Here is a 71,439-nt window from a genome sequence, read left to right as displayed (position 1 = left end):
CAGGCTATTATCTGGGAGGCGGCGGCGGCGACTGCTGCTGCTGGTAAATTGGAAGTTGTTTTGCTCAGGGCTATGTCTCACAGGGGTCCATTTGCATGCTTTCTGGCATTTCTGACATTCCAGGGAAATGACCTAGCAGCTGCCTGGGCTCCGCGAGTGCTTGAGAGATCGGGCAGGGAGCTGGGGTGCTCCTGGACTAATAGGACAAAGGCAGCAAGGAGGCCATTGCTCCTTGTCACCTCACCGGCCCCAGTTTCTCTGTCGGTGTCAGTCTAGGGGTCGAAATGAGGTCTGGGATAGTTTGCAAAACAAGGGCCTGCTAGCATTATAATAGGTAGTCATCACCGCAGCTACCATTTCCCTGGAGCTGCCTTCTCTGCATCTCTCAGCTTTCTGCCTCATCACAGCCTGCCATTGTAGCACGGCAGGAGCAAGGCCCCTGCTAGCTCTCTTCTATTCTGCACAAAACCACCACCACTGGAACATCTTTTAGGGACAAGGCCCACAGAGACAACCTCAAGCTCATCCTGCGGGGGCGAGCCACTGATCAAATTCTATTCACTCTGCCTTCCGGTTGTTCAGATCTGCTGGGAGGAGGCCAGCTGGAATTAGTGACAAATTTGAAGCAGAGAATATTGACAAAGAGGTGCTGTTTTATTGCCTGCAATGACTCACTGTTTAATTCAAAGGCGATAATTTCCAAGGCAGCTCTCCTAGTCAAGGAGGGCCTCAGTTAGTGAATAGGTATGACTGTGCTAATCACTCAGCCAGATCCAGACCTTAAGACTAAAATCAGCTTTGTTCCCTTCAAGGAGCTGAAAAATAACCCTTCCATCGCCAACCCCTTCTTCCCTCTCCAAATCGGAGAGCCTTGTTGGAAGACTTTGAAAATGAGACAGCACCCGAACCAAGTATGTCTTGCTCCAATCACTCTGTACCAGAACTCTAAGTAGGCTATATAGCCCAGATGGCTTTGTACTCCGACAATCCTTTTGCTTCAGCCCCGTGTGTTGGGATAACAGGTATGTGCCATCACGCCAGGCTAAGATTTATATGTTTTAACGTTTAATCGAACCCAAGACCTTACACATGCTAAATGAGTGTTCTACCTCTCAACCTAGATTCTTAGCCCTGGGGAAAAAAATTAAAGTATCTTTGCTCAGGCCCTATCTCTAGGGATTTTGATTTAGTCAGGGATGGGACCCTGATATTTTTTTTAATTGAGGTATCATTTAGATTAAAAAAAAAAAATGCATAGGTCTTAAGTGCCTGTCCTGGCTGCTTTTGTTAGTCATCTGAGAGGAGAGAGACTCAACTGAGAAAATGCCTCCATAGAATCTGTCTGTGAGCAAGCCTGTAGAGCATTTCTTAATTGGTAATTGATGTGGAAAAGCCCAGCCCATTATGGGAGGGGTCACCCCTGAGCTGCTGGTCCTGGGTTCTTTAAGAAAGCAGGCCGAGGGAGCTATAAGGAGCAAGCCAGAAAGCAGCACGCATGCTTTTGTCAGCTCCTGCCTTCAGGTTCCCATCCGGCTGGAGTTCCCCGTCCGTGGCTTCCTTCATTGGACTGTGGTTCCGGACATGTAAGCCGGATAAACCCTTCCTCCCCAAGATGCTTTTGGTCATGGCGTTTCATCACAGCAACAGTAACCCTAATTAAGACAGTGTCCCAGTACAAACATCCCCATTGCTCTAGCTGCTTCACCTGACCCCTGCCAAAGACAACCTTCATAGTGAGTTCTATTAGGGATTCATATTGATTGTTCTTAGACTTCTTAGAAACCAAATCAAGCAGTGGTAACATCTGGAGACTGGCCTATCTCACTTAGTATAGTGCCTCTGAGATTCATCCAGATCATTGCACTGATCAAGCAGTTCATTCTTTTTTGATGAGTGGCATTCCTTTGTGTGTGTGTTTTTTTTTGTTATTTGGGTTTGTTTGTTTCTTTTTGCTGTTGCTATAATGATATAATGAAATACCCAAACCTATGTAATATTACATAGGTATATATTACTTTTTTTTTTTTTGGTGACAGGCTTTCACTATTAGCCCTGGCTGTCCTGGAACTTGTTTTATAAACCAGGCTGGCCTCAATCTCATAGAGATCCATCGGCTTCTACCTCCCAAGTGCTGGGAATAAAGCCATGTGCCACTATTCTCGGCATAAATCTATGTAATTTATAAAGTAAAGTAGGCTTCTGGGGTACACACCTGTAGTTCCAGCACTCAGGAGGCTCAGGAAAGAAGAGCTCAAGTTCAGGGCCAGCCTGGGATACATAAGATTGTTGTCAAAAGTGAGGGAGGAGGAGAGAGACCAAGAGACTGTTTTGGTTCATGAGTCTAGAGCTTGGGAAGTCCAAAGGAACAGTGCCAGCATCTGCTCAGCTTTTTGTGAGGATCCTGTATTCCTCAACTCATGGCAGAAAGTCGAAGGGTAAGGGTGGGTAGGGGAGAGACAAAATCTAACGGCAACTTTGCTGGACAGAAAAGCAATTGCGTGCTAACTAGTCCCATACCCCACAAAAGTTAAGAGTTCACTTGGGTGTGGATTCCTCATGAAGAGCACATCCTTCAATTCAAATGCTTAGATGATTCACCACCCCTCAATACCATCAAGAATCAAGGCCTCAACATCAGCTTCAAACCACTGCATGTGAACATGCCAAGGTATAACCCACATATTCAGCGACACTTTGGGCTGTTCTCAGATTTTGGCTATCAGAAATAAAGTTGCTGTAAATATTCTTGAGTAAAATCAGAAGATTTACATTTAATTTTTGAGACTGCCAGTTTCCAAAGAGATTATACCAATTTAGACTTCCACCAGTCAAATAACAAAATTACAGATGTGCACCTTTGCCCAAACTTGGTATTATCTGGTTTTCATGTTTTGTTTGTTTGGTTGTTTTTTTGACATAGTTTTGAGATAGGGCTACCCTGTACTCTAGTCTGGCCTGTATCTTACTATGTAGCCTAGGCTGACCTCAAACTGGCAATTCTCCTGATTCAGCATCCCAAGGCCTGGAATTAAAGGCAAGGCCTGGAATTATAGATATTGAGACACCATGCCCGGCCTTCACTATAGTTTTAAATTGCATTTCTCTAAGACTAACTATTATGATAGATATTTTATGTGTTTATCAACTGCTCATTTTTTTCATAAGGTATCTATTCCAGTCATTTGCTCATATTTTGGGCTACAATTTTATTATTGGTTTCCAGGAGCTCTTTATAAATGCCATTATGTATTGATCCTTTGACAGACAATTTTGTATTATAATTATTTAAGATCTCTAGTGGGGCTGGGGAGGTGGCTCAGTGGTTAAGAGTGTGCACTGCTCTTGCAGAAGACCTCAGTTCAATTCCCAGCACCCATGTCAGACAGCTCCCAACTGCCTGTGACTCCAACTCTGAGGAATCCAACACCTCTGGCTCCCAAGAGCACCTGCAAACACACACACACACACACACACACACACACACACACACACACACACACACACTAAAAATAAATCTTTAGCTGGGTGGTGGTGGCACACGCCTGTAATCCCAGCACTTGGGAGGCAGAGGCAGGTGGATCTCTGTGAGTTCGAGGCCAGCTGGTCTACAGAGCTAGTCCAGTACAGGCTTCAAAGCTACAGAGAGAAACCCTGTCTTGAAACCACCCCCCCCCAAAAAAAAAGAAAAAAGAAAAAAATCTTTAAAAAAAGATCTCTAGTGAAAGAAGCTGGGTATGGTGGCACATGCCTTTAATCACTGGAAGAAGCAGGCATATCTCTGTGAGTTTGAGACTACCCTGGTCTACATATCAAGTTTCAGGCCAGCCACAGCTACACACGAAGTTCCTGTCTCAAAAAGAAAAGATCTCTAGCACACCTACTATGAATCTGAGGTTGAAAATCTCTGGCAAGGAGCTGGAGAGATGGCTCAGAGGTCCTGAGTTTAATTCCCAGCAACCACATGGTGGCTCACAACCATCTAGAATGAAATCTGGTGCCCTCTTCTGGCCTATAGTCATATGTGCAGGCAGAATACTGTATACATAATAAATAAATAAACAAACAAATAAATCTTTAAAAAAGGGGGGGCGGGAGGGTGGAGAACAAGGGAATCCGTGGCTGCTATGTAAAATTAAATTAAATTATAAAATTAAAAAAAGAAAACAAAATTCCTGGCAACTAAAGATCATCTCCAGAAGCTCTCTACTTTCATGGGTTCCAAATCTATCTCCTCAGGCTGTCTGTTCACTGAAAGGCATGATCATTATTTTCTTGCCACCTGGGTATCTGGTCTCATTGAGTCTGCCAGACACTGCTGTATGACCTTACACAAGGCGACTCACCTCTGTCTGAACCTTGCTTCCTTCATCTGGTAAAGGACACACTGATTCTGGGAAAGGGCCTTGCATCAAACAGCTGTTCATACCACATCACTTCTTGAAAGGGATGCTGAGAGGTGTGGTTCTGGGAGCTCCTTGCTCTGGGCCCTGCCATACTGTAAATACTCCCTGGTGCCAGCTGTGTGCCTTTGCTCCATACCTGCAGAGGCCTCGACTGGCCACGGTCCTGGCTGTGGTGTTCTCACCCTGCCTTGATGAATTTGAACATAGCATCCCAAGGGCCCCCGGGCTCTTTAAGCTCAGAGCAGATGGCTAACAAGCCAGTTCTCTAGGACATACAGTCCCAGACTCAGATCCAGGCAGGGGGCCAAAGCCTTCAAAGGCTCTAGAAAAGCTTACCCCTCATCCCATTTCCCTCCCCCAGTTGTCTCTGAGAGCTCAGAGTTTTACTCTAAGCTGCCCTCTCTGTGCCAGTGAGGAAGCAGGAAGAAAAACAAACATCAAGATTAGGTGCCTATGTGGAGAGAGGGTTCTCCACTGGAGAGAAACCAAAGAAAAAGCTTATGACATTCCCATGAGTGTCTGTGGACTAGGAAGACGGGATTCTGGGTACTTGGAGTCCACCAACACCAGGCAATGGCTGGGGCTACCCATCTTGCAGCCAAGTATGGGTGGTTCTGTCCCAGTATAAGATCTAGGAAGGAAACAGAAGGATGTCCTGATCCTGGGTGTAACTCACTCTTCTGCACTACCTCCAGCGCCACCTTGAGGCAGGCCTAAGAGGGAGATGGGGTAGTACTGGCAAGAAGGAATGGCCAGAATGGGCAGGTGCTGCCTGCCCCATTCCGGTCTCCATTATGGCTTTGAACGTGTCAAACCCACCCAAGGTTTTATTCTGACCCTAACATGGTGCCCCCTGCTTCCTTTGTGGAGTAAGAGGTTGAAAAATCATTCATTTTTTTTCATTTCATCTAACACATTTGCTGATATGCTACTATACACATAGTTCTGTGCTAGGCCAACATTTTGAAAAGAAGAGCTAAACCTTCACAGAGCTCTCTTGACCATGGGGGAAGGGTGGATATAAGTTACCAGGCAGCTATAGTCCATGGAATCTATCCATGTAGTAAAAGCAGGATGTGGGGGTTACGGGGGAGGACTCTTGGGAAGGAAGAGGGAAGGGAGTTCTTGGAAGGGAGAACTGAGTGAATAGGAGATGCTAAGGAGACAAGGAAGAGTCCAGGAATAGGAATAGTGTGAGAAGGCCCAGAGGAAAGCTGAGCAGCTGCAGACACTCAGCTTGAGCAGAGTGTGGGCATATGTGTGTAAGGGGTGGGAAGGAGTGTGCCATGAGGGAGGAGAGCTTGGTGGAAGCACTTGTAAGTCGTAATGAGAAGGCAGGACTTGATCGTGAAGGCTGGGAAAGCTGAGACGAGGGCAAGATTTGATCACTCCAGTTTCTTGGAGATCCGACAGTGGAGAAAAGGTACAAACAGAAACTGCAACACAAATCGGTGCTCCACTGCAGTGGAGGCTTGGGATGCAGCTCACTGCTGGAGCAATTGCTAGCATGTGTACTACCCTGGGCTTCCCCTCCAGTAACAAACACCCACACACACATATGTGAGCCACATAGTGAGATCCTGTCTCCAAAACCTGCCTTAGTAGTAGAGTACTTGCTTAGCAGACAGAAAGCCCATAGTTGGATCCCCAGCCCTGAAACAACAAACTAAGACCACTTAGACTGGGGACCTTGTAGCCCATCCTGTAATCCCAGCACTTGGGAGGTAGAGTCAGGAGGACTGAGGGCTTCGGGCCAGCCAAGATGACTGCAGTGGTCCAGGGAAGTGATGATGGTGGCTTAGAGCAGCATGGTGGCGGTGGAGATGGGGAGAATTGGTTGGCTGGACTGGGAATGTGTTTTAGAGGTAGAGCCCCAAAACCTTCCAGATTTGTTGAATGTGAGTGGAGAAAGGACAGGAAAGTCTCAAGGATGCCTCTCAGTTCCTTCCCCTCTCTCTTCTTTCCTTCCCTGTGTTGTGAATGGAAGCCAGGACCTTCTGCACTTTAGGTAAATCCCTACCAAACACGGAGCCACACCTCCAGCCCCGCTCCTCCGTGTCTGTTATGGAGAACTGAGACGCCGCAGTGCTGTTCATGGAGATGAGGAATATTGAGGGAGGATATCTATCTAGTGGAGGATGGGATATGGATTCAGTGTCATGCTGGATTTGAGTTTCTGAGATGACATTATCTTAGATCCAACCTGTCAACGAGGTCTGAAATTCAGGAGAGGATGAACAGACAGAGTTCTGAGGTCTTGGGAGTGAGTGACTAGCCCAGAGTGGAGGACACCATGCCCTGGATAGGGACACTTTCCTCTGAAGGGTTCCTTACCCTTCGGCACCTGGTTCACGTCCAGCCCTGGAAGGCAGATTGAGGAGGCACTTGCATTAGTTAGAGCTCTCTAAAGGAACAGCACTGGGGCTGCAGAGATGGCTCATCAGTTCAGAGCACTGGCTGCTCTTCCAGAGGTCCTGAGTCCAATTCCCAGCACGCACATGGTGGCTCCCAACCACCTACAATGGGATCCAATGCCTTCTTCTGGCATTCGGGCACACGTGCAAACGGAGCACTCATATACATAAAATACAAAAAGTAAGTCTTGAAGAGGGAAAGCAGGCTAAAAGTAGCACTAGTCCCTTCTTCCAGGTCCTTTGATGTGGGTTGCCAGCAGAAGATATGACCCAGATTTAGGTTGATCTTCCCACTTCAAATGACCTAACCAAGAAAGCCCCTCACAGGCATGCCCAGCTGCTTGGATTGTAGTTGGTTTCAGATGCAGTCAAATTGACAACCAAGATTAGCCAGCACAGCAAAGACGTTGCAAAGACCCCGCAGGAAATCCTCCTGGTTTCCTCCTTTACCCTCATTCCTATCATTCTGGCTGCTGAGCTGACTTGAGTTTGGAATAAGAATTCATCCAACCCAAGGGGCCAAGCCCACTTCCATTCTCAGGAAATTCAGTTTATGCCTCCCCCTGCTGGCAGAGTTGGAAATGACTTGCAGCTGGGGTCCTCACTTGAGCCTTTTTTTTTTTTTTTTTGGTATTTTCGAGACAGGGTTTTGGTGCCTTTCCTGGAACTCACTCTGTAGACCAGTCTGGCCTCCAACTCACAAAGATCCACCTGGCTCTGCCTCCCGAGTGCTGGGATTAAAGGCGTGTGCCACCACCGCCCGGCTGAGCCTTTTCTTCACCCTCCTGAGAAACCCTCTTGTGGGGCGGACCTTTAATCCTAGTACTCGCTGGCAGAGACAGGCAGATCTTTGTGAGTTTGTAGGCCAACCTGGTCTACACAGTGAGCTCCAGGCCAGTTGGGGCTACATGGTAAAACCTTGTCTTAAAACAAACAAACAAGCCGGGCGGTGGTGGCACACGCCTTTAATCCCAGCACTTGGGAGGCAGAGCCAGGCAGATCTCTGTGAGTTCGAGGCCAGCCTGGGCTACCAAGTGAGCTCCAGGAAAGGTGCAAAGCTACACAGAGAAACCCTGTCTCAAAAAACCAAAAAAAAAAAAAAAAAAATCAGTCCTTCCTATCCATTCTTTTAGAACCCCACCTACTTTACAAGAACACTAGCTGGAAATAGTGACGGCTAACTGATTATGTGGAAGCATAATTTAAACTCCTAATTTTTAAAATAATTTTTCTTGTTTTTTAGTTTTTCAAGACAGGGTTTCTCTGTGTAGCTCTGGCTGTCCTGGAACTCACTCTGTAGACCAGGCTGGCCTCAAACTCAGAGATCCGCCTGCCTCTGCCTCCTGAGTGCTGGAATTAAAAGGCGTGCACTACCACCACCCAGCAAGATAACTGTTTTAAAAAATGGTTTGATTTGATTTCTGGGTTAGGTATATGTATCTGTGTTGGTAGGTGAACATCAGTGCGGGTACCGATAGAGGCCAGAAGAGGGTGATTGGATCTCCTGAAGCTGGAGTTACAAGAAGTTGTGAGCAGCCCGAAGTGGGGGCTGGGTACCCTCAACTTTGGGTCTTTGGCAAGAGCAGCAAGGGCTTGTAACCAACTAAGCCATCCCTCTGGGCCCCCATCATTTTCTTTTTTGTCCTTCCAAACTCATTCCATTCCTTGGCCATGAAGGCTTAATTTCATTCTTTAGAGCTAGCTCCAGAAACTTTCTCTTGTGCTGCCCTCGGTGGTATATGCCTTTAATCCCAAGCACCCCAGAGGCAGGCAGATTTCTGAGAATTCCAGGCCAGGCCAGTCTTCATAGTGAATTCCAGGCTACATAATGACAAAACAAAAGCTTCCTTTGGTCTTAGTCCCCAAGAGTAGTATTTTGCTGACACTGAACTCTGCCTTCTGCTTCTTCATATGCAGGGAGCCATGGACTATGCTGGAAGAGTTCTGACCGTCTCAGAACCCAGGCCGGAGTCTAGTTCTGCTTCTGAGCCTTCGTGGAGTCAGTCAGTTCTCACATGTTTGTGTGGTGATTGTTTTTTACTGGGACATATTGTCCTAGATGAGGTTTGTGTTGATTGATCAGGTGACAGGTGTCCCTGCCATGTCTCATTCTTTTTTTTTTTCTTTCCGGAGCTGAGAACCGAACCCAGGGCCTTGCACTTGCTAGGCAAGCGAGCGCTCTACCACTGAGCTAAATCTCTGAAAGCAATGACCTGCCTTGCCTACCACTTTATCCCAGCACCTAAGGTCTTTGCTTGCTGCTTGCTAAAGGCTTACCACAAAATTGTTGAACAAATGAATTTGTAAAGGGATGAATGAATCCTTGTCTTTGCCCGTCACCACCACCACCACCACCACCACCACCACCACCACCACCACCTCCTCCTCCTCCTCCTCCTCCCTCTTCTTAAAGGATGAGATTATTCGTTCTCGATCATGGCCTTAGAGGTTGCACAGTCCATGCTTGCTTGGGCAGAACGTCATGATGGTGGCAGTGTGTGGCAGAAGAGGTTTTCATCTTGTAGTGGACAGGAAGCAGAGAGGAAAAATTCTTTAAAACCATTACTCTCTTGCAGTGCTGGGGACTGAACCCAGGGCCTCACACATGCTAGGCAAGGAAAACAGCTTGGACCTGCTCTAGGTTCCTCTATAGCGTACAGAACTAACTGTAGTTTCCAGGCTGTGCCTAGCCTTCAGTTACTCCATTTTAAGAATGAGTGCCAAGGCAGAATGACTCTACATCTTGTTTAGACAAATCAACCTCCATTTGCTGGCACAACAGGAACACAAACTGATAAATAATTTATTTGTACCAATAAATAATCACACCTGTTAATATAGCAAACCCTGTAAAATACACCAGACACAGGAGTGTACCAATCACACAAGATATAACCCCATTATCTGGGACTATAAAGAAAAGAAAGTACTGTAAGAATGAGACATGGCGGGGTTGGGGATGTAGCTCAGTGGTAGAGTATTTGCCTAGCAAGCGCAAGGCTCTGGGTTTGGTCCTCAGCTCCGGAAAAACAAAAAAAGAATGAGACATGGCAGGTACACCTGTCACCTGGTCAATCAATACAAGCCTCATCTAGGACAATTGTCACAGTAAAGGACCTTTGCCATGGTACCCTGGTTTTTGTTTCCCTTACTTGTGACACACACACACACACACACACACACACACACACACACACACACACACACAGCACATTGGAGATTGATACTCCAAACTTCCTGCCATGCTTTGCATGGTGGCTCGTGCCTATAATCACAAGAGGAATGCCATGAGTTCAGGGCCAGCCTGATTACCAAGTGAGTACCAGGCTAGCTAGAGCTACATTGCATGTCAAAAAAATTATATCAATAATAAAGAGACTGGAATGAAAGAAGCTGTGATTGCTAACAGCCATGACTAACAAGTAAAATCAGGAGTACTTGCTGAATTAAAGCCAGCACAATTTCCATAACTTGTCATTAAATAACTCTGACATTGTACAAACACATCAACACGGCTAGATTTCTGATACAGCTCACTTAATACACCAGGTAAATGCTCAACCCCCACGTACAATCCCAGGCTCCCATATTTTAGGAGACAAGTCTCATTATGGAGCTCAGGCCAGCCTGGCATTCTTTTTGGAGTTCAGCCTGGCCTGGAACTCTTGGTCCTCCTGCCTCACTTTCCTGCGTGTGATGCCAGGCATGTGATGCTGCGCCTGGCTTCCTCTGCTCTTTGTAGCTAACTAGTGGAGAGTCTAGAGAACTCAGTTGTATAGTCATTCCCTCACATGGTCTGCTCCTCAGATTAGATCACTGCACGAAAAGAAGCAAGGGGCTGGGGATGTAGCTCAGTCAGTCAACTGCTTGCCTAGCAAACACAAAGATCTGGGTTCGAGCCTCAACACCATAGATAACTAGCTGTGGTAGTACACACCTGTAATCCCAGCACCTGGAAGGTGGAGGCAGAAAGCTCAGAAGTTTCATCATCTTCAGCTACATAATTTTCAAGGACAGTCTGGGTTTTATGAGATCTTGTCTCAAAAAAAAAAAAAACACAAAAACAAAACAAAAAAGGGTGGATGAGATAGATGGCTTAGGCGGGAGAGGCGCTTGTCACCTGAGTCCTTGGAACTCAACATGGTGGAAGGTAAGAACTGACTCCTGCAAGTTATCCTCTGACCGGCCTATACCATGAACCCACCACAAACACACCTGCCACCCCTAAATAAGTAAATATGCTAAAATGATTTTTTTTTGGTTTTGCAAGACAGGGTTTCTCTGTGTGACAGCCCTGGCTGTCCTGGAACTCACTCTGTAGCCCAGGCTGGCTCAGACTCACAAAGATCCACCTTCCTCTGCTTCCTGAATGCTGGGATCAAAGGTGTGTGCCACCACTGCCTGGCTTTAAATGATTTTAAAATGCCAAAAAAAAAAAAAAAATCAAAAAGCAGACTGCCTGAGTTATTTAAAAATGTGTTTTTTTGGAAGAGAAGTCCTAAGGCCTGTCAAAACCCCTTAGGATTATTTGTTTTGTTTTGAGATAGAGTCTCATGTAGCTGAGGATGACCTTGAACTCCGGTCTTCCTACTTGCACCTCCCAGGTGTTGGGGCCACATATGTACATCACCACCCCTAGGTTTCTGTGAAGGCTGGAGCTCAAACCCAGGGCCCTGGGTACTGGGCCAGCGCTGAAACAACTGAGCCATAGTCTCAGCCCATGAATTTGTTTAACTCTTCTGTGCTTCAGTTTCTCATCTGTAAGGGGATGATGGGAATAACAATGTCCAGACAGGAAGAAGCAGCTTAGCACAGATACAGTGGGTAGAACAGGGCCTGGCCAGCACTGCTGCTCTTCCTCTGCCTCGTCTCGCTATTTCACATTCTGAACTCTCCCACTAAGCCTCATTATCTTATTTCCGTTCTGTGAGCCGAGGTGACTCAGTGCAATTTGCAGATTAGATAATTTTTTTAAAAGGACTGTTACAGAAGTCTTCAAACACACTCAGAAGTCCAGAGAAGAGGATCATAAACTCGGTAAGGAGCCCCAGAAATTATCAACAATCTTTGTTTACCCCTCTCTCTTTTTTTAATTAATTAATTTATTTATTTTTATTTATTTATTATGAACACAGAAGAGGGCACCAGATCTCATTACAGATGGCTGTGAGCCACCATGTGGGTGCTGGGAATTGAACTCAGGACCTCTGGAAGAGCAGTCGGTGCTCTTAACCTCTGAGCCATCTCTCCAGCCCCTACCCCTCTCTTTTTAATGTAAGTTCCAGGGTCCTATCATTTTGCCTAAAAATAACCCAATATGCTTCAAACAGATAAGGATTTAAAAAAATACCATTATCACACTAATAATTATTACTATCTAATTAATAATAATTAGAGAGATCTTTTCTTTTTTTTTCACAAATGGGTCTCACTGTGTAGACCTGGTTGGCCTCCAATTTACAGAGATCCACCTGCCTCTGCATACCAAGGGCTGGGATTAAAGGCGTGCGCCACTATGCCCAGTTTAGGGAGAGCTTTTCTTTCTTCTTATTTCTTTTCTTTTTCTTGTTTGAGACAGGGCTTCTCTGTTTAACCCTGGCTGTCCTGGAACTCACTCTGTAGACCAGGCTGGCCTCAAACTCACAGAGATCCGCCTGCCTCTGCCTCCCAAATGCTGGGATTAAAGGTGTGTGCCACCGTAGCCCCGCTAGGGAAAGCTTTTCAAACCCCATTCCCTTGAGAGATGTTGGGGCAAAAGGAACCCTTGATTCATTGTAGATGTAGAAAAGGGGATAGCCCTGAGAGTTAATGTATGCAAAGTGCTTTGAATAGTACCGGTCACGTGACAATGGGATACAGAACTGTTATTAGGACTCTTTTATCCACTCTAAGTTCCCCTCGAACTGTCTTATTTCTGGCTTCTGAGTGAGGATAACCGATACAGGAGATACAGGAGAGCATTTAGAGCTTTAGTGAGGAGTTCCTTGAAGCATTGGAGCCCTCAGGCAAGCAACTGGGACTCTGGAAGGCACTAGAAATGGCCCAAAGGAAGCAGCAAGGTTGGGGGATGTAGCTAGCTCAGTGGAAGAGGCTTGCCTAGCAGCATGTACCACCACTCTGAGTTTGACCCCAGTACTCCCTGACAAAACCCAGGAAGCAGCACGTACAAGGCTTTGAGGGAGAGGGGAACCCCCTCCCCAAGCAGAGTGACAATGGCCTGAGAAAATCCAGTCACACAGAAAGGCACTTGCTGCCCACTCTGATGACTTGAATCTGATCCCCAGAATGCACATGGCGGAAAGAGAACCACATCCTACAAAGTTTTCCTATGACCTTTACACATATGCTATGGCATGGGCGGACACACACACACACACACACACACACACACACACACACACCCCAAGCAAATAAATGGAAATATGTTTTTGTTATATTTGAGACTGGGTTTCTCTATGCAGTCCAGCTTTCCTGGAACTCCCTAAGTATACCAGGCTGGTCTTGAACTCAGAGGTCCTCCTGCCTCTGCCTCCCCAGTGCTGGCATTAAAGATGTGCATCACCATATGTGGTATGTAAATGTTTTTAAATTTTAACAGACAAAGGGAGGATTAGGCCTTCTTCCTTCTCATTGACAGAGCCTTTGGGGATGACTTTGAGCTAGGAAGGCAGATCTGCAGTGGCTGTCCCTTTACATATACGGAGGGGCGGCCACTACAGTAGCAACTAGGAACCTGCTTTGCTTCTTGAATTCTGCAGGGCTATAACTGACAATGGAAGAGCCCCAATCAAAGCACAGCTAGAAACGGTCTCCCTTAGACTCCATATGACGATCTCTGTTTGGAGATAGGATGTCATTATGCAGTACAGGTTGGTCATCTTTTGGGGTCCATTGAAATTTGTTGCAGTTCTGGAAGCTCAGAAGTTCAAAATCAGAGACATGGTAAGATTGGTGTGGTGAAGGGGGATCCCTCTCCTTCCAAGATGCTGCCTATCTACTTCATCCTCGGCTGGGGAGGGAATGCTGTGATATCACATGGCAGAAAAGCAAATAAGGCCCCTTAGAGGCTTCCAGATTTTTTCATAAGGCACTAAACTATTCAAGAGGGTCGAGCCCTTATAACTTAATCATGCCCCAAAGGTTTCACTTCCTAACCTCCATCACAGGGAATTTCAATACGTAATTTTTCTGGGGATTCAACCAGAATTGAGGTAGCACACCTCAGGAAAAGATGTGATTCAAACACTTCCCCAGGGTAAAGAAGCCTCCTCCAACTAGCTCATTCACCTCATTTCTCAGAACTCTCCCTTGCATCAATGGGCAGTGTGACGGGTTTGAAAGAGCACACACTTACATCCATATCAACTCTGTAACAAACTCTGGCTCTGCAATTTCCGAGTTTGGGATTCTGAGGTAAAGTCGCCTTATTTCCTGTAGCATATTTCCACAAAAAAGGGACTAGCAAAACATTAAAGGGCCTCTTAATAGAGAAACTGAACTCACAAACATGAGTTCAAATCATTCAAGCTGGATGTATGGCATGAGCCTGGGATCCCAGCACTCACAGGACTCCAGCAGGAAGATTAAGAGCTTGAGGCCAGCCTGGGCTACAGAGTGAGATCCTACCCCACTAAAACAAACAAACAAACAAACAAACTAGTACTTACAAGCAAAGCCTAACACAGTGGCATACACTTGTTAATTTAATACTAAAGAGGCTGAGGAAATAAGACTTGAGTGATTGACACCAGCTCTGGCTACATAGTAAGATTCTATATAAGTATATAAAAACCATCCCAGCATGGTGGCACAGGCCTTTAATCCCAGCACTTGGGAGACAGAGGCAGGCAGACCTTTATGAGTTCGAGGCCAGCCTGGTCAACATAGTGAGTTCCAGGACAGCCAGGGCTATGTAGAGAACAAGTTTCAAAAAACAAAACAAAATCATATAAGCCAAGAAAATAGCCCATCTTCTCTAAGATCTCTTTTGCTTCCTAATCCTCAGGATTAGGATTGCTTCCAAATCCTCAGGACAGACAGTAATAGGACTGTTCCATTGGAATCACGATGTCCATGTCTTCAACAGTGTGTTTTTAGTCCTGGCGGGCCTTGAACTCATCACAATCCAGCCTCAGTCTCCAGAGTTCTGGAACTTCAGGAGTGAACCACTACAATGGCTTTCTTACCAGTATATAAACCAGAATAATTTTTGTTGGCACACAACTTCCTATTTATCACTCTTTCATATTTTCCTAAGGCCTGAGCTTTGCCTTTGAAAATGACTGCATCTTAACTAGAACTTCTAAAGAGGTGACCACATTACAATTGTGTTTGTTTAAGGAACCTAGAGCCTCACATATGCTAGACAAGTGCTCTGCTGCTGAGGTATAGCCCCAGCACTCTTCATTTCTTAAGGCAGGGTTTCACTAAGTTGCTCAGGCTGGCCTGAACTCTTTCTATAGCTCATGCAGATTTTGAACTTGCAATTCTTCTACCTCAACCTCAAAGGTGCTGGAATTCTAGGCTTGTGCCATGAAATCCAGCTATTTCTTCTTTAAATTTAATTTTTTCAGACTTTCTTACATTAGTACTGTGTTAACATGATTCCCACTCCTTTCCATTCAACTATCATGTCCCCTTTCCAAACCTCTCAAATTCATAACCTCTTCTTTATAAAACCTACTGAATTCATTTAGTATTGCTTAAATAAGAGCTTTAGTCGTTGGTTTTCATTCCCCTATATCCCTCTTAGTTTTTTTTTTTTTTTTTCCTGAGACAGGGTCTTGCTTATATGTAAGCCCACTGTGGGCTGGATCTTCAGATCTTCCTGTCTCTGCTTCCTAAACACTTGTGCATCACCACCAACAGCTTAGGCGCTGTCCTTGAAAACCTTCAGTGTCTGTTTGAAGTGCAGGACTTGGTCTCTTAGGTGTTTGAATTCCAAGTATGTTCAGTGCCGAGCACTGGCAGGGAGGGAAAGGGGCAATGGAAACCTCTCCGGGCCATTACAATAAGATAGCTTCCACTCACGAGTTCAAGAGAAACACGCGCACATTTTACTCACTCTCTCAACTCCTTCACTTCGCTCTCAACACTCTCACACCGCCGCACAGTTTGGAAGGGAAAGAAATCACCAGCGGTCACGTGAAGACGTAGCCCAACACGCAACGCCAAACTAGCTAACTAGCCAGCTAGCGCCAGTGCGCGAAGGCGCAGGCGCAAGACCTTCCTGGGCGGGGCTCCGGAAACAGCGCTGGAGCTGGATCCCGGATTGGCCAGCCTGGAGGCGGACGGTTGGTTCTACCAGTCTGGTTCGTGCGCCGAGCCTGTGTAAGGCGGGAGCGAGCGAAATTCAAGCGTGGCTTTACTGCGAATTCATTTCCCTTGATCATGGAGGCTTCCCAAGGCTCAGCGGAAGTGGAGGCTTTGAGCCCACAGCTGGCTGCGAGTTATCTGAGGTATGCTTGGGCATCCAGGCGGGTCTGGCTCGCAGTTCCTGGCCTGGGGTGGGGGGTCGAATGGCTCCCACGCTCCCCTAGGAACCGCTTGTGGATTTGACCAGATTTCTAACCTGGGGAGCGTCTTCCCACCCCTCACCCCACCTCCCGCCCTGCCATATTAGTCAAATAACTCTCCAGTGTGAACTATTTAAGAGCCCGAATTTCAACTAACCGATGAAGTCCTTGAGTCTTTCTAACCTGCCAGCGGTCAGACCTGGGCGGAAAAGAGGGAAAATGGTCCCCAGGTTGTTAGTAAATGGGATCTGAAAAAGAAATGCTATGTAGTGTTTGATAGAGGCTGTAAAATGCTTCATTTCCTGACCAGAGTGTTGACATTAAAGGAAAGAATGGCCAATTATAATGGTCGGTGAGCGACGCATCATCCAGAACAGGAACCGTTAAACTGTGTGACTGAATATATGCTTTCACCAGATGGCTGAGTCGGAGCTTGGTAATGTGGAGGGGAATATTTAACTATTAAAAACTGTAGTACAGGGCTGGAGAGATGGCTCAGAGGTTGAGAGCACTAACTGCTCTTCCAGAGGACCCGGGTTCAATTTCTAGCATCCATATAGTGGCTCACAACCGTTTGTAACTCCAGTCCTACAGGATCCTGTGCTCACTTCTGGCTTCCACAGTCACTGTACCCATGTGGTGTACAGACATACATGCAGGCAAAACACCCATGCCCATAAAATTAATTTTAAAGAATCGACATAAAACATAAGCAAAGGCTTTTTCTTAAAAACATGCTAATAGTGGCAAACAAATGTATGAAAGGATGCTCAAAACCACTCATTGTTATGCCTGGATAGCGGGGACCCCCCAGAAGGCCACCACGGAGACCAAATCCCTTGTATAAAAGCAAAGAGCCTTTATTATCAAGCTCAGTGCTTGGACTCTCTGTCCAACACATCAGTGAGAGCAGAGAGCCCTGAGCCCAGGCAGGGTAGTGTTTTTATCATAGCAGAGGTTGGGGCGAGAGTATTTCTAGGGTTCAGGACCCTGATTGGCTGACATTTGTCTAGGGGTGTCTGTAAAAGGGAAATAGGTGTGTGCTAGGCTCAGGGACATCTGGTGATCTTATTTAATCTAAGAGTTGAAACGTTTGGGGATGCCTGGTACTTCCCCTTAGATGCTGGCTCCTCCCTGGGTTAACTTATGGCTTCTCCTGGATCTGGGTGTTGCCTGCCAGTAAGCCTGTCACAGAAGCTGTGTCTGGGCCTCTAAGCCTGCCATGGCAGCTCCCCCCCCCACACACACACACTCATCAGTAAAGGGAAGAAAATCACAACTACAGTGGGGTGTGGGGCACCCTCCCCTTCCCCGGACTGGACTTACAGATGGTTGTGCTGGGAATTAAGCCCAGGTCCTCTGGAAAAGCAGCCAGTGCTCTTAACCACAGTCAGCTCTCCAACACATAGGTGTATGTTGTTAACTTGTAGATTTTTTTTTGAGACAGGTTTTTACTGTGTGTGTGTGTGTAGCCCAGGCTGTTCTTGAACGCTCATCCTTTTCTCTCAGCCTCCAGAGGGATGGTATTACAGGTGTGTAACCTCAGGTCCCACTGAATTAAAGTTCGGTGTCGGCGGTGGACAAAGCTACCGGTATTCTGAGGAGTTTTCCCTCCAGGGACCTCCTCTGAGGTAAAAATGTAGAAAAAAAAATTTCAAGACAAACCGGAGTGAAGCAAAGTTAGTGAGTCTATGAATATTTAGAGCTGGAGTCAAGTAAGAAAAGGACAGTGCGTGGGGGTATATTTCACAAGACAGTTGGCTCCCCTGTGTCTTCACAATGGCTGTCTCTGTATAAAAGTCTGTGGCTTTCCAAGTCAGATATCTCAAAGGATGTAGTTTACAACAGGGTTTGATTAAATCAAGCTTAAAATGTAATTAAATTAAGAATATATGAGCTGGTTTACTTGGGTTTTTTTTTTCCTTTTTATTTATTTATTTGTTTTTTGAGACAGGGTTTCTCTGTAGCTTTGGAGCCTGTCCTGAACTAGCTCTGTAGCCCAGGCTGGCCTTGAACTCACAGAGATCCGCCTGCCTCTGCCTCCTGAGTGCTGGGATTAAAGGCCTGCACCACCACTGCCGCAGGCCTACTTGTTTTTCTTAAAGAATGTTCTTTTGCAAGTGAAAGGTTTTATGAGGTTCACTGTTTAGATTTAGGGCTGAGACCAGTGCTAATTCAGGGAAACTCAAGGTTACAAACTTCCAGCCAGTTTGTTTGTTGTTTTTAACATTCTTATTTGAAATGCCTTTAGAAAAACACATTCTCTGTAGGGAGTTTTGGCTTTGTCAATGTGTTGAAGTTTCTTGATGCTCCATCAGCAAGAAGGGCAAACTAGGTATCTGAACATTGATTGATTCATCAGATTTGCAGATATTTCCCCCAATTATATAAGTTGACTTTTAGCTCTTTAAATTTTGTCTTCCCCACACCCAGGGTATTGTTTGTGTACACACACAGACACACATACACATACACACACACACACACACACACACACACACACACACACACACACACACGATGGTACATGCAGAGGTCAGAGGTCAGAGGATAACTTGCTCCAGTTGGTTTTCTCCTTCTGCAGCGGTAGTCCCTGGGATTGGACTCAGGTTGCACACCGAGCTATCTTGCTGGCCCCACTTGAACTTTTTTTAAATTACATTTACTTGTGTCAGGGAGTATACTTGAATGCCATGGAGTGAATGTGGAGGCCAGAGAACAATTTACAGGAGCAAATTCTCCTGCTAAGTCAGTTCCAGGGGTTGCACTCAAGTCCCCACACAGGGCTGCAGGCACTTTTACCCCCCCCCCCCCAGCCATCTCACCAGCCTGCCTTTTCTCTCTACAAAACAGTTTATTGTGGAAGGTGCCTTCTTACTGTGTTGTTTGATGCACAGGAGATTTTACTTTTTGCCCTTATTTATTTAACTCATAAAATAGCCTGGTTTCCTAAAGTAATACCACGAGCTATTTGTCAGGCTAGAGCAACCAGTCCTTATGGTAGTGCATCATGTCTTTAATTCCAGCACTCAGGAGGCTGAGGCTTCATCTAGTACTTGTAAATTCACAATCAAAAGTTTAAAGTAGTATAAAACCTTAGGAGCAAAACAATTTACAATGTTCATTTTTTTGTGTGTGTTTTTGAGACAGGGTCTCATTATCTAGACCAGGCTAGCCATGAATTCCTGCATGATCTTACTGCACTATGTCCTGAGTTCTGGGATTACAGGTGTGTGGCAGCAGATCCAGCAAGTATTCAAGTTATGTTTTGTTTTTAGGACAGAAAGGGTTTATTTTAGCTTATACTTCCAGGTTACATACCATTACTGTCACATTATATTCACAGTCAAGAACAGAGAGAAATGAATGAATGCATGCTTTTCAAGTTTTGCTTTTTTGTTTTTTGAGACAGGGTTTCCTTGTGTGGCTTTGGCTGTCCTAGAACTCAATCTGTAGACCAGGCTGGCTCAAACTCAAAGGTCTACCTACCTGGCTTTGCCTGCTGAGTGCTGGGATTAAATGTGTGCATCACCACCGCCTGCCACAAGTTTTTAATAAATAAAAATATTTATTTTTCTTAAAATATAAATAAAATACATACAATATTCCAGGTATAGCAACACCAGAATTTCACTTATAAAAGAGGTATAGTTTGTATTTATTAATAGTAAGTTCAATTTTTTTTCTGAGTATCACAAGAGTTTATTTAGCAAAAAGTTTCATATGAAAATGCACATGACCCAATTCTACACCCCAATCAAACAGTCCTTAGGGGAAAGATGTGGACTCCTCTCCTGACCAGCCATTGTTTAGAATCTTTCCAAGGCTTCTAACATGATGATGCTGTTTCCTCGTATGACCACCATGCCGATGTTATTCTGTTGCCCATTTCCACACACTCATCAACCACAAGATTCATAAAGGGATCAAAGCCCCGTAGTATTCCTTGTACATGTCAGCCACCATTTAACTTCAATGATAACTTCTTGTCCATAAATTTCTTCAGCTCGGGAGGGTGGGCCTTGCTCATGGCGACTTTTCAGCAGGCTGGGGACGATGAAAAAGAGCCCCTTTTTTTTTTTTTTTTTTTTGGTTTTTCAAGATAGGGTTTCTTTTTGTAGCCTTGGCTGTCCTAGAACTAGCTGTGTAGACCAGGCTGGCCTCGAACTCACGGAGATCCACCTGACTGGTTCCCAAGTGCTGGGATTAAAGGTGTGTGCTACTAACCGTCCTGCTAGTTTACATTTTTTTTTCTTTTTGTTTTTGTTTTTTTGAGACAAGGTTTCTCTGTGTAGCCCTGGCTGTCCTGGAGCTCACTCTGTAGACCAGAGTGTAGACTCTGTAGACTCTTCTGTAGACTCTGTAGAGTCTGGCCTCGAACTCATAGAGATCCTGCTTCTGCCTCCCAAGTGCTGGGATTAAAGGCATGCACCACCACCACACAGCTAAATTTACAATTTTTTTATGTATATGAACAAATCCAGGTCCTCTGCAAGAGCAGTAAGTGCTCTCAATCATTAGGCAATGTCTCCATCCAGGTAAAGTTTTTTCTATAAAAATGTATTAGTGTCTGTGTGTACATTATTTGTGGGTGGTGGCATGGGTGTGGACGTCAGAGGACAACTCTTGGTTTTTTAGAGTCTCTCAGTGTAGCCTAGGCTGCCCCTGAAACTAGAGATCCTTAAACCTCAGCCTTCTGAATACAAGGATTAGAGACATGTGCTACTATGCCATGTTTAAGTTTTACTTTTTCTGGGTAGAAATTCTGTTATTTATTTTCACAAATATGAGTGGACTAAGTTGTGTGTGTGTGTGTGTGTGTGTGTGTGTGTGTGTAAAAATACATGTGCATGCTTTATTGTATATATTGCTAGTGATAGCAATTCTGAAAAGGAAACAGCAATCTCCATCCTGTTTTGGTTATGCTGAAGGTTGAACCTGGGGCTTTATGCTTCACATATGTTAGACAAGTGCTTTCTCATTGAGCTACAGCCTCAGCCCAATCGACATACCTGTTGATAGGGAAATTGTGAAATAAAGAATAGTGCATCCATGTCCGTACACTGGAATACCATGGAGCTGTTAAGGAAATAGTGTATAGCATGAAGGCATGGCACATTCTTTTCAGTTTCAGTGTTTGTGCAGATTATCCTGCCTTACTCTGTCTTTTCAGTTTCTTCATCTCCTTTTTTGAGGTTCTCTTATTCTTTTCCTTTACACCACTTAACGTCATAGTTGTACCGCATGCCCTGCACTACCTGTTAACGTCATAGTTGTACCGCATGCCCTGCACTACCTGTTAACGTCATAGTTGTACCGTATGCCCTGCACTACCTGTTAACGTCATAGTTGTACCGTATGCCCTGCACTACCAGTTAACGTCATAGCTGTACCGTATGCCTTACACTACCAGTTAACGTCATAGTTGTACCGTATGCCCTGCACTACTAGTTAACGTCATAGTTGTACCGTATGCCCTGCACTACTAGTTAACATCATAGTTGTACCGTATGCCTTGCACCTCCAGTTACCACAGCACCTCCTGTATTGACCACCTTGCAGAGACATGGATGGCTCCTGCTGTGGTTTGACGATGGCTTGATCCCACCAAAACTCGGGTGGTCTTGAGAAATAGTGGGCTGGGTCTCTGGGGCTCTGATGAAGGGATTAACTGTCAGAGCAAGTTTGCTTCAGTGTTAGTCACTCTCTGTTGCTATAACAGAATACCTGGGGAAAAAACAGCTTAAGATTTATTTAGGCTCCCGGGGCAGTGGTGGCGCACACCTTTAATCACTTGGGAGGCAGAGGCAAGTGGGTCTCTGTGAATTTGTTGCCAGCCTAGTTTACAGAGCGAGTTCCACGACAGTCACACACTGTCTTCCTGTCTCCAAAACCAAAACAACACCAAAGATTTATTTACGCTAACGATTTTAGAGGTTTTGGTACATACTTGGCTGGCTGCATTGCTTTTGGGCCTTCCTTGGGTAAGGCAGAAGCTTCATGAGGGAGTTAGCATAGCAGAGGAAAGCGGAAGGGGCGGGGAGTGACCTGGGACAATGTGGACTTCTGCGCCGCTGTCTCATGCTTCCTGGGCCCCATCTTCTAGGTCCCACCCACTCCCAATGATGCTATCAGATACTGATTTCATCAAGGGATTCATCAATCAATCCTTTGATTAGATTAGAGTCATCAGGATCCACTTTGGGGCTCAAAAGCCCCATCTTTGAACATTACACGGTTACTAGGCCTTCAGCGCAATTTTTCTTTCTCTTTTAATAATTAGGGTTGGTTTTTTTTTCTGTGCATGTGTGCATCTTTACACACACATGTGGAAGTCAGAGAGCAACTTTTGTGAGTTGCTTCTGTCCTTCCACGATGTGGATTCTGGAAATTGAACTCTAGCTATCAGATTCGGTGTCAGGTACCTTACCCTCTGAGCCATCTTGCTGGCCTGAGGTTTTAGTTGGGGGTGGGGATAGTTGTGAGTATAACGCGTGTGCATGGATGTGTGCAGATGCCTGCATCTGTGTGCAGATGTACAGAGGCCAAAGAAGGACACTGGGTATGCGTTCCATCACTCTCCGTTCTATTTCTTTGACGTGGATGCTGGTGGGTCCCTAGAGTTGGGCATTAAGTACTCTTACCCATTGAGTCATCTCTCTGCCTCCAGTACATGAGTTTTTAAGATACGAATACATTTCTTATTTCTTATTCAAACCAGAACAATTCCTTTTGTCCCTTGTCTGTCTTTCCTTTTGTTTGTTTTTTCCCTTGTCTTTCTTTCACATCCTGTTTCCCCTTCTACTTTTCTGCCATGCATAGAGCATCTTGTAGTATTCACCAGAAGCTGAACAAGTACTAGTACCATGTTCTTGGATTTCCAGAGCTGTGAGCCAGAAATTAACCTTTATAAATTATCCAGCCTCAAGTATTTTGTTATAGCAACAGGAATACACTGAAATGGACCCCCACTCAAATTTGGTTCACACACCAAGACTTCTGGTGCCACACACCCAACCAAGATGATAGAAAAGTATATTAGATACATATGGGGCTTTCTGGAGAAAGAACAGATTTCCAACTCTGATTTGAAAGTGATGAGAAAACAGGCAAAGGACATATATTTGGGGATTTTATCATGGCTGGGGTGGTACTAAGGTGAAGGTCCCTCCCTGTGGAGGCACTGAGACATGGCATGGTTTGAAATTCCTTCTGGTGACGAAGGAGGGTGTGTTTTCTGCTTGCCCAACACAAGCAGACAGAGAGGTGGGGGTGGAACTGGAAAGAGTCGGCAGTGTGATAAACTTTCTCATTGCTATGACGAATGGCTGGCAGAAACCATTGGAGAGAAGAAGGATTTTGTGATTTATTTAGATGGACTCTCATGTAGCACTGTGTAGCTGAAGCTGGCCTAGAACTCCCAAAGCTAACTATAGGTGTGTGCCCCCTTGCCTGGCCGGGAGGATTTATTTTTGTTCACAATTCCGTAAGTTTCAATCCATTATAACAGGAAGAGTGTGACAAAGCAGAGCAGTAACATGTCCCCAAAGACATACCTCCAGTGATCCTCTTCCTCTGAGGAAGCTGTTTCCCAATAATATTATCATAGTATGAATCCACCGGGGGATCAGTCCTTTCATTATGTCAGAGCACTCGGCCTTACTGCTCCAGGAACTAACCGTTCTTTACAAGCCCAGAGTTGTGTTTTACTAACTCCTTTTTCTTGTTTTTTGTTGTTGTTTTTTTTTTTTATGGTTTTTCGAGACAGGGTCTCTCTGTAGTTTTGGTGCTTGTCCTGAATCTCGCTCTGTAGCCCAGGCTGGCCTTGAACTCACAGAGATCCGCCTGCCTCTGCCTCTCGAGTGCTGGGATTGAAGGTGTGTGCCACCACTGCCCAACTTTTACCAACTTCTTAAGCATTTCTAAATTCAATTAAGTTAAATTAACCATATTAATTGCAGCTATACTTCATTAATGGAATAACACACACACACACACACACACACACACACACACACACACACACACAGGGCCTCATGCTTGCTAGGCAAGTGCTCTATCGTTCTTTTCACTTTTTAAAAAATTTTGAAGTAGAGCCTCATTAAGATACTTAGGCTGGCCTTGAACTCAGGTATCCAGGTAACCTTTAAAACTTGTCATCCTCATGCCTTAGCTTTTCTAGTGCTGAGGTTATGGGTATGTACCACTAGACTTGGCTAGAATCACATTTTGTTGTTTATTTTTGAGACAAGGTCTCACATAGGCCAGACTGGCCTCCAGTTGAATTATTTCTGGTCCTACTGTCTCTACCTCCCAAGTGCTGGGATTATAGGTGTGTACCACTATGCTTGGCTAGACTCACTTTTTTTTTTTTTTTTTTTTTTTCGAGATAGGGTTTCTCTGTGTAACAGCTCTGGCTGTCCTGGAACTCGCTCTGTAGACCAGGCTGGCCTCAAACTCACAGAAATCCACCTGCCTCCGCCCCCGAGTGCTGGGGTTAAAAGTGTGTACCACCACCATCTGGTCATTGACTCACTTTGTAATTACACTTTCCTTATCTAAATTTTAAGCATTCCACTCTCCCCTACCTTACTTAGTGTAGGATGCCAGTGTGAATAACCATTTGACATCACTGCATCACTGGGCTCTATAGCCCTCTCTTGGGGTCTATTCGCTCTCCCTTACTCAATTTGGCTCTCATTTTTCTCTTTACATAGCCTGAAGTTCAGAGTCAGTAATATAGAAACTTCCTTGCATATAATTGTAAATTTCTCTTCCCTGACCCCCTGTATTTTTATCCTCTTGATAAGACTACAACCTTCACGTGGATATTATCTTATATGGTAAGAAAGTGTTAAGGGCCATGGTAGAATCAAGGTCACCAATCAGTTGGCCCTAAAATATAGAGATTTCCTCCAGATAATTGCAAGTGTCCTTAAAAGTGGTGGAGAAAGGTAGGAGATCCAAGTGATACTAAGTAAGGAGAACTCAACAGATTTTTGCTGGCTCATGAGATGGAAGGAGCTGTGATCTAAGAAATGTGAGCAGACCTAGAAACTGGAAAGAAAAGATTCCTCCTGGACCCTCCAGAAAGGGATGCCGTCTTACTGACACCTTGAATTTTAGCCCATGAGACCTGTAGCAGACTCCTACAGAACCACAGGATAGAAGGTAATATGTGGCAATGAGCATGGTGATACACACCTGGAATCCTAGCACTTGGAGGCAGAAGCAAGAGGGTTACTGGGAGTTCATGCCCAGCCTGATCTACATAGTGAGTTCCAGGCCAGCTAAAGTTACACGGTGAGACCATATCTTAAAACTAACAGAAAAGATAATACGTGCCTATATGGTAGTCTGTGCCTATAATCCCAATGCTCAGGAGGTTGTGGCAGTTGCATTAAGTTTGAGATCAGCCTGGACAACATAGTTCCAGTCCAGCTTAAGCCATAGAATGAGACCCCTGTTTCAAAAATGATAATACAGGGTTGGAAAGATGGCTCAGCGCTTAAGAGGTCTGAATCCCAGCACCTACATGGCAAGTTTACAACCATCTGAAACGCCGGTTCCAGGGGATCCATAGGCACTATGTGCACATGGTGCACAGACATACATGCAGGCAAAACACAAAGTGAGGGGTTGGAGAGATGGCTCAGTGGCTAAGAGCACTAGCTGCTCTTCCAGAGGTCCTGAGTTCAATTCCCAGCAACCACATGGTGGCTCACCATCTGTAATGAGATCTGGTGCCCTCTTCTGGCCTACAGGGACACATGCAGACAGAACACTGTATACATAATAAATAAATAAATTTAAAAAACAAAATAAGATAACCATTTTTAAAAAGATAATATAGCTGTCCCTCTCTCTGTGTCCTTAGAGATCAGTTCTAGATTTCCCTTGAATACAAAAAGCTGCAGGTACTCAGTCTCTCATTCAAAATGATATCATATCTGTGTCCTAGTTTAAATCATCTCCAGATTACTTACAATGCCTAATACAGTGTAAATCTATGTACATAGTAATTAAGCTATTCTGTTTAGGGAATAATGATAAGGAAAAAAGTATGCATATTCAATACCTGTCATTTTTTTCCTAGTATATTCTTTTTTTAAAAAAATCAAGTTTATTTTATTTCTTAATTATTTGTATGTGTGTAGATGTGTATGTGAGTGCAGGTGACCTCAGAGAACAGAAAAGTGCATTGTATTTGCCTGGGTTATGGGCTGTTGTAGCTTCCTGATATGGGTGCTGGGAATCATAGCTTGGTCCTATACAAGAGCAGTACACGCCGTTAACCACTGAACCATTTCTTCGGCCTTCCATATATTTTCAGTCCACTGTTAGTTGAATCTGTGGATATATAAACCATAGCTATGCAGGATCATCCATAATTATTGTCAGACAGGCTCATAACATTACTTGGCAGTCATCTGTTCTGCTAGATAGATGTTTCTTATCATTCTGCTTTTCAAAGCCTCAATACCCCCCTCATCTCTGACCCTCTGACCCTGCTTCCAGTTTCACTGGATTGATGGAAGCAGTCAGAAGAGACTGTCCACAAGCTTCTCCCTGCCAACTCATGTCCTGATGTTGTTCCCACTGTATTTACTGCCTTGTGTCCTGTTAGTATGGGTAGACTCTTCATGTGTCTAGTTGAGGCTCTGGTATAAGGACTTTGGTCTAACTTTTGTTGTTGCTAGAAAACAAACAGACAAGCAGTACTTTTGTTTTGTTTTTTATTTTTCCCAGACAGGGTCTCTCTGTGTAGCCCTGGCTCCCCTGGAATGAACTCTGTAGACGAGGCTGGCATCAAACTCATAGATCCATCTGCCTCTGCCTCCTGGGTGCTGGGATTAAAGGCATACACCACCACTGCCCAGCCAAAACAATACCTTTCAAGCTGGTGTGGGAGGTAGAGGCTAGTCTGGGCTACCTAGAAAGACCCTGGCTTTTTAATTTCTTTTTAAAAAATTTTTTAAAAATTGAAAGTAGATTTTTTTCATATAATATATTCTGGTTACCATTTCTCTTCTCCCAACTCCTAGAATCTCCCCACATCCCTACTACCCAAATCTACAACTTTTTTTTCTCTTTCTCATTAGAAAACAAACAGGTTGCTGGGAGATGGTGACACATGCCTTTAATCCCAGCACTCAGGAGGTAGAGGCAGGTGAATTTCTGTGAGTTTGAGTCTAACTTGATCTACAAAGCAAGTTCCAGGACAGCCAGTGCTACACAGAGAAACCCTATCTTTTTTTTTAATAATTTATGTATTTTTATTTTATGTGCATTGGTGTTTTGCCTGTATGTCTGTGTGAGGGTCCCCTGGAACTGGAGAGTTACAGACAGCTGTGAGCTGCCATGTGGATGCTGGGAATTGAACCCAGGTCCTTTGGAAGAGCAGTCAGTGCTCTTAACCACTGAGCCATCTCTCCAGCCCCGAGAAACCCTGTCTTAAAAACCAAACCAAACAAAAAGAAAACAAACAGGTATCTAAAAAATAATAATAAAAGCAAGGAAGTTTTCCAATTTTCAGTAATACTAAGATTGATCAGAGGGCTCACTGGTCATAGTTTAATTCTTCCTTTGCAAACTTGAATTCCCCCTTTATGATGAAGTAATATGTTGGAGAAACGTAGCATTCTGTGAATATCCTGTTTTCTGCCCACCTTTCATCCTTCCTTAATTGATTTCTCTGGTATTTTGTCACAATAATGAAAAAGCTAAGCAACACAAAATGGTACATATTATCAGTGTGACATATTTCTATTGATTTTTTTTTTGCCTTTGACTTTGCCTGGCCTGGAGCTCACTATGTAAATCAGTCTGGCTTCCAACTCAGATCTGCCTACTTCAGCCTCCTAAAGGCTTATAGATTGTACCACTACACCCAGCTCTGTTGACCTTGATCACCTGGCTTAAATTTTGTTTGCCAGTTCATCAATGTATAAGGTTAATTTCCCTTGGAGGGACCCTTTTCCATACTGTACCGTTTGTTAGTGTGTTAGTTAGCACGTTATAATGAACAGCACACATTTAAGGAGTAGCAATTAGGCCTCACTTCATTGAGGGTAGAATGTTTACCTTATTTGACATTCTTCTCTGTGGGAGATTTGTCTCCATATTTATTTACTCAATTTTATTGCTGTGGGCTCATGAACATTATTTCATACTTTTGAGTTATATACTACAATTCAAGGTGTTCTACATCTAAGCATGGGGATCCGGTTCAGTTGGTTCCTGAGTAACCTTGACACATCCACATCTTTACAGAGTTAGGTTTTTTTGCTTTTTGTTTTTGTTTTTGTGATACAGGGTTTCTTGTAGCCCAGGCTGGTTCTGATCATCTTCCTTTACCTTTGGAATTCTGGGATTATAGCCGTGCACTACCACACCCATTCAAGTTAGCTTTTGTTGTTTTGTTTTTTTTAAAAAAAGATTAATTTATTTATTAAGTATACAGTGTTCTGCCTACATATATGCCTGCAGGCCAGAAGAGGGTGCCAGATCTCATTACAGATGGTTATTAGCCACCTTGTGGTTGCTGGGAATTGAACTCAGGACCTCTGGGAGAACAGTGCTCTTAACCTCTGAGCCATCTTTCCAGTCCCCCTTTTGTGGGTTTTTTTCTACCTCAGTATTCTGAACATATCTCACCAGTGCATTTAACTCGGTGTATTTAAACCACAAAACAACCTACTTTTCTTGGACTCCAAGTTCATCTTTCATGGTTTATTTCTCACCATGGTCCTAGAATCACCCATGTTTTCAGAGAGCTGGTTCCTTTAATTGTGGAGTTATATTAGAATCCTTGGTGTGGTACTAAGTGTGCTTGTTGCTACTATCATTGCTTCTAGACCCTCTTTGAGGACAGAGAGCAAGTAAGCAGATGTGTATACTAACCCATGTGTGTACCTGTCTAGATATTTCTCTCTACATTAAAGTAGACATGGATCTGTACTGTTGTCCCCGGCTCTGATCTGTCCCTCCGTAGCTATCTCTCACCATGTCTGTTGTAAACTCCTACTCCAGCAGTCAGAAACTTGGCTCCTACAATCTATCATCAGTCACTCACCTGTTCAAGTCCACTATCCATGAATTATTGCTGTTAAAACAAGTTCTGCTGGGCGGCAGTGGTGCACGCCTTTAATCCCAGCACTCGGGAGGCAGAGCCAGGCGGATCTCTGTGAGTTCGAGGCCAGTCTGGTCTACAGAGCGAGATCTAGGACAGGCTCCAAAACTACACAGAGAAACCCTGTGTCGAAAAAAACAAAACAAAAAAACCACAGAAGGTCTGGTGATTGTAAGAAAAACGAGCACCAACCTCATTCTCAGTTTGTCCTGTACTGTCACAACATAGATCATTGCTGACACCAGATGGGTGGAGGAGATTCACACATTTGCACACATACTTTGAAGCAATTCCAACAGTTTCCATTGCTGGAATAAAACACCATGGCAAAAACAACTTGGGAGGGAAGGGGTTTATTTAGCCTCACAGCTTACAGCCCATCATGAAGGAAGGAAAGTCAAGGCAGGAACTGGAGCAGAGACCACGGAGGAGTGCTGTTGACCGGCTTGTTTGCTAGTGCCTTCCTCAACCTGCCCAGCCCTGGTACTGCCCACAGTGGGCTGGGCCCTCTCACTAAAACACTACATCTACAGACTTGTACGCAAGACCACCTTATGGAAGCATTCTCAATTAAGAGTCCCTCTTTCCAACCAGACTGGTAGTGTGCACCTTTAATCCCGGCACTTGGGAGGCAGAGGTAGGCATAGCTCTGTGAGTTCCAGGCCAGCCAGGACTACATTGAGAGACCTTGTCTCAAAAAAAAAATCCCTCTTAGATATGCTATAGGTTTGTATATATGTTATGTGTACAGGTTTGTGTCAAGTTGACAAAAACCAACCAACACAGACTGAGTCCTGATCCCTTGATCTATATACTTCTAATAGTCTGTGATGATTTCCCCCCCTTCTCTCTCTCTCTTTCTCTCTCTGTGTCTCTCTCTCTCTCTCTCTCTGTGTAGTGTTAGATGTATAGGTGTGTGGGTGCATGTATACGAGGGTGCATGTACATAGATGTATATATCATGTGGAGGTCAGGTACAACTTCAGCTGCCATTCTTCAGGCTCTATCCACCTGCTTTTTGAGATAAGATCTCGCATTGATCTGGAACTCACCAATTAGGCTAGGTTGACTGGCCGGCAAGACTCAGGGATCCTCCTGTCTCCACCCCTCACCCAGGTTTGGGATTACAAGTGCTTGCCACTACTCCCACTTTTTTTTTTAATTAGTTTTCCGAGACAGGGTTTCTCTGTGTAGCTTTGCGCCTTTCCTGGAACTTACTCTGTAGCCCAGGCTGGCCTTGAGCTCACAGAGATCCACCTGCCTTTGCCTCCACCGCCCGGCCACTACTCTCCCTTTTTGCATGGATACTGAGGAGCAGACTTGGGTCTTCATGCTTGTATGGCAAGCCTGTTCTGGCTGAACTGTTTCTACAGCCTTTGCAGCTTTTGAAACATTTTATGTGTATGTTGTACCAGACTTTTGCTTTTGGCCACCAACCAGCTCCCAAATCATCACACGGAGACTTACTAGTTATGAAGCTCGGCCAAGGCTTAGGCTCGTTTCTTGCTAGCTCTTATAACTTAACCTGTTTCTCTTCATCTATGTTTTGCCTCAGGGCTTTTTACCTTTCTTCTGTATATCTGTGTCTGGCTGTCTGGTGGCTGCCTGGCTTCTGGCCCTAGACGTGTCCCCCTCTTCCTCCCTCATTCCTCCTCCTCCTCCTCCTCTCTCTCCAGCTTATTCTCTCTGCCCATCAGCCCTGCCTGTCCCTCTCCTGCCTGGCTATTCAGCTTTTTTTTATTAGACCAATCAGGTGCCTTAGGCAGGCATGGTGAAACAGCAACACATCTTCCCATCATTAACAAAGGCAGCATAAACAAATGTAACATACTTTCACATAGTTAAAGTAATATTCTGCAGCATACACAAATGTAACCCATCTTTGCCTAGTTAAAATAATATTCCAGCTGGGCGGTGGTGGCGCACGCCTTAATCCCAGCACTCGGGAGGCAGAGCCAGACGGATTTCTGAGAGTTTGAGGAAAGCCTGGTCTGCAGAGTGAGTTCCAGGACAGGCACCAAAACTACCCAGAAAAACCCTGTCTCAGAAAAAAACAAACAAACATAATAATAACACTCCACAGCAGTGTGTGCCTGAGTGTGAATATGCACCATGTGCATGCAGGAGCCTGTGGCAGGCACTTCCTACCTTACACATTTTTGCTTTGTTTTGGAGATAGAGTCTTTCCATGTAGACCTTGTGATTCTGGAATTCACCATATAGATTGGAGTTAAAGACAGAACTGAACCCATGATCTCTGCCAAGAGATCTTAACCACTGAGTTCCCTGTGATGATTTTAACACATTGAGTTATATAAATGCACTGTGTGCTGAACAGTTTTATGTCAACTTGACACAAGCTAGTCACCTGAGGGAAGGGACCCTCAAGAAAATGCCTCTATAAGATCAGGCTGTAGGCAAGCCTTAGGGCATTTTCTTAATGGTTCATGGGGGAGGGCCCAGCCCAATGTGGGTGGTATCTTCACTGGGTTGGTGGTCCTGGGTTCTATAAGAAAGCAGGCTGAGTAAGCTGGGGGAAGCAAGCCAGTAAACAGCACCCTCCATGGTCTCTTCATCAGCTCCCACCTCCAGGATCCTGCCCTGTTTGAGTTCTGTCCCAACTTCCTTCAGTGGTGAACAGTGATATGGAAGTGTAAGGTGAATCAACCCTTTCCTCCCCAAGTTGTTTTTTGGTCATGGTGTTTCATCATAGCAGTAGTTACCCTAACTAAGACACACTAGTACACTTACTAGGAATCAATATTGAGGCAGAACAACAGATCCACCCGGGACATGGGGTAAGAAAAACCTTAAGTGAGGCCTCAACTGTATTTTTTTAAAAACTTCTTACTGGTATGTATTAATTATATAAATTATAGTTTCATTACGATACTTTAGTGTGTGTGTGTGTGTGTGTATAGACAGTGCTTTGATGGTCTTTATCTCCTTATTACTCATTTAAAATGATTTGTAGTACCATCTGGTTATTTGTTTGTTTTTTGCAAATAACATAATTTCCTTCTCTTCCTCCTCTTCTTTTTTTTTTTTTTTTTTTTTGAGACAGTATTTATGTAGCCCTGGCTGTCCTGGAACTGCTGTGTAGACCAGACTGGCCTCCAACTCACAGATCGGTCTGCCTCTGCCTCCTAATGCTAGAATTAAAGGTATGCACCACCATGCCTGGTGACTTTCTTCTTAGTAATATCTGAGTAGTGCTCCATTGTGCATATAAATATATGTGAAAAACATTAGTGTCAATCACCTGGCTACTTTTATGGCTCTGAATTCTTACATCCCAATACAGAGTCAGAAGATCTGATGTTGAAGCCCAGAGATCTGTGTCTTAACAAGCCCCCTCCCAAGAAAGTCTATAGAAAATTGAGAATCTCTGTCTTATTTTCTTTGTGGTACTAGAGATTGCACCTCGGCTTTTGTGAATGTTAGGCAAGTCTCTACCATTGAGTTATATCACCAGCCTGAGAATCAATGGGTTGTTTGTTTGTTTGTTTGTTTGTTTTAGCCTTTTGAGGCAGTGTGTAGCTTAGGCTGGCCTTGAACTAACGATGTTCACACTGGAGTTGGTGTGGCACTGCCTCCACTGGAATTACAGATGTGAGGTGTCAGACCTGCCTCTGAAAATCTGTAAAGGATGAGTGCGGTGAAGTGAGCGTCGTGAAAGAGCAGAGTGTTCTAGAAAGAGGACGGCGGGGTGAGCCTGCACTTAGAGGACACAGAAGCATGATGGGTGTAAGCGCTTAGAATAAAATGGGTAAGGCGCAGGCCTTCGATCACAGCACTCAGGAGGCAGAAGCAGGCAGACCTTGGAGTTTGAGGCCAGGCCAGTCTGGTCTAGTCTACACAGTGAGTTCCAGAATAGCCAGGGCTACATAGCAATACACTATCTCTAAAACAAAAAATGTGTAAGGTAGGAAGTGACTGGTAAAGGCAGAGGGGTCATAGGTTGCTGGCTATGTCAGAGAGGACTTGTAATATCAGATTAAGCAGCTTAAACTTTGTCCACCAGAGACATTTTTGAATTATCGCCATCATCGAATGCTTATGCCGGGCATGTCGCCTATTGACACTATCCAGTTCAGTGACATCCATTATATTCCCATAAGTGTGCGGTGTGTTCAGGTAATTGTGCACCTTTCACTAGCTAATTTTAGGACATTGTAATTTTAGGACATTGTCATTACCCTCCAAAGAAATCTGTACCTGTTTAGCCATCACCTCTCCAGCCCTAGCGGGTTATAAAGTGGTGCCTCATTGTGGTTTTGCTTCCAGTTTCCCCATAACCAACATGGAGCATCCTATGTTCTTATTTACCTTTTATTTATTTTGTTTTATGTTTTGGGGGTTGGTTGGTTTTTGTTTTTAGTTTTCGAGACAGGGTTTCTCTGTGTTGCCCTGGCTGTCCTGGAACTCACTCTGTAGACCAGTCTGGCTTTGAACTCACAGAGATCTGCCTGCCTCTGCCTTCAGAGAACTGGGAATAAAGGCTTGTGCCACCACACCCAGTTCTAGAAAGTGTTTCTATTCTCATTTTTTAGGAACCTCTGTATTACCTTCCATAGAGGCTATACTAATATACATTCCCAGCAGTATGTAAAGATTGCTCCCTCCCCAGAATTCTTGCTTTCTTGTCTTAGTTATTCTAAGTTGAGTGAGATGGAGTTTCTTTTAATTTTTTTACTTATTTGTGTGTGTGTGTGTGTGTGTGTGTGTGTGTGTGTGTGTGTGTGTGTGTAGAGATCAGAGGACAATTCTGGGGACTTCCTTCCTTCCCTCCTTCCTTCCCTCCTTCCTTCCTTCCTTCCTTCCCTCCTCCCTCCCTCCCTCCTCCCTCCCTCCCTCCCTCCCTCCCCCCCTCCCTCCCTCCCTCCCTCCTCCCTCCCTCCCTCCCTCCCTTCCTTCCTTCCTTCCTTCCTTCCTTCCTTAATGGCTTCCAGAGAGTGAACGCAAGTTGTAAGGCTTGTGTTGAAAGTGCTTTACCGGCTGAGCTGTCTTGCTGGGTCAGGATGGAGTCTCATTGTGGTTTTTATTTGCATTTCCCTGATGACTAATATTGAGCATTTATTCATATAATCCATTGTCCATTTTTATTTTGTGTTTTTTGAAATAGAGTCTCGTGTAACTCAGGTTGGTTGTGTAGCTCAGACTGACCTTAAATTCCTAGTCCTGTCTCTACCTTCCAAGTGTTGAGATTATTGGCATAACACTAACTGTATTTCTTCTTTGTTTTGAGGCAGGGTCTTAACTCTAGCCCAGGCTGGCCTAGAACTTTAAAAAGGCTTTTTTTTTTTTTTACATCTGTCTGTCTGTCTATCTATCTGAGTGCAGGTTGGTAGATGCACGTGACACAGCATGTTTGCAGGTCACAGGACAACCTGAGGAAGTCAGTTCTCTCCCTCTACTATGTGGGTTCTAGGGATCAAACTCAGCGGTCACGCTTGGTGGCAACCCCTCTACCCTATTCACCCATCTTATCAGCCCTGGCCTAGAACTCTTGATCCTCTTCTCTCAGCCTCTGAAGTGCTTAGAGTGCAAGTGTGTATTTTTTCTTTTTTCTTTTTCTTTTTAATTTTTTTTATTTTATCTTTTTTTTAATTTATTATGTATACAGCATGTATGCCTGCAGGCCAGAAGAGGCGCCAGATCTCATTACAGATGGTTGTGAGCCACCATGTGGTTGCTAGGAATTGAACTCAGGACCTCTGGAAGAACAGTCAGTGTTCTTAACCTCTGAGCCATCTCTCCAGCCCTAAACCTTATTTTTTTGTGTGTGGTATTTTGAGACAGGGTTTCTCTGTGTAGCTTTGCGCTTTTCCTGGAACTCACTCTGTAGCCCAGGCTGGCCTCGAACTCACAGAGATCCGTCTGGCTCTGCCTCCCAAGTGCTGGGATTAAAGGTGTGCCCCACCACTGCCCGGCATGTGTGTATTTTTTTTTTCTGTGCTAATATCTGCCTCCCTGAATCAAGGGCTTTAGAAACCCAACTTAGTTCCAGGGCTGGATGAACCTCAGCTGGTAAAACGATTGCCTAGAATGCACAAAGCCCAGCACCACACATAAAATTGAGCATAGCACATGACTATAATTCCTAGCACTCGTGAGATGGGTTAGAGGCTGGGGGATGACAGGTTCAAGGTCATCCTTGGCTATATAGTGAGTTTATGAAGAACGCCATAGGGTGCTTGAAATTGTCTTTTAAGAAAAAAAATCCCAACTACAGTCTGGATTCAAAAATGGACTCTGAAGCTCTCATAGAATATTCAGTCTGTTTCCTTTCTTTCTGTTCCCCTCCTTCTCTCATATTGGCAATTGACCCCAAGGGCTCCTTCATGCCAAGCAAGTATTTTACCACTTGAGCTATACCCCTAGTCCCATGTCATATTTCTTTTCCTTTTTTTAAATAGATATGTGCAAGAAGCCAAAGAAGCAGCTAAGAATGGAGATCTGGAAGAAGCATTGAAACTTTTCAATTTGGCAAAGGACATTTTTCCCACCAAAAAGGTGATCAGCAGAATCCAAAAACTAGAGGAAGCTTTGGAGCAGTTGACAGCAGAAGAAGAAGATGATGAATTCACAGATGTATGCAACTCTGGCTTGCTGCTTTATCGAGAGCTGTATGAGAAACTCTTTGAGCACCAGAAAGAAGGCATTGCCTTTCTCTATAGCCTATATAAGGATGGAAGAAAAGGGGGCATCTTAGCAGATGATATGGGACTGGGAAAGACTGTTCAGATCATTGCTTTCCTGTCTGGTATGTTTGATGCTTCACTTGTGAATCATGTGCTATTGATCATGCCAACCAATCTCATTAATACCTGGGTCAAAGAGTTTGCCAAGTGGACTCCAGGAATGAGAGTCAAAACCTTTCATGGCTCCAGCAAGGGTGAGCGTACTAGAAGCCTGACACGGATTCAACAAAGGAATGGCGTCATTATCACTACCTACCAAATGCTAATCAATAACTGGCAGCAACTTGGAAGCTGTAATGGACAAGCATTCGTATGGGACTATGTCATTCTTGATGAAGCCCATAAGATCAAAAGTGCCTCTACCAAGTCAGCAATATGTGCTCGTGCTGTTCCTGCAAGTAATCGCCTCCTCCTCACAGGAACACCAATCCAGAATAATTTGCAAGAGCTGTGGTCCCTGTTTGATTTTGCTTGCCAGGGCTCCTTGTTAGGAACATTAAAAACTTTTAAAATGGAGTATGAGAATCCTATTATTAGAGCAAGAGAGAAGGATGCTACCCCTGGGGAAAAAGCCTTGGGACTTAAGATATCTGAAAACTTAATGGAAATCATAAAACCCTATTTTCTCAGGAGGACCAAAGAAGAAGTGCAGACGAAAAAGGCAGACAACCCAGAGGCCAGACTTGGTGAAAAGAACCCAGGTGTTGAAGCCATTTGTGAGATGCCTTCCCTTACCAGGAAAAATGATCTCATTGTTTGGATACGTCTCGTGCCTTTACAAGAGGAGATTTATAGGAAATTCGTGTCTTTAGATCACATCAAGGAGTTACTAATGGAGACACGCTCACCTCTGGCTGAGCTGAGTGTCTTAAAGAAACTCTGTGACCACCCCAGGCTGCTGTCTGCACGAGCCTGTCATTTGCTGAATCTAGAGACTGCCACATTCTGCGCTCAGGATGACAGTGAGCAAGAAGGTGCCTCAGATGTGGACAGCATTGATCATTTAACTGACAGTGCACTGATGCAAGAGTCTGGAAAAATGTTATTCTTAATGGCCCTGCTAGAAAGACTTCACGATGAAGGACAGCAAACGCTGGTGTTTTCTCAGTCAAGACAAATTCTCAACATCATTGAGCGCCTCTTAAAGAATAAGCACTTTAAGACATTGCGAATTGATGGCACAATTACTCATCTCTGGGAACGAGAAAAAAGAATCCAGTTATTCCAGCAAAATAAAGACTACTCTGTTTTTCTACTTACCACTCAAGTAGGTGGTGTTGGCCTAACATTAACTGCAGCAACTAGAGTGGTCATTTTTGACCCTAGCTGGAACCCTGCAACTGATGCTCAAGCTGTGGATAGAGTTTACCGAATTGGACAAAAAGAGAATGTTGTGGTTTATCGGCTAATCACTTGTGGGACTGTAGAGGAAAAAATATATAGAAGACAGGTTTTCAAAGACTCACTGATCAGACAAACTACTGGGGATAAGAAGAACCCATTCCGCTATTTTAGCAAACAAGAGTTAAGAGAGCTCTTCGCAGTTGGGGATCTGCAGAACTCTGCAACCCAGATGCAGCTTCAATCTCTGCATGCTGCTCAGCGGCGATCTGATGAGAAACTAGATGAGCATATTGCCTATCTACACTCGCTGGGCATAGCGGGAATCTCAGACCACGATTTGATGTTCACCCGTGACCTGTCTGTTAAAGAAGAACTTGCCGTGCTGGAAGACTCTCTATACATTCAACAGCGAGTGCAGAAAGCTCAGTTCCTTGTTGAATCCGAATCTCAAAATACCATGGAAAGACAAAGACCTGGAAATGAGGAGGCCTGGCTCAAAGCACTCGCAGTTCCTTCCCAACAGAAGAAGAAAGCTCCTGAACTGAACAAACCCCAGCCTCGACCTTCACACATTCTCACTAATCCTACCCAGGTAGAGGCTCTCAGTTCTCAGATGGCCAATATAAGCATTTATGACCAGTCTGCAGAGAGTGAGCCCCAAGATCACTCCACGGCACATGATGTCACTCTGCTGCAAGGTGATCCGCACCACTGGGAAAGCACATTTGATGCTGGCACTGCAGCTACTTCTCCCCAGGAGCCTGGAAATAGAGGAGGAGTTTGGACTGACTCTTCCCTGGGACCTGCAAAATGTTTTGCAGCTGAAAATGAAGCTGTGCAAAAGAAGGCATCACAAGTGTCGCCTGGGCAGGAGTCCCTGCCAGAGAACCTTCTGGGAAGTTGTAATTATTCACCTGGACAATCCATCAAGGCTGATCTGGGGACAAATTTAGATCTCCAGCATAGTGTGCTTTCATCTCACGGCAGTCCCACAGCAACTGAAAATCAAAACGTAGAGTCAGATGTACACACGATTGAAATATCTGATGTCTTGTCAGCATCCTCTAGTGCACCACAGGGTGCTCAAGCAATCGAGGCCCAGTTGGAGATGGAAGAGAACCTTTTAGAATCACCACCACAGTTCGAGTGTGACTTCAATCTTCTCCTGGAAGACTCTGCAGACACTAGACAAAATCTCTCCAGCAAGTTTTTGGAACATGAGAAAGAAAATAGCTTGCAAAGCCCTGCAGCTAACTCCAGGGCAGAGTCAGCCTTTAATCTTAGTTTGGATTCTTCTAATAAGAGTGATGAAGAACCAGAAGTGATTAGTGTGAAAACCAGAAGCAAAGCTAGAAGGATCCTCTCAGATGATGAAGATGAAGAAGATGCTTTGAAAGGTATTTCCAGCACAAGTTCATTAAACATCTCTCCCTTTCAGTTCTTCTCATCTGTGAAACAATTTGCTTCAACTCCCCAAAATGACACCAATCCACCTGGAAGGTTCTTTTCACCAAAAATCCCCGATAACGTGAATACATCCTTGAATTCTAGGAGATCTTTGGCTTCCAGGAGGTCTCTGATCAATGTGGTTTTAGATGACGTAGAGGATATGGAGGAAAGGCTTGGTAACAGCAGTGAGGAGGAGAGTGCTCCAGGTCACTCGGAAGAAGAAGAGAACAGCGACGACGACGACGACGATGAAGCCTCAGCGTGCACAGAACAGGGTCCTTCTGGGGAAGCCCAGGCCTCGGGAAACAAGCCCAGCAGCTTGTCTGTGTCTGAGCCTGGTTCTCAGGCCCCAGAGAGCTCTGCCTGTGCCCCAGAACCGTCGTCCAGTGAGCCTTTGGTTGATCCTCCCCAGGATCCGGCAGCAGAGGCTGCCGATGACTACGAGACTCTGGTAGCTCGTGGCAAAGAACTGAAAGAGTGTGGGAAGATCCAGGAGGCTCTTGACTGCCTGGTTAAAGCGCTCGACATAAAGAGCGCGGATCCTGAGGTCATGCTCATGACTTTAAGTTTATATAAGCAACTTAACAGTACCTGAGGGCTTCAGGGCTGGTCAGTATGTCTAAAGTGAAACGATATAAAAGTTTAGTTCAGTATTTCTTCTCTTGAATAGTTCATTTTTTCCTTTTAGGCATATTTTACAAACTTTTAGAAGTGTTTTTTATTTTTCATTGATACTTTCTAAAGTTTTTGTGAAACTATTGGGTTATTTTTTACTCTGAAAAGGACCATCTTGTCTTGTGGGTTCAGATCAGAAAATTAAAGTGACTTTTCTCAAGTGTTTTTCTTTTCCGTTCATTTTCTTTCATGAAGTGATAGGCAGAAGTACACAAAACTCTCTAGTTAGAACAAGAGCTTGTCGTTTAGCCTTTCCAGTCCTAAGACATCCTAGGAAAGTGGAGTTGGTGCTCCCGGCCTAGCTGCAGACAGTACCTTTGCTGGCATCCTCAGCTGCCCTAGTCTGCCCCGGAATCTCTCTACCAACTCATCAGCCATTCTTCTCTCACCCTCGACTGTCTGCTTCGCTTCAGACCAGTTATGCTATGGGTTGGGGTTTTGTTTTTTTGTTGTGGTTTTGGGGTTTTTTTGTTTGTTTGTTTTAGTTTTTTGAGACACGGTTTCTCTGTGTAGCCCTGCCTGTGCTGGAACTCACTCTGTAGACCTGGCTGCCCTGGAACTCAGAGCTCTGCCTGCCTGTGCCTCCCGGATGCTGGATTAAAGGTGCTTGACACTAGGCCCCATTTATGCTGGTGGTTTAATGTTGTCACATCCTCTCTGTGGGTGGTAGACTAGATAGAATCTGATTCACCCTCAGAAACACGTGCAGCATGGTGTACGCTGTCACCCCAGAACTAGGCTAGTGTTTAGAAGGTGCCTTCTGGATATTGATCAGATCACATGTGCAGGCTCTTGTTTCATTCTTACCGTATCCTTTGAGATGCAGAGTGAGTGAACTGCCCATGATGAGACAGTAAGACAGGAAACAGACTTAACCTTGTGCGGAATGAAAAGCAACTATGTAGCACTGATCTCTTGGCTTTCATCCCTTTTGACCCGGGTGGTGGTGGGAGTCCATACTGAAACAGTTCTCTGGACAACAGCCAATGCCCTGCTATTCAGTTCGGCTACTACCCAGAGTTAGCACGAAACGACAGGTTTTAGGCCTCAGTTCCCCAAAGACTGCCTTCACGGGGTAGTGTCAGAGAGTTTTCTCCCGTGTGGGAGGACCTCCAAAGGTCCAAATGGCAAACCAAAGGACTCATCCTGGGGAACCAGAGTGGATGGGCTGGCTTCCTTACAGTGCGTAGGTTGGGGGTGTTTGAGCAGAGTGTGGGTCAGCCAAGTAGTCCCACTGGAAAGTCCACCCACCCAGCATGGGTGGTGACTTCCCCTTGACTGCAAAGTCGGAGCCCCTTCCCCGAATCCTTTGCGGCCTGTACACTGTAGCCCCTCCACAAAACTAGAGGCACATACAATTAGAGCAGCTGTGAGTGCTTGGGGACGGGCTCGGCAGCCCTCCCCCCCTCCTGCGAGGGGACGTCGACAAGCCCAGCTGTGGTGCGCTTCTGCAAGCAGGCGCAGCTGCTCTGCTCAAAGATAGTGCTGGGTACCACATGGCTACAAATTGGGTTCTCATCACCCTCCAGTTCACCGAACTTCCCCAAACGGTTTACTTAGTTTATTAAAGAAAATGAACTTTAGGAACAGGGAAGGGAACGGACTATTAGGCATAGGTATGAAGGAGGTTGCAGGGAGCTTCCACACCCCCCAGGCAACATCACAACCTCAGCAACTAGGTGTATTAACCTAAACCTTCCCAAACTCGTCTTTTTTTGGGGGGGGTGGGGGGGATTCAAGACAGGGTTCCTCTGTGTAGTTTTGGAGCCTGTCCTGGAACTCTGTAGACCAAGCTGGCCTCGAACTCACAGAGATCCATCTGGCTCCGCCTCCCAAGTACTGGGATTAAAGGCGTGCGCCACCACTGCCTGGCAAATCTGTTGTCTTACGTGGTGCTAGGGATCTACGTTAGGGTAGTTTTGGACGATTAATGAGATAAGTAAGCGTGCTTGACTGAGTAGTTGGCCGTTACTGATTAATAACTCAAGTCTGTAACGGCTGAGGTTGGGCAGCTCCATTCCTCTAAGGAAACCTTGGTCTTATGACTACCTGCCTCCCATCCCAGAGCTGGAGCAGGAGGTGGGGGTGTCTAGCCACCATTTTGTCAGCAAACACTGTTCAGGAGGTTTTCAGGGGTTTAGGAGCCATGTGCCAGGAGCCAAGAACAAAGACTAATTTTTCATAGCTCCCCCTATTTAAAGCTCCCAACCCTGCTCCTAAGAGACCCGCCCCCCATGAGTGGATTAACTATTACCCCACTCAGGTTCCGTGAATGCAGGGATTCCCCTTGTTTGGTGCACTAAATGTATTCCCAAGGTCTAGAAGATTCAGTTTAGTTGACAACTGTTCAGTCACCGTCTAAAAATGAAGTCACCTAACAGGTTTGTTGAGCACCTGTTCCCACCAAGGTTGTTAAATGAGGACAGGACATGGTCCCTGTTCTAGATGCTCCACACAGAAAACTACACAGGGCAAGTGTTCAGAGGAAGAAGCTTGGGCCTGGCCCCTGAGGCCAGTTCAGCTTGCTCCCAATGAGTTTATTAGTGACTTCACAGAAGCTATTTCCTAGGTCCCCTGAAACCAATGGGTCCCACTAGATCTCCAAGCCTGGGAAAAATACTTGTTCAAATATCCAGCTTCTGGCCTCTTCACCCCACATTCAAGATTTAAGGGGACACCAAAGGCCTTTGGACTGTGGCCTCAGCCCTGCTCCTACCGAACTGCAGGTAGCACACAGAGCCTTTGCATGCTCCACTGCTCCTGGGGTGTCCTGCAGCTTTTTTTTTTCCCTCAAAGCCTTTTTTAAAATTATTATTAAGAGATCTTCTATTCATTTTACATACCAACCACAGATTCCCCTCTCCTCCCTCCTCCCCCGCCCCATTCCCACCTCTTCCAAGGCAAGGTCTCCCATGGGGAGTCAGCAGAGCCTGGCACACTCAGCTGAGGCAGGTCCAGGCCCCTCCTCCCTGCACAAAGGCTGTGCAAAGTGTCCCTCCATAGGCACTAGGCTCCAAACAACCAGCTCATGCACCAGGGATGGTTCCCCTCCCACATCCCACTGCCTGGGGGCCCCCCAAACAGTTCAAGCTAAACAAGTGTCTTGCCGATCCAGAGGACCCAGTCCAGTACCATGGGGGCTCCTCAGCTATTGGTCCACAGTTCATGCTTTTCCACTAGTTTGGTCGTCTCTGTACATTTTCCCAACCAGACTGCAACCCACAGCTCCAGGGAGGCTATCTAGCAGGGAGGACCCTAGGAAGGACACATGAATCACCCAGTGAAGGAGAAATAGATGAGATTTACATGAGCAGACTGGGGGTAGGGGGTAATGGAGGGCAGGGGATGGGGGATGAGAACAGGGACAGAGTGGGAGAGCAAGGAAGGAGATACCATGATAAATGAAGACATCATGGGAATAGGGAGAAACAGAGTGCTAGGGAAGTTCCCAGGAATCCACAAGGATGACCCCACCTTAGACTACTGACAATAGTCGAGAGGATGCCTGAACTGACCTACTCTGGTGATCAGATAGATGGCTGAATACCCTGACTGTCATCATAGAGCCCTCATCCAGTGACTGATGGAAGCAGATGCAGAGATCCACGGCCAGGTACCAGGCTGAGCTCCAGGAGTCCAGTCGATGAGAGAGAGGAGGGGTTCTATGAGCGGGGGACATCCTGCAGCTTCTTAAGCTTGTGCATCTTCTAAGAGTGGCCGGAGGGTGACTGGTGTGGTGGCACCTCTGCACACTTGTAATCCCAGCATTTGGGCGGTGATGGATGGCAGGAGGATCAGAAGTTCAAGGTCATTCTTTCCTACATAGTGAATTCAAGGCCAGCCTGGGATATATAAGACCCTGACTCAAAAACAGAACAAAATAAAACCTGTTAGTGTGTCTCAAGTCTAAAGCACTGGGGAGGCAGTAGTGGAGAATCATGCCGGGCCAGCCTGGGCTATCCAGTGAGGTATTGCCCGGCCCCCTCCCCTGGCAAAAAAAAGAAAAAAAGAAAAAGAAAAGAAAAAGAAACAAAAAATGCCACAAAACAATCCCAGCTGGTGGCACATGACTTTAATCCCTGCACTCAGAAGGCAAAGGAATCAGATTTCTTTAAGTTTTGAGCCAGGCTGGTCTACAGAAGAATTCCAGGCTACCAGCCAGGCTTACAATAGTGAGACCCTCTCAAAAAAAACAAAAACAAAAACAAAAACAAAAACAAAAAAACAAAACCAGAAAACTCATGAAACAGGTAAACAGGGCTGGGAATGTAGATCGACTGGTAGAGTGTGCCTAGCATGCACCCTGGTGTGGATTGCCAGCACCCCATAAATGGAGTGTGGCCATGCAGGCCTGTAATTCCAGCAGTAGGGAGGCAAAGGCAGGAGTATCCCGAGGTCCAGACTAGCCTGGGCTAAATACCAAGTTCCTCTATCAAAACAAAAGTTTCCTTATAATTTATTTATACACTGTTGCCATGTATAATGGTAAATACAAAAGACTTTTGAAAGATAAGCTGAGATTTAAACAGGTTATTGTTACAAAATTTTGCTTAGTGAAAACAATTATTACTAATATGCTATGGTAATATAATCGAATATAAATCTTTTTTAAAGTTTTTATTGTGTGTATATGTGTGTGCATGTGTCTAATGTATAAATGTGTGTGGGTGGAGGTCAGAGGTTGACATCTTGTTGTCTTCCTCAGTTGCTTCTCCACATTATTTTTTGAGACGGGGTCTCTCACTGAACCCGGAGCTTCCCATTTGGGCTAGGCTGGCGGACCACTAAGGCCTCAGTATCTGCCTGTCTGTCTGCTCCTAGTGCTTGAGTGCTTTTCACGTGGCTTCTGGAGAGCCCAATTCGAGTCTTGTGCTTGCACAGTAAGTACTTAGCAGGCTGGGCCAGGGCCCCAGCCCTTCAGTCAGTGTTGTTGAAAACACTGATGTGCTACCGGGTGAGTCAGCATTCAGTCTGCATCTAAACCCAGTCGTTATTTCTGACTTTCCATAGCCATGCAAATAGAGTGGCCCCGACAACTTTTTAGTCCCTCCATTAAGCATACAAGTATATGTGGAAACCCAGCTAACAAATTCCTCTCTCCTGATGTTTAAAAAAAAAAAAAAAGTCAGCCTATGAGTTATTTGCCTGCCATGAGGCTTTAGGTGCCAATATTCACTTGGTCTGAACAGCCAGGCAAATCTTAAGTAACAGTTTTCACTGGGAAAAAAGGTAGTCAGGTGTGACAGTACACGCCATTAATCCCAACACTCGAGGCAGAGGCAGAGGCAGAGGCAGACAGAGGAGGCAGAGGCAGAGGCAGAGGCAGACAGAGGAGGCAGAGGCAGAGGAGAGCAGAGGCAGAGGAGGCAGAGGAGAGGCAGAGGAGGCAGAGGCAGAGCAGAGGAGGCAGAGGCAGAGGAAGCAGAGGAGGCAGAGGCAGAGGAGGCAGAGGAGGCAGAGGCAGAGGAGGCAGAGGCAGAGGCAGAGGAAGCAGAGGCAGAGGAGGCAGAGGCAGAGGCAGAGGCAGAGGAGGCAGAGGCAGAGGCAGAGGCAGAGGAGGCAGAGGCAGAGGCAGAGGCAGAGGCAGAGGCAGAGGCAGGCAGATCTCTGTGAGTTCCAGGACAGCCAGAGTTACATAGAGAAACCCTGTCTCAAAAAAAAAACAAAATGGGCTAAGGAGTCTGAGACAAGGTCTCACTCTTTGGCCCAAGCTGGCCTGGAGCTCTCAAGTGCTGGGACTGCAGGTGTCTCCACCATGCTCAGCTTCCTGCTCCCACATCATGGTACTTGCGCATGCTAACAGCTGTCCTACCACTACTCTACATCCCCAGCCCACCAAATGCTCTTTGGCTTAGCTGTAGTCACTATGACATCTTTTTGCTTGGAAACAAACATACATATGGTAAAAAATATTCAGACAGCATCCAAAGCAGGGATTCACAATCAAGTTCATGGGGAAAATTCAAATTTCTGAATTTAGACAGGAAAAATGTCTTTCCTTCTATTACCCTAGGTCTGGAACTTAACATTCCTTTCATTATGGATGTAGGCAAACAACTGCAGAAGCATTGCCTGACTTTGTGATCCATAGAAATTACAAACTTTATGTCTGTAGATATCTCAAAATAACCATTGATAGTCATGACTATCAAGGTAGAGCTTGTGTTTAACAAGCACAAGGTCGCCGGGAGGCAGAGCCAGGTGGATCTCTGTGAGTTCAAGGCCAGCCTGGGCTACCAAGTGAGTTCCAGGAAAGGTGCAAAGCTACACAGAGAAACCATGTCTCGAAAAAACAAAACAAACAAACAAAAAAAAAGCACAAGGTCTTGAGTTTGATTCCCCATCTAAGTGGTTTTTAGATCTACCATTAGCTGCTATGAAATAAAGATACACACACATACTACAATTTTAAACTTTCAATTGTATTTCAGTATATGTGACAGCCTTGTAATCTTACATATTAAGGTGCAAAGCTACACAGAGAAACCCTGTCTAGAAAAACAAAAAAAAAAGTTATCTATTTTTTATGTGTATGGGTGTTTTGCATGTATGTATATCCATGCACAATATGCATGCTTGGTTCCTGGGGAGGCCAGAAGAGGCTTTCAGATCTGGGACTGGAGTAACAGACAGTTGTGAGCTGCTGGGAGTGAGTTGAGTGCTGGGAATCAAACATGGGTTCTTTGAAAGAGAAGCCAGAGCTCTTAACTGCTGAGCCATCTCTCCAGCCCTCTACCTTGTGTATTTTTATTCATGCATTTAATCAAAACTCTAAGAAGCAGGACCATAGAGATAGCTCTTATTGCTCTTACAGAGGACCCAGGTTTTGTTCCCAGCATCCATATCAAGTGGCTCACAACTGCCAGTAACTCCCCCCTAGGGGATCTGACACCCTCTTCTGGCCGATGAGGGCACCTACATGCCTGTGGTATACATAAACTCAGGAAACACACACACATACATAAATAAAAATCTAAAACAACAAAAACCTTTTGAATACAGAGTATAGTAGCACACACCTTTAATTCCAGCACTGAGGAAGCAGAGGCAGGTAGATCCAAGTTCCAGGCCAGCTAGGGCTTCACAGTGAGAGACCTCATCTCAAATAAATTAAAAATTAACAACAAAACCTGTCTCAACTCTCAGAAAGGATACACTGACAAAGGATTTCATGGCACAAAATATTTAAGTCCACTGGTCTAGCGGGGTGTGTCGATGCAGGCCTTTAATCTCAGCACTGGGAAGGCAGAGGCAGGTCTGTGAATTCAAGGCTAGCCTAGTCTGCATAGCAAGTTCCAGGCCAGGCAGACCTATACAGTGAAAACTCATCTCAAAAACAACAACAAGATCCAAATATAAGGGTATGAAGTCAAAATTCTTTTTTATTTATTTTTTTCTTCAAGGCAGGGTTTCTTTTTTTTGTGATATATATTTTTTATTTTACAATATCATTCAGTTCTACATATCAGCCATGGGTTCCCCTATTCTCCCCCTCCCACGCCCTCCCCTTACCCCAGCCCACCCTCCATTCCCACCTCCTCTAGGACAAGTCCTCCCCCGAGACTGTGATCAACCTGGTAGACTCAGTCCAGTCCTTTCCTCCCAGACTAAGCCAAGTGTCCCTGCATAAGTTCCAGGTTTCAGACAGCCAACTCATGCAATGAGCACAGGACTTGGTCCCACTGCCTAGTTGCCTCCCAAACTGATCAAGCCAATCAACTGTCTCACCTATTCAGAGGGCCTGATCCAGCTGGGGAGCCCCTCAGCCTTTGGTTCATAGTTCATGTGTTTCCATTCATTTGGCTATTTTTTTTCAATAATTGAGTAAAACTGAAATTTATTATATGCCACAGTCGTCTTAGGGACCTCCATGCTATATATATAGCAAGGCAGGGTTTCTTGATGTAACAGCCTTGACTGTCCTAGAACTCAGTTTGTAGCCCAGGCTGGCATTGAACTCACAGATACCCATCAGCCTCTGCCTCTTGAGTGCTGGGATTAAAGGCGAGTGCCACCTGAGAAGCCTGAGGTAAAAAAAAAAAAATTTTTTTTTCAAGACAAGGTCTCTTTGTGTAGGATTAAAGTGCCAGGATTAAAGGTGTGAGCCATCATGCCCAATAATTATTTATTTTTAAACTATTTATTTTTATTTTATGTGCATTGGTGTTTTGCCTGTATGTGTGTCTGTGTGAAGATGTTGGAACTCCTGGAACTGGAGTTACAGTGGTGAGCTGCTTTGTAGGTGCTGGGATTGAACCCAGGTCCATCTGGAAGAGCAGCCAGTGCTCTTAACCACTGAGCCATCTCTCCAGCCCCTGACCCCCAGGTCAAAATTCTTTAACCAGCTTTGCCACCTCAGTTCTAAATGACATTCCCAGAGACTGTCTACATTTGTTTTGCAGAATTGGGGATGGAATCCAGGGTCTTTCCATTCCAGGCCAATGTCAACACTGAGCTATATATACCCCAAGCTCTTTGTATACATTTCTTCAGACCCTAGTGATGGTTTGCTGTGTACACTGTAGCACACCTGGCTTTAATTGTTTCATGTTACTCTACTTATGAACATTTAGTTTCCTTCCAAATGATAGAATGAATATCCTTGTGTCTTTTATGCATGATTACACTTAGGCATTCTAAGTTCCTAGAAATGGAGTTTGTGGGAGGCTAGCTTCCACCTTTTCCAGGGTTCCTATGAGGAGGAGAGAGGGATAAAAAAAATATCAGGTAGAACGATAGACAGAGACGAGAAGAAAGACAGAAACACAGGATAGCTTCGGGAGGATCTGGATCAAAATCCACAGGCCCAGAAGTTTATTCAAAAGGGCTTTTTATAACAGTGCCAAGGGGTAGGGCAAAAGACCTCCCCCTTTGCTAGATCAAAGCATATTACACAGCCAAGTGTAGACCCTTCCAAACACCTGGTAACCACGCCCGTGGTCAAGTCATTCCCTTACACTGCTCTGCTGGGTAAAGCAAGCTCAGATTCTCTGACCCTGAGTAATTTGGGCCTCCACAGGAGTTCCAGGATCGATGGGCGTATTTCTAAATTAGATAGTTCTGCCAAATTACTCTCCATAGAGGTTATAATTCACATTCCCACTTCCCTCATACATTCACCGGTTATGTTAAATGTATCAATCTTTACCAGATAAAGAAGTACAATCTTAATTTGGTTTTACTTTGCAATTATTATGAGGTCCTTAGTGAAAAGAAACAAAGTCTTAAATGTACCCACCATGCTGTGCATAAATCTGTAAAACTTCAATGTTGTTTTTCGAGCCAGGGTCTCTCTCTGTAGCCCTGGCTGTCTTGGACCTTGTTATGTTGACCAGGCTGGCCTTGAACTCATAGCAGTCATCCTACCTTTGGCTCCCAAATGCTGAGATTAAAGGGAGCTACCACGTCCAGCCTAAAATGCCTCCAATTTTCCTTCATCAGCTCCTTTCAGAATCGTAGTTACCAGCAAAGCCTGACTCTAAGGGACGGACACTTGGTGTAAGAGGCCTGTTCCTCCTTACTTACTCCCAGGCTCACTTTGACTGCTCCTCAGGCCATGGGATCTAGTTTTTCAGGTTCACTTTTCCTGCTCCCTGATTTCTCGTTGGGGGTGACATCCATGCAACAGGGATTCACAAATACACTGAGTAAGCCAATATCCTGAGGAAAAGACCAGGAGTTTCAAGCTTTTCAGAATTTATTGCCATTATTCATTGATATAAACATGTATGTGAGATTATTTACTCTTTTGGTGGGGGGCTGAGGGGTGGACTGGAGATGGAACTCGGGGCCTTGCTTATTCTAGATGAATCCTCTACTACTGAGCTATATGAAAGTGGTTTAAGGAGTATTATCTTACGTGAAACTACGTCAATAAGTACTTTCATTGCATCTTAGCTGAGCTCTGATTTGTGTTTTGAGACAGAGCCATGCTATTATACCCTAAATTGACCTAGAACTTGCTATGTTGTTCTAGATTGACCTTGAACTCAAAAGCCACCAACCTAAGGCCCAAGATTCTGGGATTACAAGCACATAGCACCATGGCTAGCTTACTTTGAACACTGTTCTGTCGTTGTGGTCCGTGTGCTCAATGGCAGAAATTCAGAACTCCTAAAATGGGAAACGAGTCTCTAGGCGAAATCATCAATGTTTATAAGCTGAGGTAACACAGGGCTACCACTGGATGTAGTTGAGGGAAGAGCAGGTTGTGTTAAAAACTGCCACTCTTGAGAATCACAGTTATCAGCCAGGGCTACACAAGGAAACTCTGTCTTGAAAAACAAAGTCACAGTTATGCCAGGCACACGTTTAACCCCAGCACTTGGAGGCAGAGGCAGTTGGATCTCTGAGTTCAAGGCCAGCCTGGTCTATAACCAAGGCTACACAAAGAAATGCTGGGGGGGGGGGGGGGCGGAGAAGAAAGAAGAAAAAAAGAAAAAAGAATCACAGTTTTAGGGGTCAATGAAACGGCTCAGCAGATAAAGGTGCCTGCTGTGTGTGGTGGTTTGAATAAGAGTGGCCCCCATTAAAGGGGTCATCGTTAAAACGGAACCCCTGGCTGTTGACAGAGGAGCTGCCTATAAAACAGAGAGCCATTGTTAGAAGTTAACCTTCAGTTGTTGACTGAGCTGAAGACTGTCAGGTTTTACTTGTCAAGGTTTACAATTTTATATTTTTATATTCCTGGATCCTTCACTTGTACCCAGACTGCCCTCCCTAAGATGGGGTTCAAGAGGTCAGCATTGGATGTGAGGAAGAAAAGAATTTAAGACTTCAGAGCTCACTGTGGGTGGTTCCACCCCTGTGCTGGTGGTCCTGGATGCTAAAAAAAAACAAAAAAGCAAGCTGAGAAAGCCATGAGGAGCAAGGCAGTAAGTACCAGTCCTCTGTAGCTTCTGCTTCAGTTTCTGCCTCCAGGTTCCTGCCCCAACTTTCTTCAGTGATGAACTATGGTATGGAAGTGTAAGCAAAATAAACGCTTTCTCCCCCAAATTGCTAATGGTCATGGTGTTTTATCGCAGCAACAGAAACCCTAACTAAGGCAGAGGACGAGTTATGGTTACCAGTTCTCTTCTACCATGTGGGTCTTAGGGACTGAACTCAGGCTATCAGACTTGGCAGTAGGCACCTTTACCTGCTGAGCCATCTGGCAGCCCCCCCCACTACCTTCTTTGACAGACATTTATTTAAAGAGAAAGTTGAGGGGCAGGAGGCATGGCTCAGAAGGGTGTTTGCTGCATTTGGGGAGGACCAGTTTGGTTCCCAGTACCCATGCCAGGCGGCTTACAACCACCTGCAACCCCAGCTCCAGGGGATCTGATGCCCTCTTCTGTTCTCCATGGCTCCCCACACACATATGCACACTCACAAACACCCATCCCTTAATAATAAAAATGACCTTAAGGAGAAAGTTGTCGTGGGATGGCTGCTTGGCTGTGGGGTACTGTATTAAGACAACGGAGCTAGTTAGAGATATCTGTCCTGGCAGATCAGAGTTGACTAACTTGAATTATGCTTTTCGTATACTAATTCACCTACTAGTGCCCAAGGTTTTCAGGGGCCGAAGATTTGACTCCTCTGAAGATGGTTTCAGTATTTCTGGGACACACTAAGGGTCAAAGTTAGTCTGGGGAAAATGGGAACTCAAGGTAAAAGGAGTCTGCATGAGTCGTCGTCGTCGTTGAGAATTGTTAACTGAAAGTGACTGTAGAACATACCGGTACCCACCTGATCAAACCCACACTGACAGTTCACCCAACAGGAGCCAAACAAAACACAAAACCTTTATCCAGTCTTCCATGTGATTTTATTTTCTCCCTTCAACCATAATAATATGATAGCCAAACTTTGTCTTAACAGGTGGGTCTGTAAACACAGGCTTATCCATCCCACTTACAGGCAGGGCAAATGCAGCTTCTTGAAACGGTCCTACCATGGACCCTCTGGTCATCCATCCCAAGTCACCCTGAAAAATCCAAAGGACACGTGGTATCAAGTGACCTTAAAAAGAGAAGAGTTCTCCTGCAGCTTCAGAGAATTTTCCCACTATGAATACAGTGGCTCGCTGGGTTGTACTGATTCATCTGGGCTGTGTAGGAGCTGTCTCACCAGGGACAGATGGGAGGAGACATCTAAGACCTGCTGGAGCACAAGCGCTCGGGATACTGCTGCATTCTGAAGTGACCTGTGGAAGGTCGCTCACACCTACATTAGACATAGGTGACTCTGTGTCCTTGGTTTCGTAAGGACATGTCTCACACAAGTATAGAATGTTCTTTGAGCATATTCCCCTTCCCCAACTCCCCTCCTCTTTCCTCCTTCAGTGTAGATAATTCTTATGCAACCCCTCATAAGTTAGAATTGGTGGGACTAGGAATCAAACCTGGGGCTTCACACATGCCACACAAATGTCCTACCATGTAGCTACATCCTTAGTTCCACAAGCTAGACATTTCTACTTTTCTTGAAATAAAGATATGGCCACAATTAATGACAGAACACAGGAAAAAATTCCTGCTTTTGTATTTCCTTTGTGGAGGAAACTTTTATTTTTTGCTGGGCCTCAAACTCAGGGTTTTATGCATGCTACCTTATACCCCTATAGTGACCACAGAACATTCAAAGCACATGATAAGCACAACATACCCCTTGCCTGGCTTTATCTTCACTGTATTGTGCAGCCACTTCACTGAATCTCATTCCAGATTTTAACTTTTCCATGGCTTCCATGATTTTGCCATGTTTTTCACACAGAATGTGTCTGACCTACAAGGGAAAAGCATGTCCAGTTAGTGCTTGGAGAGGAAACTGATTCTTCTTGGTACAGGAGTCACATCTGAATTATCCCAGGTAACTACAAAACAACACATAACTCATACCACTGCACGTCCCACAAGTCTGCCCAACTGGCTGACTGCCACAACCCCATTTCTCTATCAAGCAGTATCTCAGAACCCTGAGTTAGATGGAAAGTGGGCAGCTGCCTGTGGGAATCTCCCACCTTTCCCCCATGTACTTCAGTGGTAACTGGAAGAGGAAATATATTGGTTGAGCATTTGGGTCCCGGAGTCCAGTCCTGGCCCTGTTGTGTGACCTTGGGCATGCTTTTAAGCCTCCAAGATTGTCCCCCATGGGATTGTGAAGGAAGCTATGCAAACAGCATTCAACAAACTGCTGCCTATTTTAATCAGAGTAGGGGGAAAAACTCTGCTTGGAAATATTTCTTTCCTCTCTGAGACAGGGTTCTTATATAGTCCAAGATGGCCATGGACTCAATATGTAGCTGAGGATGACCTTGAACTCCTGATCCTCCTGTCTCTTCCATGTTCTAGGACTACAGGAATATCCCACTCCACCCAGTTTCTCCCTTATTATTTAGAGACAAGTATCCTTAGGGTTAACTATTGAAATCTGGGGTAAGATGGGTCTAGAGAGTCCTTGGCCCAGGGATGGCTTTCCAATTAATGGAAGTACCCAGGAGCTACCAACACATCAAAAATGGGGCCTACTGGGTCAGTGAGATGGCTCAGCAGGCAAAGGCACTTGCTGCGAAGCCTGATGACCCGAGTTAGATCTTTAGGACTTACACAGTGAGAAGGGAGAATCGATTCCCACAAGTCGTCATCTGATCTTCACACATGTGCCATGGTATGCATGGATGCACACATGCATGAGCACACACACAAACAAAATATATAAATGTAAAAAAACAGGGCTTGGATAGACAGGCTTCTTTAAGGTTTAAGTTATCTATCTATGTGGGTGGGTTTGTGCAAGTGCACAGAGGTGCCTGCAGAGGCCAGACGTGTCAGACTCCCTCGAACTGGACTTAGAGGCAGTTGTGAGCCACCTGACTTGGCTGCTGGGAACTGGACTCAGGTCTTCTAAAAGAGCAATATATACCCTTAATCACAGAGCTATCTATCTAGCCCAACAAACACCTTTTAAAAGAAGCTTAACCCACTTATTGATTTTGTATGTATACATGCGTGCCATAATCCTCAGGAGGAGGTCAGGAGACAATTGCAGGGGCCAGTTTTTCCTTCTACCACGTGGGTCCTGGGGGTTGAATTCAGGTCATAAGGGTTGGTGGCAAGCACCTTCTGCAGAATGTGTCTAGTCCTATCCAGAGACAGGTAGACAATCTGGACAGCAAAGGGACGGCGTCCTGCTGGAGGACAATGGCTCAGCTCTCAATCTGACTGAACCACAGCTTCTAGACTGCCTCTCTCACTGAGCATGGTGCTGTACACCTATAAACCTAGCACCTGAGAGGCTGAGGAAGGAAGATCCTGAGTTCCAAACCAGTCTTAGCTATATGAGTTCACAGCCTGGGCTACAGCGTTAGACTTTATTTATTTATTGTCTCCAAATAAACAGGAAAGGGAGGGGGAAGATAGAGGAGATGCTGGGGATGTAACCCACAGGCCCAAGGAAAATAACTGTTGATAAGGGCTGAAGATCAGGGCATTCTACTCCTTTTAAAAATATGTTAAGTAGCCGGGCAGTGGTGGCGCACGCCTTTAATCCCAGCACTCGGGAGGCAGAGGCAGGCGGATCTCTGTGAGTTCGAGGCCAGCCTGGGCTACCAAGTGAGTTCCAGGAAAAGGCGCAAAGCTACACAGAGAAACCCTGTCTCGAAAAACCAAAAAAAAAAAAAAAGTTAATTGGTAAATTATTAAATGTAATAGTCAGCAATGAAACTAGTTATCAAACTAAGTCGATTAATGGCTAAGTAATTTAATTATTATGAAACATTATTATGAAAATACAAGTTTTTATTGTGAAACCAGTAAATTTTTATTTAAGGGATTTTTGATTCCTTTGCTGTCCATCCAGGTCACTTGGCTTCAAGATTTCTGAAAAGAGCCCTTTCTCAAAGAAAGATGCTTAGCCCAGTTATGCTATTAGCCCTTTTGATATCTTCTTGAATTAAAGACACACAGTCAAGACAACTTCCAAGTGCTAAGTGCTTGACATGAATGATCTCATAAGTCCTCACACGAACCCCTGACACTAGATTGGTGTTCGCTGAACTCTCGCAGCACACTTGCAAAACCTCCAGAGCTTCTTCAGAAGACATTCCGGCCCAGGCCCCAGGCCCAGAGACCCTGACGCAGCAGACCCGAGGTGCCACGGGCACCGGAGGGTTGAACTCTCTCTCCGGTGTGTGATGAGCTCAGCCCTGAAGGTCCAGGTCGAGAGCCACTGGCCCGAGTTGCCCGCTAACTGCAGCAGTGCTTGGTGGCTTGAAGGAGACAGGAACGGCTTCGGAGCCACACTGAGGGCCACGCTAAGGTTACAAACCAGGTTCGGGGCTCCCCTCACCAAGACTGGGTCTCCCTAGCAGGTCCTAGCAGTCTGGGTTTGGTGCGGAGAAAGTAGCCTACTGGACTGACCCTAAGTTGAGGTCTGGCAGGTATGAGAGAAAGCAGTCAGGGCTCCTCAGTGTGGGGATGAAGCCCTAAGAGGCATTTCCATTTCTGAGGAGAAGCGGAGGACAGAACATATGGCCTAGGAGGCACTGGGGAGCAGGACGAGAACCTGAAGTCTATGAGAACAGATGGGGAACAGAAGGAGGGAGGCTCAGCTCTTAGTGACTGACACAGGAGCAGCATGTGGGTACAGGGGTGTCATTGGTGCCAGGGCCTTTGGAAACATCAGAGACCCAGATGTCCTTTAGCAGAATAATGTTCAAACAGACGTACCACTTCCACATCATGAAACAGAACGCAGCAACACAGAGCAGTAAACTACTGTCACGACAGTCTGAATGAAACCACCAGAAAATGACACTGAGAAAAAAAAATCCCCACCAAAGGTCACAAACTATATGATTCCATCCATCTAACATTCTTGAAATTACTAATGCACACAAGTAGACAGTAGATTAGTTGCTGCTTTTAATTAAAATGGGGTAGAAACCCACTGGGCATAGTGGCGTACGCCTTTAATCCCAGCACTTGGGAGGCAGAGGCAGGCTGGTCTCTGTGAGTTCAAGCCCAGCCTGGTATACATAGCAAGTTTCAGGACACCCAGAGCTATATATTGAGATCCTGTCTCAAAATAACAGCACAAAAAATGGGGTAGAAAAACAGGGGACAGGTAGAAGTCTATAATTTCAGCATATGGGAGGTGGAGACAGGAGGATCAGAAATTCAAGGCCATCCTTTGCTACATAATGAACTTGAGACCAGCCTGGACTAAAGAAGACTCTGTCTCAAAAAGAAAAAGTAGCCAGGTGGTGGTGGTGCATGCCTTTAATCCCAGCACTCGGGAGGCAGAGGCAGGTGGATCTCTGAGAGTTTGAGGCCAGCCTGGTCTACAGAGTGAGTTCCAGGACAGGCACCAAAACAACAAAGAGAAACCCTGTCTCGAAAAACCAAAAAAAAAAAAGAGAGAGAGAGAGAGAGAAAGAAAAAGTATGTGTGTTGGGGGAATAGAAGTAGAAGCAGGAGGGGGTAGGGAGCCTATTTATAAAAGGGCAGCAGGAGTGGTCTTTATATAGGGTGGAAGGCTTGGGGTGTAGCTCAATGTTCTATGACAATGTCAATATTCTCACCAGGCTACTGTGCTACTGAACTATAGTTTTAGAAGATGTTACTATTGAGGAAACTAGGGTAAAAGATACAGGCATTAAACAAAAAGCTTAATAAAATTTTAATCCCAATCTACCCTCCTACCTAATTACACGCCACTCCTTTCCATGTATCTCCCATATAGCCACACTGGACATGGACATAGAGGACAGCATGGCTACTTAGAGCTGTATGTGCTCAAGTAGCTCATAGGTTGGGTGCTTGGATGGTCAGCACATTCAGTGAAGAGTGCACATAGCCCAAATGACCCTAGAGTATCTTTTATGAAGATGCTATGCTGGAGACCAACATGCCAGCTCTCATGAAGCCCAACAGAGCTAGATGTCCTCCATCCCATGCTGTAACCATGACCACCTCTACAGATGAACACAAGATGCTTTATGAAAACTCTCCTTGGCACACCAGAATCCCACCTGACACAATTCAATGCTCATACAAAGACAGAGAACAAGGGCTGGAGAGATGGCTCAGTGGTTAAAAGCACTTGCTGCTCCTGAAGAGGACCTGGGTTCGGTTCCCAGCATCACATTACTGGCTAACAACCATCTGTAATTCCAGTTCCAGAGAATCTAACACTTTCTTCTGGCATCTGTGGGCACTGCACACACACAGTACAGACATACATGCATCCAAAACACCCAGAACAAGCCCAGAAAAGCAGAACAGTTCAGATGACACCTTTTCTCCCATTTTCTCTTCCTTTTATGCTTCATGTATATGGCTGAATTTGCAGGCGGAGGCAGTGACATCTATCTTTGAAACCTCCTGTACCCTGACCCACACATGGAAACGACTTGTTACACAGCTACAGTAGTACAGTTGTTTGCAGACTCTCCTTTGGGACTGGGTGGATAAGCACTTCAAGTACTTATTTGCTGACTTATCTCCACCCACATTTGCATGGTCAAGGCTAACAAATTGGTGAGCATGTGTGTGTGTGTGTGTGTGTGTGTGTGTGTGTAGGCCAGAAGATAATCTAGGGTGCCATCCACCCCCTTTTTCTTTTGGAGACAGGGTTTTTCACTGGATTGGAACTCACCAATTATGCTGGGCTGGTTAGCTAGCCAGTGCTGGAATTTTAAGTGTGTGCCACTATCTCCAGTATTTTTTAATATGGGCTCTGGGGATCAAACTTAGGTCCTTTTCAAGCACTTTACTGACTGACCCCAGTCCCTAAGTTAACACATTTTAAAGAACAGTGCTAAAAGTGTGAAAATTCTACTTTTTAAAGTGAGACTGAGCTGGGCAGTGGTGGCGCTCACCTTTAATCCCAGCACTGGGGAGGCAGAGGCAAATGGATCTCTGTGAGTTGAGACCAGAGTGGTTTACAGAGTGAGTTCTAGGACAGCCAAGGCTGTTCCATAGAGAAACTTTGTCTTGGAAAACAAAAGAAAAAAACCCAAACAACAAAAAAGTGAGACTGGTCTTTGGTCTCCAGTTTTGCATCATCTTGTCTGTGCCCTTAGTGTTCGGCCTGGTCTCTAAGGACAAGTGACTCACACTGTTTCTATGCATCCTGGCACCCACCTTAATACTCACCATGGGACAAAAGGATACGTGAGATAACTCACCTTTACTGCATTGCCACCACCTTTAGGGCCCTGAGCCTTCTTGTCAGCACTGTCACTCCCAGAGGCTGCACCTCCTTTGGAAAAGAGAGGACAGGTACTCATTCCAAATGTACTTTGACATTTATAGATGGTCCAACTCATAATACAAGGTGATTTTTCCATTACAGCCCCAAGCTCCAAAAGGCTACATGGTGAGTCACACAATCAAGTTAACTTACAATGACTCATCTCTAATAACAGGAAATGTGCCCTCCAAAACACTTCACCGAAAATAGACAAAGAAATGAAATGTGGGCATGATGAACGAGCTCCAGAAGCCTGGTCCAAATTCTCCCAACCCCACCCCAAATCTCGCCTTCTAATGGCAGAACACTAAGCACTGCCATTATATAAAATTATATAATTTCTATTATGTTCTGGGACAGTGTGTTTGACATTTGCGATTCTAATATACGAACTCTCCAAGAGTGAAGATACTACAAAGCATATCTACCTAAAGAATGTATTTATGCCTAAATCTTTGCAGTCTACCACGGTGCCTCTGATGGCCTCCTGGCACGTTTTTGACATCTGAGTTATCAAGCATTGGAAGCCCATCTTATTACTGCTAACTTTTGTGTCAAAAAGGCAGCACATTAACTGTTAGAGGCCAAGACGTCTAAGTACACTCCCTGGATTAAGTATTCAGTTTAACAAATGTTTCCTAAATAATTCCTAAGTTCCAAGTCTTGGGGGTATAAGGTGAATAGGGTTCATAACTGCCACCAACTCACATTCCAGTGAGGAAGACAGATCACTTCCTGAGACTCCAACAGGTGAAAAATTGTGGAGGGAGAATTTGGAAACTGACAGACATTTTAGTTAGTCAGGGAATGTGTGATGGAGGAACAGGAGCTAACCAGCCAAGGAGGACAAGAAAGAGGATCTCCAAAATGGAGGAAACAACTTTGTCCTGGTCCTTCACCGCCCACGCATCATTCTGTTTTCACTTATTTTGGTTTTTGTTTTGAGACAGGGTCTCTACGTACTCCAGATGACCTCAAACTCAGGTCCTCCTGCCTCAGCCTCCCAAGTGCTGTGGCACAGGTATGTGGCACCTCACCCATCCTCATACCTTCTTTCTTTAAAACATCTTGGTCCCTTGGGCCTCTGGGACATCACTCAACTGCACTCCCTTTAGTTGTCTCTTCTCTGGGTTTCCACAACCAAAGAGGTCAGGCCACCTCTATCTCTTCCAAGAACTACTGAAATGACCTCTTTAAAGGGCTTCCTGGCCCTTAACCGACCTTAATCAACATCGCATACAGGACTCCCAGTGATTTAGTCCTCCGCTTTAATTTGCCCCAGTCGATCATTTGTCTGGAGGTTGTATTTCAGCCATGCTATGCAACACAAACTGTGCTGTTTCCCATCAGTGCTTTCGGGGCTGGACTCTCCCTATTGTCGATGCTTAGCCTGCCTGGCCTGCCTGACGCATCTCCAGGTTATTTCCTTAACCCTCTTTCCACCTTCTACAATATACCCCTCTCTCAGTACTGAATTTAGTACAGTACTTTCTGGCTACTATCTTCTCCACTACTTCCAGGGATGACGAAGAGTAAGAGCTGTGTCTTATTTTTCTGGCCTGAAAGCACAGCGGTGTGCCCAACATTTGTCTCCAAGAAACGAGTCCCTCCTCAATGGGGGTGGGTGGGACACGTCATAATGTTAGTCGTTAAAGAGACCTGTACTGACCGCTAGGGTGGGCTCCTTTTATTGCTGGCGTTTCATCAGATTAAATTTTAGTGGTAATAAACTCTTTTTTTTTTTTTTGGTAATAAACTCTTAAAATAGTTCCATGTTGCGAGGAACCATCCCACCAGCTGTTACCCGCCAGGACGGTGCCTGCACTGAAACCCCATGTGTTCCCCGAACCCCAGCAGCCCCTCGCGCACTTATATTTTCTGATTTACCGGAAGAACCCCAAACATAAACCATAGCGGCTCCAGGGGGGGGCCTGGTCACCTGCTGCCAGGCTTATGACCCCCCACAGCTGCCGGCCTACTCCCGCCCTTCTTCTTACCCACCCCACGCTCCCTGATTGTCTCGGCCGCTCTACCTTTCCCCCCTTTTCCAGAACCACTTTTCCCCTTCGGCGGCATCTCCTAAGCTTGCCGTTGAACTCTCAACTGTTCCGGTACTAGAAAAAGGCCCCTTCAGGCCCCTAAGGTATGTCCTAAACAATGCCTGAAAGCAACTGCACAATGAACCATTTCTGCCGCGGTTCCGGAAGCAGGCAGAGCTTGGGGCAGACCCAGTCCTTTGGTTCCTTGACCAACAGGAGCTGCAGATGTTTAACCAATAAGAAACTGAAGCCCTGCGGGGAGGCGGAGACAATGGTTGCTCAGAGACCAGAAAGTCCCGCCTCTGTACTCCCCATTTTTTTCCTACGCACTTATTTGCACCCGCTCTAAACCCTCTCGCCCCCGCCCACTTCCTCCGTGCGTGCGCAGTGCGAGCCTTAGGCTACCGCAGTTCTTTGGCGTGGGCTCTTGGTGATGCCTTGGGGACGCCAGACAAAGGGAAAGCAGGGAGGGCTGAGGTGATGGTCCCTTTCTCCAGTCCTCCCGCCAACATAGGTCTGCATTTCCTAGTGGCTCTTCGTTATTGTTATTGTTATTATTGTTATTATTATTATTATTATTATTACAGCAGCACCAGTGGTTGACAGGGTACAAAAGGTTGAATTTTTAAAGCCTCTATCATCCCATTGCCTGTGGCAGACGTCATCATGAAAGCTGGGTATGGTGGTACACACCTGTAATCCTAGCACTAGGGAGACTGAGGCAAGATTGAAAGTTTGAGGTCAGCCTGGGCTACACAGCCAGAATCTGTCAACAACACAAAACAAAACAAAAACATGGGGGGAGGGAGATCAAATCAGTCTCTGGAGATAAATAGCTCAGTAAAGTCCCTGCCATGAAAGCATGAGGGCCTGTGCTTGATCCCCAGTGCTGGGGAGCCAGTCACAGGAAGGTCCTAGTCCGTCTGGAACAGTGAGTCCCAGGTCCCAATGAGAGACTTGATTTCAGAAGAGTGGAGAACTCTTGAGGAGTGAGTGACTCTCAAGGTTGACTTCTGGCCTCCACATGCATGCTACACACTCGTGTGCATATATATGTGCATACACCCACACACCTACAGGACACGACAAAACAACTATAATGAATAGATGATGCACCTGGCCTGGAACATTGTGAAACTTATGTGTATTGCAGTAGATAATCACACTTACAAGGAGCATAATCAAGCCTGTATGTATGACTGGATTTGTCAAAAGCAGTGCCTGAAGACGGATAGCTCCAGAAAAAGATCCACTGCAGGTGCAACCAGACACATATAAAGTCCTGTACTAGGGCTGAGGAGATAACCCAGTTAGTAGAGTGCTTGCCTAGCATGTATTAAGCCCTGGGCTTGAGCCGGAGCACCATGTAAAAGTGAATGTGCCGGCATATATGATTCCAGGACTTCGGAAGTAGAGGCAGAAGTTCAAGATCATCCTCAGCTACATAGTGAGTTTGAGCCTAGTCTGGGTTATGTGAGATCTCAAAAACAACTGTATATGATGTCAACTATGAAGTATACATCACCAAAAGATTGGATGGAAAAATGGTAAAAAGTGCAGTATTTTGAAATGCAAATTTATGACTTTCATTTTCTTCTGTTAACATGTTGTGTTATATCTCTTGGTATGTATTTTTTTTTAATTCAAGAAAAAATCAATAGGCAGGTACGGTGGCACATGCCTGTATTCGTGGCACTTGGGAGATAAAGGCAGGAGCATAAGAAACTTCAAGTCCAGCCTTGGCGCTACAGCAAGTTCAAGGTCAGCCTGTGCTACCTGAGAGTCTATCTCAAAAACACCGAAAAGGAAAAGGGCAATGTCATCTGAGAAAGAAGCAACAAAAAAGCGGGCTTCTCTACAGAGTTAAGTGTGCATCAGTCTGTGGAGACCGACTGTGGAGGGGTGTGAAGCAGAGTGACAAATTAACTGAGCAGAGGGCAGAGTGAGCAGAGAGACGGAAGATGCAGCCTTGAAACCATGGCAACATCTGCTGAGTGCAGGAGTGACTCAGAGCGGCAACGGCTGCTACTTGTATTTTCTAGTAATTATCTCCTCTGACTGAGGCTTGTACGTGTTATTTGAACAAGGGAAATCAGGAAGAGAAGCTGGCAGCCCTCTTCCCAGAAAAAAAAAAAAAAAGCTTCACAGACTTTGGCCCAGACTCACTGCCCCCTCCACCCGCACCAAAACCAAGAGGCTAGGGTTTCTCATCTGTTCGTGATCCCAGCAGTACTTACTCTGAAAAGGAAAGCCGGAGGCAGCCACACAGAGATCTCGTTAAGCCCATTCCAGGTGGACAATATACAGGGATCTTGGGGGCCCCACACTCTGCAGTCAAGAGTAAAAAGAGCCGGGGGTGGTGGCACATGACTTTAATCCCAGCACTCTGGAGGTAGAGAGTGGTGGATCTCTGTGAGTTCAGGGCCAGCCTGGTCTACAGAGCGAGTTCCAGGACAGCCAGAGCTATATAGTGAAACCCTGCCTCAAAAACCAAACCAAACCAACCAACCAACCAAAGAGTAGAAAAGGGTCACAACTGATGATTGAAATCAGGAAGAAAAAAACCGTTGTAGGATGGATGAGAGCCACCAACTGCAAAACTATTGGCCATTGAGGCAAATAGATGCAGGGCCACTGCTGATATGACTGAGGTGTCTTTGTGACTACAGCCAGCAGCCCACTAATTTTAGAACCCACTTCACACTACTATAACATGTCTGGAGAGGAAGACCCCCATCCATGTTTGTCCAGCATCGTGTAAGCAATGTATCTAGTGGGTAGATTTTTTTTTCTAGAGATAGTGTTAATTTGACAGTAGAAAATAATCCATATCAATGGTATAGGCACTATGAACCAGAGGCGTTCTCTTCAGCTTCTGTCATAACTTTTGTTTTGGTTCATTTGTTTGTTTAGTTGGTTGCTTTGGTTTTGTCTGTGTAGAGCTGGGAGTTAAACTCAGGACCTCGAACCTGCTCTCCACCCCTGAGCTACAACTCTTCGTTTTCACAGCAGATTTATTTCTAAAATGTCCCTGTCTTTTTAGAGAAAGAGACTTGGAGAAGTCAGTGATCAGCTCCAGGTTTTCTGTTCGCTGAGCTCTGTGGTAGAGTTGGGCTCTCGGTATACGCATCTCCCAGATGGTGCTTCCAGCTCCTAATGAAACCCACAGACTCTTAATTCCCTTGGTTCCCATGTATGTTCCCTGAGTCAGCTACCCAGCAGCCTCGAGGCCTAAGAGGACAGTGTCAAAGGCCTAAAGGCCAATCTGTGCTCCGCAGCAGGACATTGAGAGATTAGTCTCTGGCTTATTCAGGAGTATATATCGGTCATGAAGAGCCTAGCATGCATCCTCCCCGTCTGGCGTTCCGGACTTCCCAGGCCACAGAAGCGTAGAGGTCAGGAGAAGCCGGGGAGCTGATTTGGGGAGCATACACGGAAAACAAGAGGAACTGTGTATCTGGGCTTCATTTAGGGGCTGACAAAGCCAGAGCAGCATGGCATTCTGGGGGGTACCAGCTGAGGGTGATATGTCCTCCTGAACAGCTCTCTCTTTGCACTCTCCAACTCTCTGACTCCCCCCCCTCGGGCACAGAGGCCAGAGGTCAACTTCAGGTATTGTTCAGGTATTGTTCCTCGGGAGCTGTCCACCTTGGTTTTTGAGACAGGGTCCTTTACTGAATCCAAGGCTCACAGGCTCACAGATTAGGCAAGGCTGACGGCCAGCAAGCCCCAAGGAGCCTCCTGTCTCCACCTCCCCCCAGATTAAACTGCACCAACTTTTTAAAAAATAATTATTTTTTATTTTCTGTGCATTGGTGTTTTGCCTGCATGTATGTCTGTGTGAGGGTGTCAGGTTCCCTGGAACTGGAGTTACAGACAGTTGTGAGCTATCATGTGGGTGCTGGGAATTGAACCCGGGTCCTCTGGAAGAGCAGCCAGTGCTCTTAACTACTGAGCCATCTCTCCAGTCCCCACACCAACTTTTTTTTTTTAACATGGGTGCTGAGGACTAAATTTCAATCTTCATGCTTGTCTGGCATGCACTTTATTAACTGAGCATCTCTGTAACCCAACTCCCTTTTTGAGATAGGATCTGCTATATTACCCAGGCTGGCCTTGAACTGTGAGACTCAATCGATCATCTTGCCTCTGGAGTACCAGAGACTACAGGCATGCATCATCAGACTGGGCCTGCCCTGAACCAATCATTAACAGTGAACATGTTAGATTTATCTTTTCACAAACACACCCTTCAATCCATCTGTTTTGGTTGTTGTTGGAGCATCTCTTTTCTTTCTTTTTTATAGATAGCATAATTCTTTATTGATTCTTTGAGAATTTCATATCATTCACCCCAATCCTGCTCATCTCCCAGTCCCTCCATATCTGCCCCTCACCACTGCAGCATCTCCCGCAAAAGACAACTCCAGAAAATTGACTCTAAACCAAACCAAACCAAAACCTCCCTCCTCTATCTTTCCCACCTCTCCAGCACCTCGTCATTCATCCTAGTGGCATGGGGAGCTGTGGTGAGGCATGAAGTGTGTAGACCCTTTTGTCCCATCAGCCCCACCCACAAAGGAGCATTTCTTGTTAAAAAAAACATCCATTCAGGGCTGGGCCTAGTAGCACACACCTTTAATCGCAGCATTCAGGTCAAGGCCAGCTTGGTCTACATAGGGAGTTCCAGGTCAGCCAGGGCTACATAGTGAGACGCTGACTAAAACAAAACAAAACAAAACAAAACACTACAATGGGCTCAGCGGTTAAGAGCACTGGCTGCCCTTCCAGAGGTCTTGAGTTCAATTCCCAGCAACCACAGACAGGTAGCTCACAACCATCCCCAATGAGATGTGGTGCCCCCTTCTGGCATGCAGGCATACACGCAGATAGAACACTGTATACATAATAAAATAAATCAATCTTTAAAAAAAAAAAAACTACAAATGAAAACGTATTTATTTATTTATTTGTTTATTTATTTTCTCTCTGTCTCCCCCTTCTTCCCTCCCTCCCTCCCTCCGTGTGTGTGTGTGTGTGTGTGTGTGTGTGCGCGCGTGCGCGCGCGCGAATGGACCACAGCAAGTGTGGAGGTCAGAGGACAACCTGCAGGAGTTTGCTTTCTCCTTCTACCACGGGAGTCCCAGGGACTGAGCCCGTCATTAGGCTCGGCAGGAAGTGCTTTTACTTGATGATTCATCTTGCTAGGCCCTTTTGTGCATTTCAAAATGACATACAGACTTGAGTGAACTCCGTTCCCGAACATTTCATTCGTTGTATTGTTAACTCCCTCACTAATGGTCGTAGGCACTGTCCCGTGTCCTCCCCCTCGCTGCCCCAGCTTCCTGCACATTTTGTATACCGTTGGAGCAGTCTCAGCAGTGATCCTTAGGCCACCGGTGACATTTAAAGGGAGTTCTAAGGTACAGAAATCTGACACTGTCACTCTTCTAATTGAGGCCACCAGTGGTTCTCCATTATCTAATAGGATTGTAACCCACTGTTTAGTCTGAAGCCCCAAGGCTATTATGCTGACATCTGCAGCCTGGCGTTTGGCTGCTCCCCTTGAGCCCCAGACACCCAGTGACCAGTTTACAGCCCTTCCAGCCTCCTGCTGCTCTCCCTACCTGGGGTGCTCTCCTTTCCTTATTTTTTATGGGTTTTTTTTTTAGACAGGACCTTTCAATGTAACCCAAGCTGGTCTCAAACTTGTGACCCTACTGCTTTGCTTCCTCATGCTCAGATTACTACCATCCTGTGATGCTAAGACAGACCAATCTGGATAACTCTGTTTACCCTTCAAGACTGAGGGATTTTTTTAATTTAATTTATTTTATTTTACAATACCATTCAGTTCTACATATCAGCCACGGGTTCCCCTGTTCTCCCCCCTCCCACCCCCTCTCCTTACCCCAGCCCACCCCCCAATCCCACCTCCTCCAAGGCAAATCCTCCCCCGAGGACTGCGATCAACCTGGTAGACTCAGTCCAGGCAGGTCCAGTCCCCTCCTCCCAGGCTGAGCCAAGCATCCCTGCATAAGCTCCAGGTTTCAAACAGCCAACTCATGCAATGAGCACAGGACTTGGTCCCACTGCCTAGTTGCTGAGGGATTTTTTTTAAGGTTTATTTATTTATTATGTATACAGTGTTCTGCCTGCAGGCCAGATGCTATTATAGATGGTTGTGAGCCACCGTGTGGGTGCTGGGAATTGAACTCAGGACCTCTCAGAGGAGTTGTCAGTGCTCTTAACCTCTGAGCCATCTCAGCCCCTTAGTTTTTTTTTTTTTTTTTTTTTAAGACTAAGCTTACTGGAACCGAAGAAATGGCTTCCAGAGGTCCGGAGTTTTGTTCCCAATACCCGTGTCAGTGGCTCACAACTGCCTGTAACTTCAACTTCAGGGGGAGTACGCTGGATAGTTTTATGTCAACTTGACACATAGTCATCTGGGGGAAGGGAAACTCAATTGAGAACTGCCTTCATAATATCAGGCTGCAGGCAAGCTTATAGGGCTTTTTTTGTTTTGTTTTTTTTGTTTTTTAAGACAGGGTTTCTTTGTAGTTTGAGCTGGCCTCGAATTCACAGAGATCCGCCTGCCTCTGCCAAGTGCTGGTATTAAAGGTTTGCACCACCACTGCCAGGCCTGTAGGGCAGTTTCTTAATGAATGATTGGTGGGGGAGGGCCCCAGTCTATCGTGGGTGATTCCAACCCTGGACTGGTGGTCTTGGGTTCTATAAGAGAGCAGGCTGAGCAAGCCACAGAGAGCAAACCCATAAGCAGCACTCCTCCATGGCCTCTGCATCAGCTCCTGCCTCCAGGTTCTGCCCTGTTTGAGTTCCCGCCCTGACTTCCATCAGCAATAGACTGTGATATGGAAGTGTAAGCCAAATAAATACTGTTTCCTCCCCAAGTTGCATTTGGTCACGGTATTTCATCACAGCAATGACAACCCTAACTAAGACAGGGAGCCAACGCCTTAGGCTTCTGTGGGTGCCTACACTCATTGCATGCAGACACAGCCAGGCATGGGCGCACACACGCGCGCGCACACACACACACACACACACCCATGCACACACACAATTGAAGGGAATGAAAGGCTGATGAGCTTAGAGACAGCGAGGTCCATAATGTCAGTACTCTAGAAGCAGAGGCAGGACGATCTCATCTTGGTGATTTACCTGAGCTGCATCGTGAGACTGTCTCTCAGAACTAAAAACAAAAATCAAAAGGATTAGCCATGAAGCTCAATGGCAGAGCACTTGCCTAATACACAGGAGGCCTTGGTTCAGTCCCCAGAACTGACTGAGTTTAGATTCTATTTTGGCATGGAAGCTTTCTCCAGACCTCTCCTCCCTTCTCCAGCCCAGTCTAGGCACACCCCAAGGCTCCCAAAGTACCCTAACATTTTTAATTTGTAAAATTTTTCTGATCCATCATATGCTCTATCTTGGTGAATTTATCATAAACTCTCGAGAAGAATGTGTACCCTATTGGGTGGAAGTTTCTTTTTAATAAAAGAAGGTTATTCATTCATTTGTTTAATTTGTGAGTGTCTCTGTGAGTGTATCCACGTGTGTCTGTGTATGTATGCCTATGTACACACACAAAGGCCAAAAGAGGGTGTTTCGTGTCCTCCCCCATTCGTCTCCCCCAGTTTCTCTGAGGCAGCATATTTCCCTGAACCTGGGGCTTGTGTTTTCTCAACTAGGCTGGAAAGACTCGAGCTCCAGTGAGTCCCCTGCCTTGTCTTCCTTCAGAGCTGGGACCACAGGCATGTTTAGGATGCCTGCCTTGTTATATGGTGCTGGGATCTGAACTCTGCCTCACGAGGTTGTACAGCAAGTGTTCTCAACTCCTGAGCTATCACTTCAGGCCTGGGTGAGGTTTCTATACGAGGCAATGTTATCCTATCATTGAGAGTGCTGTGTAATTCTTTTATATCCTTGCTAAATCAATGTCGTTACACTAATTGTTGAAAGGGGAATATTAATTTTCTCTAATGTTACTGTGGATTTGTCTGTTCTCCTTTCAGTTGTAATGGTTTTCACTTCATATAATTTAGAACTCCATTACTGGGTGCGTAAATGTTTAGGATTACTTTATCTTTTGGATGAATGGTCATTTGATCATTTCGAGATGACTTTCTTTAATCCTGGTAATATTTGCTCCTATGTTTATTTTGATGTTAACATAGCCATTCCACATTTCCCTTTATTAATGTTAACATGATTTAGGCTCTTTATATTAGTCAGAGTTCTGTAGAGGAACAGGACCAGTAGAATATTAAAAGGATACTCATTAAATTGGCTTATGTGATAAGGCCTGGGCTGTCCAACATTGGCTGACTTTCTGCAGGAAACGCCGAGAACCTAGTAGCTGCTCTGTCCACAAGTCTGTCATAACCTGCTGCTGAAAGTGTGGAAGATCTGTGGAGAGCCACTGGTTTTGACAGCAGCAAAGGAAAATGGCAATAGTGACCCAGTAACAGGGTAGATGGACGCACTATTGTTACTTGAGGGCAATCAGTCCAAAAGCAAAGCTTTGCCCTCAGCCTTCCATTTATTGGGCTGCCACCAAAAGGTGCCACGCACACTGAGGGCAGCTCTTTCCATTCCAAGTAACTTGATCAAGGGATAGAGAGACGGCTTAGTGGTTAAGAGCACTGATTGCTTTTTCAGAGGATCCAGGTTCAGTTCTCAACAGCACCCACATGCTGACTCATAAACTTCTGTAAATCCAGTTCCAGGGGATCCAAAACCTTCTTCTTCTCTCTGCAGGTACTGCTCATGCAAGTAGTACACAGATATACATGCAGGCAAAACACTCACGTGCCTAAAATAAAAATTAACAAATTAAACAAATAATCAAGACAATCTCTCCCATGTGTGGTTTCTCTCTTAGCTGATTCTAGATTCAGCCAAAATGGCAGCCAAAATTAGTCATTTTAATCTTCCATCTTTTTTTAATTTTTTTTATTTTTTAAATTACACTCATGATATTAATCACATTTGTGGTATTCATAGAGTACATTCACAGTATTCATTCAATTATATATATATATATATTAATTTTAAATGCCAAATGTCATTTATTGAAGGGGGTGGGAGGTCTTAAATACAGGCTTACAGCACAATGGGAGAACCCTGGAGGGCAGAAGTTCGCTACTAATGTTTTACAATCTTGCATCTAAGCTGTTAACTCCCATTATTCAGGATACACAGACAAGGAACTTCGCTTAAGCATTCAGGAGGGTGGAACCCAGCAGGGAATTAACATAGGGAGGATATCAAAGTCAAGGTCAGCAAGCAAGGCAACAGTTACCCAAAACGGGGGCCAGGACCCTACAGGTCCCCCTTTTATTAAAAAAATGAGCTTCTGACTTGGGTTGCGTGGGATGTCAGCAGGTCACCTTACCCGTCATGGAGATGCCTGCCCAGGCCACACAGGTGCTCTGTCTTAGGTTGGTGAGTGCCCCCAGGCATTACCAGTCTCTGAATACTCATTATCATACCGGCTCAATCTTGTGTGAGCTGCAGAGTTAATTGCTGCCAAAGATCTCAAAGTGGCACTGGGCTTGCAATCTGTGTGTTCAACACAGAAAAGACCAACAGAGGTCCTATCTCACCCATAGCCAGTAGGCTAAAGGCAACTGAGCCATTCCCTTCCTTAACGAGTCATACTGTACGTTGGAGTCCTTGTAAGATGGTATTCCAAAAGTAACTGGAACTTGAGTTTATAAATTTATAATTTTCAAAGCCAATCGAGATGTATATAACTACTGAATTAAATTTATCATGCCCAATAGAATGAAAGATTAATTAACTGTGGTAGCTACTTTTGTTGCCAGGGTCTCCACTGTGCTAGCTGTAGTAAGCAATTATGAAATGGTAATCCCAGAAATAGTAGCAGCAGTGGCCACCATTGCTATAACAGCAAGAGCGGCAGCTGCAATGTCAAATTCTCTTCTGGATTGTGTGGACATCCACTGGCATGGATACAACTCCAGTAACACGAACCACCAAGGCCCGTTTTTCTTGATCTCAGCACAACTTTAGCTGGCAGCTCTTCTGGAGAATCCAATCTCATGGCTACAGTTCCTAGGCTTACATTAATGCTTGCCAAAGCTGGCAATATTGGGCTCTCAATCTCCATTGGCATCAGAAGGGTAGATTTTTCTCATGAAGACCCATTAGGTCTCTGTCATGTTGGGCTTCAGCAGCAGCCACAGGGCGTGTTCTGTGCTCAGGAATCCAAAGAGGAACCTCATTGTCCTGAGGAAAGACATAAACAGAACCCCGGGGCCACGCCAACACTAGATCGGGTCTCCTCCATGTGCTAGTAGAAAGATCCTTTCATCACTCCAGAGGGTGATTTGCAACAGGATTCCTCCAGTGCTTATCTGCATCGGATACTCCAGCAGAATCTACCAATAAACTCCAGCAGAATCCACCGATAAAAAATGTAAAATATATAAAACAAGGGAAAGAATAGATTGTGGAGAGGAATGATGAGTCCTTGTTCTCCCTTTTTTTTTACTTTAGTAAAATGTTTGTGTTTGTTTGTTTAATATTTCAATTTTTTCTTTTATTTTTCTTTATTTTTTATTGTTTAAAATTAGTTAATTTATTTTTCTATTATCAGCTTGATACAGTATGTATTCTTATCTTAAGAGTGAGATGTTGGGCTGGAGAGATGGCTCAGAGGTTAAGAGCACTGACTGCTCTTCCAGAGGTCCTGAGTTCAATTCCCAGCTTCCACATGGTGGCTCACAACCATCTCTAATGAGATCTGGCACCCACTTCTGTATACATAATAAATAAATCTTTAAAAAATAAAAAATAAAAAAATAAAAAAAAGAGTGAGATGTTTCATTGAGGCTTGCTCAGTAATTGAGTAAAACTGAAATTTATTATAAGCCACAGTTGTCCTAGGGACCTCCATGCTATATATATAGCCTCCATGGTTCTGTGGGTTGTAGTCTGATTGTTCTTTATTTTATATCTAGAATCCACTTATGTCTTGTTTGTCTTTCTAGGTTTGGGTTACCTCACTCAGGATGATTTTTTCTAGTTCCATCCATTTGCCTGCAAATTTCATGATGTCATTGTTTTTCTCTGCTGAGTAGTACTCCATTGTGTATATGTACCACATTTTTTCCATCCATTCTTCCGTTGACGGGCATCTAGGTTGTTTCCAGGTTCTGGCTATTACAAATAGTGCTGCTGTGAACATAGCTGAGCATGTATCTTTATGGTATGAATCAGCATTCCTTGGGTATATGCCCAAGAGTGGGATGGCTGGGTCTTGAGGTAGTTCGATTCCTAATTTTCTGAGAAACCGCCATACTGATTTCCACAGTGGTTGTACAAGTTTACATTCCCACCAACAGTGGAGGAGTGTTCCCTTTGCTCCACATCCTCTACAACATTGTGTATGTCTGTGTACCACTTGAATGCCTGGTGCCCTCAGAGGCCAGAAGAGGGTGTTAGATGCCCTAGAACAGGGTTACAGACAGTTGTAAAC

The 71,439-nt window shown here is 45.2% G+C and overlaps 2 protein-coding genes and 1 pseudogene across 2 annotated transcripts; 1 reads left to right on the top strand and 2 right to left on the bottom strand.

Annotated features, from left to right (window-relative positions):
- Nucleotides 1-16,116: 16,116 nt before the first annotated feature.
- On the top strand, nucleotides 16,117-39,801 carry Ercc6l (ERCC excision repair 6 like, spindle assembly checkpoint helicase). The gene is made up of 2 exons (XM_028892083.2): nucleotides 16,117-16,275; nucleotides 35,884-39,801. The coding sequence occupies exons 1-2, from the start codon at nucleotides 16,208-16,210 to the stop codon at nucleotides 39,554-39,556; spliced, it is 3,741 nt and encodes a 1,246-aa protein (XP_028747916.1). The 5' UTR covers nucleotides 16,117-16,207; the 3' UTR covers nucleotides 39,557-39,801.
- On the bottom strand, nucleotides 20,019-20,365 carry LOC114708652 (annotated as a pseudogene).
- An 11,625-nt stretch (nucleotides 39,802-51,426) lies between the features above and the next one.
- Pin4 (peptidylprolyl cis/trans isomerase, NIMA-interacting 4) lies at nucleotides 51,427-60,014 on the bottom strand. Its single transcript, XM_028892084.2, has 4 exons — nucleotides 59,907-60,014; nucleotides 57,809-57,882; nucleotides 52,285-52,404; nucleotides 51,427-51,604 (listed from the first exon to the last, which is right to left on the bottom strand). Exons 1-4 carry the CDS (start codon nucleotides 59,947-59,949, stop codon nucleotides 51,446-51,448), a joined length of 396 nt encoding a protein of 131 aa, XP_028747917.1. The 5' UTR covers nucleotides 59,950-60,014; the 3' UTR covers nucleotides 51,427-51,445.
- Nucleotides 60,015-71,439: the final 11,425 nt, after the last annotated feature.

The sequence above is a fragment of the Peromyscus leucopus genome, chromosome X (genome assembly GCF_004664715.2).
Source record: "Peromyscus leucopus breed LL Stock chromosome X, UCI_PerLeu_2.1, whole genome shotgun sequence".
Classification (NCBI taxonomy): domain Eukaryota; kingdom Metazoa; phylum Chordata; class Mammalia; order Rodentia; family Cricetidae; genus Peromyscus; species Peromyscus leucopus.
This window is presented reverse-complemented; position numbering and strand designations above follow the sequence as displayed.

What these genes read in the sequence shown, in the direction of transcription:
- Pin4 (XM_028892084.2), bottom strand. Translation starts at nt 59,949, where the DNA reads ATGCCGCCGAAGGGGAAAAGTGGTTCTGGAAAAGGGGGGAAAG. An exon ending in GTGGTGGCAATGCAGTAAAG is followed by an intron (nt 52,405 to 57,808) that starts GTGAGTTATCTC and finishes TTTCCCTTGTAG; the next exon opens with GTCAGACACATTCTGTGTGA. An exon ending in AAGATAAAGCCAGGCAAGGG is followed by an intron (nt 51,605 to 52,284) that starts GTATGTTGTGCT and finishes TGGATTTTTCAG; the next exon opens with GGTGACTTGGGATGGATGAC.
- Ercc6l (XM_028892083.2), top strand. Translation starts at nt 16,208, where the DNA reads ATGGAGGCTTCCCAAGGCTCAGCGGAAGTGGAGGCTTTGAGCCCACAG. An exon ending in CTGGCTGCGAGTTATCTGAG is followed by an intron (nt 16,276 to 35,883) that starts GTATGCTTGGGC and finishes TTTTTTAAATAG; the next exon opens with ATATGTGCAAGAAGCCAAAG.